Source organism: Capricornis sumatraensis, chromosome 8 (genome assembly GCF_032405125.1).
Source record: "Capricornis sumatraensis isolate serow.1 chromosome 8, serow.2, whole genome shotgun sequence".
Taxonomy (NCBI): domain Eukaryota; kingdom Metazoa; phylum Chordata; class Mammalia; order Artiodactyla; family Bovidae; genus Capricornis; species Capricornis sumatraensis.
In genome coordinates this window covers 2752067-2806743 of record NC_091076.1, presented here as the reverse complement: position 1 = coordinate 2806743, position 54677 = coordinate 2752067, and the positions used below count along the sequence as shown (strand labels likewise).

The window sequence follows — 54677 nt, the reverse complement described above, 5'->3', positions numbered from 1 at the left end:
GGTCTCCTCTTGTCATTAGGCAACCATTTTGGACTCCAAGCATACTTACCTCTTGCCAATTGCGATTACAATTCTTGACAAACAGGTTTCATCATTTGGTGGGGTTTTGCCTTCTTAAGCATCCCCCACTTTGCAGTTTTAATTGCTTCTCGAATCAGAGTTTCCTAGGCTATAATCCTCAGTTTGGCTCAAATAAAACTCTTCTATTCCTATTATAGATTGGTTTATTATTTCTGTTGACAGCAGGAACAGCCAACCCTCTCTCATATACCCCTGCCTCCTTCAATCATGGTACACAGGCTACTTTTGCAAGGGCATGACCTTGACCTGGGTGTGGAGCCCAGGCAGCGTCTGGTGGTGAGGGGCGGCTCCACTTGCAACATCTGGCATCAGCCTTTCTGCCGGAGGGCTCTGCATGGGCGTTCCCGTGTACCTCATGGAAACGTTTGTTCCCTCTGCAGTTTTTTATTTTGAAGATGTCAAACATGCAAACCAGTTGCATAAATAGTAAAGTGAACACACACCTAGACTCAGCAGCTGTCAACAGTTTGCCACATTTAATTTCCCTCTGCTTTCCTGTAGCTGTGTGTATTTTTCCTGAAACACTAATTAGCTATAGGTGATACCTCCTTCCTGAATATTTCAGTATCCATCTCCTAATAACAAGGACATTCTCTTACACTCTCAAAATAAAGTGGCCATACTCTGGAAATTTCACATTCATTCAATGCTATTGTCTGATATATTACTCATATTCCGTTTTCTCCAACTGTCCCAATCATATCCTTTATGAAAAAGTGAAAGTGACTCAGTCGCATCCAACTCTTTGCAACCCCATGAACTGTACAGTGCATGGAATTCTTTAGGCCAGAATACTGGAGTGGGTAGCCTTTCCCTTCTCCAGGAGATCTTCCCAACCCAGAGATGGAAACCAGGTCTCCCACATTGCAGGCAGATTCTTTACCAGCTGAGCCACAAGGGAAGCTGAAGAATACTGGAGTGGGTAGCCTATCCCTTCTCCAGCGAATCTTCCTGACCCAGGGAACAAACTGGGGTCTCCTGTATTGCAGGTGGATTCTTCACCAACTTAGCTATCAGGGAAGCCCATATATCCTTTATAGCTCATTAAAAAATCCAGGATCCAATTGGGGAAGCACTCTATGCATTTAGTTTTCTTGGTTCCTCAGCCTCCCTTAATCTAGACCTCTGCCCCAGCACTGCTTTCTGTTTTGTTTTATTGTATCTTCTTGGCCCTTGACCATTTTGAAGAGTCAAGGCTGGCTTTTCTTCACAGCAAGTCTCTTGATTTGGTTTGGCTGTTTTCCCTGTCCTTGTTTTTTTTTTTTTCCCAGCCACATTGAGTAGCATGTGGGATCTTAGCTCCCCAACTAGGAATGGAACCTGTGCTCCCTGCAGGGTCTGAACCACTGGACCGCCAGGGAAGTCCCTGTGCTTGCATTTACGTGATGCCCTGTGGGGCAGGATAATATACTACGTAGATGTCATACATCATAGCAGGGGGCGACATGATGTTGATGTGACTTTGTCCCTCTGTCGATGGTGAGTTTGATCCTGTGGCTCGCGTGGTTTCTGCCCAAAGTCTCCACTTTCCTTTCATGATTAATGAGTAAGCTGTGGAGTGATACTTTGAGACTGTGTAAATACACTGCTCCCAAATAACCTTCGGTCCAATTACCTAGCATTTAATGATGACTCTTGCCCGAATCAAACTTCTTGATGCAAAAGGGTGATCTAACTTCATCATCCTTTCAGAATTGATTAGTTGGCATTTTTTCTGTAAAGAAGTTCCCTTTCTTATTTAATTCTTTCTCAGTATGGGCTAATAAACTTTTTGCTCGTTGAGGAACTGTCATTTACCTTTTTTAAAAAAAGTCATTATCTTTGCATATACAAATTGTCCCATAATTGGCCAGTAGGAATCCCTCCAAACCGACTCTCTTTGTCAAATAACACGCTCACATCGTTATGAGAGAATGTGCTTAGTTTCCACTCCAACCAGACATGGTAAGATCTGCTCCACTCCTGGCTAAGGCCTAGCATCTGCCATGGTTCAGTTCAGTCGCTCAGTCATGTCCGACTTCTTGTGACCCCATGGACTGTAGCACGTCAGGCTTCCCTGTCCATCACCAGTTCTCAGAGCTTGCTCAAACTCATGTCCATTGAACATGGTGATGCCATCCAACCATCTCATCCTCTGTCATCCCCTTCTCTACCTGCCCTCAATCTTTCCCAGCATCAGGGTCTTTTCTAATGAGTCAGTTCTTCACATCAGGTGGCCAAAGTATTGGAGTTTCAATTTCAGCATCAGTCCTCCCAATGAATATTCAGGACTGATTTCCTTTAGGATTGATTGGTTGGATCTCCCTGCAGTCCAAGGGACTCTCAAGAGTCTTCTCCAACACCACAGTTCAAAAGCATCAGTTCTTCGGCCCTCAGTTTTCTTTATACTCCAACCCTCACATATACACATGACTACTCGAAAAAACATAGCTTTGACTAGATGGAACTTTGCTGGCAAAGTAATGTCTCTGCTTTTTAATATGCTGTCTAGGTTGGTCATAGCTTTTCTTCCAAGGAGCAAGTGTCTTTTAATTTCATGGCTGCAGTCACCATCTGCAGCCATGGTTGGCAGGAGAGATTTGAGTTAACTGAAAAGGTTTGAGGTGCTTCTGGCAAAGAAAACTATCCCCCAAAGGGTCAAAGTTAGAATTGAATGAACATGTAAACATTTTCGTTCTTTTCTGAAATTTCCAAATTGTCTATCATGAACAAGTCTTACTTTATAAATAGGAAACAAGTTTGTTTCAAATGTAAACATGTGTATGTTTAGGAGAGGCAGCATTGCAAACCGGGAGAAAAGGGTGCCTCTTCTATCAAAGATGGCCAGCCAGCTGCTTATTCATACAGGGGGGTGGGGAATGAATTCCTACCCTGAGGGGACTAAAGGGTGAAATGTGAAAACAAAACCTGAAAAGCTACTGGTAGTGAACAGGTTCAAACGCCACAGAGAGGAAATTGGGCAACATTTAGTAAAGTTGCACATATGCATAACCCAGGTCAGGCGTCTGCGGAGACGCAGGTAGCTGCAGCCCCAGGGGAAACTGGCACCCGTAGATACAAAGACACTACAGGTGCCCTCCAAGGAGATGAACGTGGGAACGGAAGCAGCAGTGCGTGTCTGTTCAAGCGCGCGTGCGCTGGCACGGGGCTGCTTACTTAAATGCCCAGTCGGTGATGAACCGATAAATACAGTGCAGTGCCGAAGTGCAGCAATACCGAACGGAACGTCACGTGATGTGGGGCGGGGGACTCGTACAGGCCGGTTAAGACGCAGTTTGCGGGGTTGTGTGGAATTAAATGGATGGGGGCACGCGGGCCGGCCGGCCCCTCCACCTGCGTTCCAGAACTCGGAGACGGTCCCACCTGCCTGGGTCTGGGTCAGGGGGCGGCGCCAGCAAAGGTACCGCTGCTGGATCCTCTCGGGCCCCAGGCCGCTCGGCGGGCCTCCCCGCGCGCAGGCGCGGCGAGGAGCTTCGCGCCGGGCGGGGCGGGGCCTGGTGTCGCCCGCTCAGAGGTCCTGTGCCGGCCTCGCTTCGCCAGCGGGGCGGGGCGACTCAGGACGGGGCGGGGCGGTCGGGGGGCGGGGCCTGTCGCCATCGCCTCTGAAGTCCAGCCCTGAGGGACCGGGCCATCAGGGTGGGGCGGGGCCATCAGGGGGCGGGGCGAGACGCTGCAGCTTTGCGGTCCTGTCCCTGGACTGACGCAGCGGGACAACCCGGAAGGACCCGAGCCGCGGCCTCTGTCCCTAGGACACAAAGCCCCACTAACCTGCCGGCTTTTTTGCCCAGGCGTCTGCAGCCAGGATGGGGCGGAAGGTGACCGTGGCCACCTGTGCGCTCAACCAGTGGGCCCTGGACTTTGAGGGCAATTTGCAAAGGATTTTAAAAAGTGAGTCTAGGGTGGGCGTGGGGTAGACAGGCGAAGGTCAGCTCTGGTCGCCCAGATTTGCTGTGATGCATACGCAGCCTTGCTCTGCAGAAACTCGCGGCCATGGGTATTGGGATCCTGAGTGAGGTCGGGCATGGGGGTGGGTTCAGTGCCTGGGGCATGTGGTATGTACACATGGTAAGAGAAGTCTGGTCCTGGAGGTGGAGATGAGCAGGCTGGTGAGCTGGTCCTCAGGTTTCTTTGGGGTCCCGTGTGGCATTTATAGACCTGAACCCGATCCAGAGAGGGAAGTGGAACAGGGGTGAGGCCACCAGCTTAGAGACCAGGTGTGGTCGTTGTGTGTGTCTGACGGGGTCCGTGAACAGTTTTCACCTGCACCAGCTCACCTTTGAGAGTGGAAGTTTACACCGTTGACCTCTACACCTGCAGTGGGGCTGCCCTGGGCGGTCTGCAGGCTGGCCATCCTCAGGTGCTTCCTGCAGCAGGGCCACCAACCACAGTAAAAACAGGGTGATTCAGGTGAGGGTGTCATATCAGCCGTGTGCCTCAGACCTTCTTCCTTTTATTTTTTCATTGTCAACCTGCTCTCACCTCGTCAGAGCTCAGAGCAAATCTAGTTGATGAGAGGTCATCTCGGGTGGCCAGAATTGTGTATCCACTCAGCTGGCCTCTCCTCCCCAGACTGCATCTGGAAGCTGCTGCTCAAACCCAGAGGCAGATGGTACCTGTCACCAGTGCCTTCAGGAGCTGCCTTCTCCTTGCACAGAGTCCTCTCTGTCTGATTGTTAATGAGCTACCAGTGTGTGGCTCCCGCAGCCCCACCCCTGCCCTCCTTGGTGCTAAGGGTCAGCCCTGCAGGCCCCGCCTCTGTCTCATTTCCTGCCGGTGTCAGCAGGGGCTGGGAGATGCCCTTTGGCTTTTTATGACACCAGCAGCAGCAGAAGATTGAATCTGCCTCCCTTGGACCAGTTGTAGGTGCTGAAATTGCCTCTCTTTCTCTCTGTCTCTGTGCATGTAGGTATTGAAATTGCCAAACACAGAGGAGCAAGATACAGGCTTGGACCAGAACTGGAAATCTGGTGAGAGCAGAGCACACAGACACCCTAGGGTGGGCAGGTGGAGGCCTCTGCATCAGCTCCCTGCAGCTGAAAGGGCAAGGAAGGAGAGGCCAGGACTGAGAGCTGGACACGCAGGCCCAGCTAGGAGAAGAAGCCCCGTGAGTGGGCCTGCTTGATGCCCTTCAGCAAGAGCAGGCCAGCCGGCCTGGGTGATCCTGGATCCCTACGTTGAGTAACACAGGAGCTCATAGAGAGGCTGACTTTTCCCAGTCCAGGGCCGATGTCCAAAGCTGGCTGGATTTCTGGCCTTGCATTGGTGTTTAGTCTCACACGTGGCCTAGGAGCTGAGGGAGTGACAGCCTCTGAGCAGGAGTTTATCCTTGGAGAGGAAAGGATATCCCAGGTCTGGATCCCACACAGGGCATCTCCTTGACTTCATTTTCATCTAAGAACCAGACTCTCCTCCTCATCAGAACCAGAGGCTCAGAGGAATGCTCCTCCAGGCATTAAGAATGGCAAAGGCCAGTTTGGAGGTTAGTGTTCGTGTCAACAAAGATTGCTTGGCATTTTAACATCACTTCTGCTATGTAGTGAGTGCGAAGGACTTTTTGAAGATTTAAAAGTAGTTTACAGGGACTTCCCTGGTGGTCCAGTGGTTAAGAATCTGCCCTTCAAGGCAGGGGATGTGGGTTCGATACTTGGTTGGGGAACTAAGATCCCACATACCTCAGGGCAACTAAGCCTGTGCCACAGCTACTGAGCCCACTTGCTCTAGAGCCTGCAAGGTGCAACAAAAGATTGCACATGCCGCAACTAAGACCCTGCACAGTCAAATATATAAATAGATAAATATTTTTTATAAAAAAAAGTAGTTTACAAATACTCTACACATCATTACTGGGACCCCCGCACTGAAAAATTACTCTCAACCCAGTCTGCCCATGTTGGGACCTCATTGAGCATTGTATTAGTTTTTTTCAGGGGCTGTTATACTATGGTTTCACAAACTGGATGGTTTAAAACAGCAGAAATTCATTCTCTCACAGTTCAGAAGGCCTGAAGTCCAAAATCAAGGTGTGGGTAGGGTCCTGCCTCCTCCGAGGCTCCAGGGGAGGGTCCTTGCTGCCTCTTCCAACTCCTGACTCTCCGCTCCTCGTCTCATGACTGCGCCCCTCTAGCCGCAGCCCCTCCCTCTTCTCCGCTGCTTTCCTTCATGTAAGGACACTTCTCACTGGATTTAGGGCCCACCCGGATAGGCCAGGATCATCTCATCTCCAGATCTTTCACTTACTCACATCTCTAAAGACACTTTTTCCAGATGAGGTCACATCTACATGTTCTAAGGGCTTCCCAGGTGGCTCAGTGGTAAAGAATCTGCCTGTCAGTGCAGGAGACGCAAGTTCAGTCCCTGGATCGGGAAGATCACCTGGAGAAGGAAATTGCAACCTGTTCCAGTATTCTTGCCTGGAGAATCCCGTGGATAGAGGAGCCTGGTGGGCGACAGTCCATGGGGCTACAAAGATTTTGACACGACTGAGCATGCACATGCGTGCCCCGAGTTCTGGAGGTTAAGACATAGACACGTCTCTTTTGGGGACACCATTCAGCCTGCTGTAAGCTCAAGTGAACCGCAAGGAAGTCATGTAGCTGTGTAAGTGGCACTTGAGTGGTTGTTCACGGCCCCTTTGCCTGAAGAATGTTCTTCTCTGGGTCCAGCTTTGTCTCTCTTGCATCCTTTTCTTGTAGATTAGTGTAATTTGGGCCACGTTGAAGGTTAAAAAGAATCCAAGGGCAGACAGTTTTTGACATGACAGAGAATTTCTCATAGTAACTGAGAACTAGGAGCAACAGACAGGGCCCAGTCCATTAATTTCCAATACAATGCATCTCTTTTCTTCTTTTTTGTAGCAGTGAGTCTTAACTCTGGTTGCACAATAGACACTCCTGGGAGGCTTTGTAAAGATACGGGTGCGCAGTCACCCTGGCCTGGCCCCAGGCCCCTGCCCCATCCCTACCCCGCGCCCACCTGCTGTGACCCGGGCACTCATTGTTCTCGCCCTCCCTCTGCAGTGGCTACGGCTGTTGGGATCATTATTATGAGTCGGACACCCTCCTGCATTCGCTCCAGGTCCTGGCAGCCCTTTTGGAGTCTCCAGTCACTCAGGATATCATCTGCGACGTGGGGATGTAAGTGCGGTGTGGGCGTGGGAGAAGGGTCCGTTCCAGGGCCTGCTGTGTCTGAAGCCGTCCCTACTTCGGGGATGTGGCATCTGCTCCCTGCCTGGCCCTGCAGACCACTAACTCCCCAGGTGGAGGCAGCTTTGGGGAGATTTTTTATGTTACTGTGCACGTAGGACTTGCTTTGCACGAGTCGGAGCTCAGGGTCCCCCAGCCTCGTGTATCGCATTTTCCTTACTTAGTAGTAAGTTTGGGGATGGTTCCCTGTCACTCTGGGCTTCCCAGGTGGCGCTCGTGGGAAAGAACCCGCCTGCCAGTGCAGGACACGTAAGAGACATGGGTTCGACCCCTGGGTCGGGAAGATCCCCTGGAGGAGGGCATGGCAACCCATTCCAGTGTTCTTGCCTGGAAAACCCGCATGGACAGAGGAGCCTGTGAGCTACAGTCCACGGGGTCGCACAGAGTCAGACACGGCTGAGCGACTGACTGAGCATGCATGCGCACGTGTCATTCCAGATGGTCACACAGGCCATCTGGCTCCAGAGGGTGTCGATGCATGAGTGTAGGTTTGTAGGGGTAGGCATACACAGTGGCGGTCCATATGGTGCCGCTTCCGTATGTAGGCCCAAGGCCTACAGGCAGTCCTCGGAGACCTTGCATGCTCAGTTCCGCACCACTGCAGTAAAGCCAAATATAGAAATAAAGCAAGTCACACCAATTTGAGGGAGGAGGTTTCCAGTACATATAAAAGTCACGTTTACATTTTACCGTTCTATCTAAAAATATGCATACATGCTTTCTTTAAAAAAAACTTTATTGCTAAAAAATCCTATCCTCTCAGCCTCCAACGAGCTATCATCTTTTTGCCGATGGAGGGTTTGAAATACCATGAGAATTATCAAAATGTGACCGAGAGACTGGAAGTGAGCAACAGCTGTTGGGAAAATGGCACCAATAGACCTGCTCAACGCAGGGTTGCCACAGACCTTCAATTTGTAAAAAATTCAATATCTGCGAAGCACAATGAAGCAAAACTGCAATAAAATGAGGTCTGCCTGCAGGTCCCTATGGTGTGGATCCCCGAGTGCAGGTCACGTGGGCTGGACTCTGGCCTAGGATTATTCTTTTCTAGAGTGTGTCTGTGACCAACGTTGTGTAACCAAGCCCACTGGCAGGCTTTGTTGCTTCTGCTTGCGTCTCTGTTCTGTGTTACGTGGTGTGAATGTAGCCGAGTTTGCTTTCTTTTTCCTCAGCCTTGCCTGTGTTCTACACTTCAACCTGCTGTGACATCTGTGTAGCAGGCTCTCTCTTAACCAGTGAATAGAGGGCGTTTTAGCCCAGTGTGTTCACATTTGTTATAATTCTTGATATGTGGGCCATGTTTGTGTCCTGTTGTGCTGTGGTGACAGCTCGCCACACATGCAAAACACAGAACCGCACAACTTTGCTGTCTTGTGGTTCTGGAGGTCGCGAGTCTAACTGGGTCAGTGGGGCTGGTTGCTTCTGGAGGCTCTTGGAGGAGAGTCGGTCTTCCTGTTAAAGCCCAGCATCCAGGCTCGCCCGCAGTCCTCAGCTCGCGGCCGCCCCCTCCATCCTCACAGCCAGAGGTCACATCACCGCAGCCCCTCCCCCTGTTGTCACAAGTCCTCCGAGCGCCCTTCTCCCTCGTATAAGGGCCCCTGTGGTTCCCATGAGGGCCCTGGGGAGTCTGGGGTAATCTCTGGTCTCAGGATCTGAAGCTTAATGGCGTCAGCAGGGTCCCTTTTGCCACGTGAGGTGACATGTGCTCGGGTCCCGGGAATCAGGATGGGGGCGTCAGTGGGGGTCTTCCCTCGGCCCACCGCTTGGACGGATTCCTGCCTTTACTGAGTGTTCTGGTCGCCGTGGCCTCTTTCTTTCTTGTCTTTTGTTTCTTCTCTTTGCCTGTTCTCCTCTTCTGGCCTTGACTTTGTAATCTGACTTTAATTTGTCTACTTTTTTGCCCTTAAAATATTAACAATCATATTTTAAAATGTTTTTCTGGGATTTTCCTAGTGGTCCAGTGGCTAAGACTCCGCACTCCCAATACAGATGGTGGAGGGGGCCAGGTTTCCTTCCTGGTGAGGGAACTAGGTCCCCCACACTGAAACTAAGAATTCGCAAGACAACCCACTCCAGTATTCCTGCCTGGAGAATTTCATGGACAGAGAAGCCTGGTGGGCTGCAGTCCATGGGGTTGCAGGGTCAGACACGACTGAAGTGACTCACGCCACTGAAGAAAGGTCCTGTGCTCTACAATGAAGACCAAAGGCCCCAAGTGCCGCCACTAAGACCTGGTGCCACTTAATGAGGAAACATGTTTTAAAAGAAATTTTTGTTTTGAAATCCAGCATTTACCTGGATCTGTATGTGCCACTGAGCAAAACAACGGTTATACCATGACGTCCCTGATACTCACCGTCTAGAACTGTCTTATTCAAAAGAGATGGACACTGAGTCTCCTCCCAGCTTTCTGTGGCTAGAGGTGTGTTACCCTTAGCACTGCTCACAGAGGGCCAGCTCACAATAAAGAAAACTTAAAAAACGAAATAGAGAAAATCTTAGAGTCAGCAATAACTTTTCTTTAAAAAGCTACCATATTTCTTTGTTGTCATGATTTATGAAATCGAACTTTTCTATTTGTTTTTCAGCATCTGTGACACACTCTTGCTTGTTCTTTTGCCAGCAATTGAAGTGTTTGTGTCTGATTTATTAAGAGTTCTTTATATATGAAAGATATCGAGCTGTCCCCATATAGGATAAAAATACATTTCCTTGTCTGTTGTTTGCTATTTAATTTTACGTTTTGAGCTTTAAATCTTTCTTGTTGTGGTTTTTGTTTGTTTTTGTCTGAGAGGCTTACTGCCGCTGGAAGTCAGATATTCACCGAGGGTTTCTTTTTCGTTTAAAAGATGTTCACCTCCTGCCCTGAACAGGTTTTTGTATGAATGTGAACGCAGTGAGGTTTTGGTTTCGCCTGGGAGGAGTGGAAACCGTAACGGTGGGAGTGCTGGCTGGTGGTTTCCGTGTGCCGAGCCCCGGCCTCGGCAGCCCGCCTGCATCCTGCTCCTTAAAATGCTCCAAGAGGAGGAACTGGGGCCGCTCGGCTCAGCCAGTGCGAAGCGGGACTGGAACCCGGCCGGCCACCTGCCTTGACAGCCCCACTGCTTACGGATGCTCTCATCTCCTCTTGCACCCCCACCATCTTTACTCTTGCCCCTGGGCTTGGGCCTTATTATTTTTTATTTCATGATCAATCCTTAAGGCCCTCCTCCCCGGTTGCCTGATGCCTTCCGCCCTGAGCTCCTGCACTCTCACCCTGAGCTGGGCTCTGCCATCCCCGCCCGGTGCTGCCCCAGCTGGAGGCCAGCAGAGTGCCCTGGCCTCTGGAGCACTGGCCCCTCCGCTGCAGAGGAGGAAGGTTCCAGGTGATCTGGGAGGGTGTTTGTCCTGAGGGGTCCAGAGAGGCGAGCAGATCTGTCCAGCGCTCTCCATCCCCTGCCCCTGCCCTGGCCTCCCGGGCCGGTCCCCTTGCCTGCCTTCTTGGTGGGGGGGCTCAGTCAGGAGAGATGCCGTGGAGGAAAATTGGGGACGTGCAGGGGCAAGTCCCTGAGGCCAGCAGGGGGTGGACAGGTGACATGGCCTCAGCGATGCGAGCAGAAGGAGGGAGGCGGCCACTCAATGGTCTGTGAACCTTCTGGAAGGAGAGGACAAGCCCTGAGTGGGAGGGACTTTGCGCTGGATTTAGAAGAGTCTCCCATTTAGAGTCTGTGCCGTGGCGGAAACACTCGGGTTTGTTGTTCACTTTCATTTGAGAAGCCACAGAGGAGCCTTCTGACTCTCATAGAGGACCTGGAGAAGCTTCACGTTAAAGCCGACGTGGGGCTCTGCTCTTTGTAGACGCGCGTGCCCTCTCTCTGCAGGCCCGTGATGCACCGAAACGTCCGCTATAACTGCAGGGTGATATTCCTCAACAGGTGGGTGACCGCCGGGGGCAGCGCGACCCCCTTTTCCCCCAGGCTCGGAGCTTGGTCCCTGGGGACCGTGGCTTCTTCTGGAACTACCTTCATGGGGTGGGGTACCTGGCGGGCAGACGCCTCAGGCGGCCCTGCTTCTTCCGGGCTCTGTCACCACTGACACCTTCAGACATCAGGAACAATGGGTGGAGTTTGGGGACACACAGCTCTGTGGCCAGGAGGTCAGTCCTGGGAGGGCGACCTTGTAATAATGTCCCCTTGCAGACCCTCGGCATCAGTTGCTGGCCAGTGCCCACCCTCCGGGTCTTAGCTGCTCTGTCCCCATCGACGGTCAGGGTGGACAGGCTCGCGGCTGCTCCGTGTCATGTGGGGCATGTTCACCTCAGGAGCGGCCTTGTTCCCCTGTCTGTAGGAAGATCCTGCTCATCAGACCCAAGATGGCCTTGGCGAATGAGGGCAACTACCGTGAGCTGCGCTGGTTCACGCCGTGGTCCAGGAGCCGGTGAGTCACTGCCCGCGCCGTGGTCCAGGAGCCCGGATGGCGACCGCTCCTAGGATTCGTGGGGGAGATAGACAGAGATTCGGGCCAGCGTCCCTGCCCCACATGGGACCTGTCATTTAGTGACGGCTGCCTGACGCTGCTGATTAACTTGTAGCTAGTTTATCAGACACCACATAAAACGCTCAGTCATCAACCACCCATCATCCGTCTTTCTACGCGTGACCCTACAGATCAGGGTTTCCCTACTCCAGCCCTGTTGCCTTGGGGCCGGCTCGGTCTTGTCGTGGGGGCGTCCTGTGCGTGGAAGGCCTGCAGTCGCATCCCTGGCCTCCGCTGGCGGATACGTCTGCATCCCTGTGTCAGTCTACGACGTCCCCAGACGTTGCCAAGCGTCCCCTGGGACAGGATCGTCCCTGTTTGCCTGCCCTGTGTTCTTCTTACAGTTATCGCTGTTTTTTTTTTTTCACTGTTGCCGCTTTGCCAATGGAATCTTTAACGTGATTTTTAAACAATTTATTGACATGTAGTTGATTTACAACGTTGTGTTAATTTCTTCTGAGCAGCAAAATGGTTCAGGCATACGTCTGGACCCATTCTGTTTCACAAATGGGGTGTGTTTATTCTTGGGTCTTTGTTGCTGTGTGGTCTCTTCTCTGTTTGTGGCCAGCGGGGGCTGCTGTCTAGTTGTGATACCAGGGCGGGGGGGGTGCTCCTCACTGTGCTGGCTTCTCCTGCGGCAGAGCGCGGGCTCTGGGGCACACGGGGCTCAGTAGCTGCAGCGCATGGCTCCAGGGCACAGGCTAAGTGGTTGTGGAGCGCGGGCTTAGCTGCTCTGCGGCATGTGTGATCTTCCCGGATCGGGGATCAAACCCGTGTCTCCTGCACTGGCAGACAGATTCTTTACCACCGAGGCACCAGGGAGGCCCCGTATACATTCTTCTCATGTGTGAATTGAGGGGGGAGGTGAGGAAGAAGGGAGAAACTTTGGGCGGCTGTCCCTTGAAAAGGGATTGTGATACAGCAACATCACCGTGAACAAAGCTACCCATGGTGAACTGAGTGCTCATCGTGGGATGCCAAGGCAGCTCGGGGGTCAGACGGCGTCTGAGTGTCTGCTCCCTTCATTGGTCAGGGCGAGACGGCATCATCCCCGCAATGTTTCTGCTTTTAAATTTTAGTTCAGGGTTGTCCCTGGTGGCCCAGTGGTTAAGACTTCATCTTCCAGTGCAGGGGACAGGGGTTCGATCCTTAGTTGGCCACCTAAGATCCCACATACCTCAGGGCTGAAAAACCAAACCATGAAACAGAAGCCATGTTGTAACAAATTCAGTAAAGACTTTAAAAATGGTCCACATTAAAAAAAAATCTTTATCAAAAAATTTACTGAAATAAAAGTCACTGAAATCTCCCAGGAGGTTCTTATGAATTCTGGGAAAGCGAAAGAAATCTAGTTAATTCAGTGTCTTCGTGGTACTACATCTGGTAACAGCCCACTTGAGGTCAGATTTGGAAACCATCTAGTATTTGAATTCTGCCTGTTAGGGTAGACCTGGGGGGTGGCTCGGGCTTCCCTGTGGGCTCAGACGGTAAAGAATCCACCTGCCAATGCAGGAGACCTGGGTTTGATCCCTGGGTTGGGAAGATCCCCTGGAGAAGGGAATGGCTACCCACTCCAGTATTCATGCCTGGAGAATTCGATGGACACAGGAGCCTGGTGGGCTACAGTCCGTGGAGGGGCAAAGAGTCGGACAGGAATGAGTGACTGACAGTTTCACTTTCTGGGATGGCTTGTGCAGAAGCTGTGTGCTGGACTCTGTCCGTTGTACACGATTCGGAATGTTGATCGATTGTTTCAGTGATGCTATAGGTTTGTCTCTGCGTGCTGGCTTCATGCAGTGCGATCTTTCTGGTTGAAGAATTTTGATCAGAAATTCCAGCTGCATTTCTCTGTGGGGAGGCGTGTCTCCTTCTCGGACAGTTCCCTTGACGTGCCTCTCAGAGGGCGTAATGAAAGCGTGGGGCAAGCAGGGCCAGTGAGGGAGCCCCCAGGTGCCTGGGTGTTCCGTGTCCCGGAAGCCTCATGCAGTCGCCTTGCTCTTCCCTTGTTCCCGTAAATTGGTCTCAGCAGCGTGTGTCAAAACTTGACAGTTCCTTGGCCAGCTCACGGGCTCCGCACTGTCAGTCTGAGCTTTACTCTGCCTCTGGGTACCATTCTGCATTTTCCCCGAGATGGTCCTACTCAGGTCTGTGGTGGTTTCCTTTCCAGGCAAACAGAGGAGTATTTTCTCCCCCGGATGTTACAGGACCTGACGAAGCAGGTGAGTCTTGGGGAAGAAGACTCGAGGGTGGGGCCAAGATTCCAGCCCTGCCCCCATGGTCAGGGTTTTGAGGCAGGTGGTCCGTGGACAGCTGGCTCAGGGTCCAGGGTGAGCGCTGTGTCCGTGAGCTGAGGCCTCAGAACAGAAAAGGGCGGGCTTCCCCCGGTTCCTGCCCTTGGCGATGAAAGGAGCTGAGCTCACACACACAGCCGTCAGGGAATCTGACCAAGACCCCAGGCCTCCAGGGCTGAGTTCTCCTGAGCAATTGAAATAGGAGCACAGCTGAAACTTGGTCCCCAAGAGATGTGGACAAGGCGAGTTCCACGCCCGTGTGACCCTCTCAGCACACGTTCAACCCAGCGACGCCCCAGACCCATCCCCACCGCCCCCCCACCCCGGCAGCCGCACCCCTCCAGGGGCCATGAGTGAGGCTCCTGGAGAAACAGGAGCCTGAGTCCTGGCCCAGGCCTGCCGCGCGGGAGCTGGGCGACCTGTCGGCTGGAGGGAACTTTGTCGGGCTCAGTTGGGTCGTTCCTTGCGTGGGCACGGGACCCCCAGAGCACAGACGATGTCGGAAGAGCATCCGGAAACCGACGCAGCAGATGCTGGCGGCCTTCTGGGCCCCAGAAGCTTCATGAGCCGAGTCACAGTCGGTTACGGCCACAGTCAAGGTCATGGCAGCTCAGAGCTGGGCTCTCGGCTGGTGAAGGGTGTGGCCAGGGCTCTTTGGTCCGCAGAGGAGACGCCCGCTGGCCCTGGGCTGGGAATGGTCCCGGCGGGGGTGGCGGGGCGGCGGGGCTGCGGGGCGGTATTCGTTAGGGCTTGAAGCAAAATGGCGGCCTTCCTGCGAGTCCTGCTGTGGCCTCTGGAGTCCCGGCTCAGCACGTGGCCCAGACGGGATAGCCAGGGGCCCTCACGAGCTCTGGTCCCCGCCCCCAGGAAACTGTGCCCTTTGGGGATGCTGTCCTCTCCACGCGGGACACCTGCATCGGGAGTGAGGTCTGTGAGGAGCTCTGGACGCCCCACAGGTCAGCCCTGCCCCCTGACCCCCATCCTTGCAGGGCCTAGGGGGCTGGGGGTTTGCAGCCATCTTGGCGTCTCAGCTTGGGGCAGGGAAGACACCCCAGGAGCTGCGGGGCTGGGTGGGCAGGCTGGGGACATGAGTCTCTTCTCTTGGCCCCCTGACATCTCAGCCCGGGGCAGGGAAGACACCCCAGGAGCTGCGGGGCTGGGTGGGCGGGCTGGGACACGAGTCTCTTCTCTCCGACCCCTCCACCCGCAGCCCGCACGTGGACATGGGCCTGGACGGCGTGGAGATCTTCACCAACGCCTCGGGCAGCCACCACGTGCTGCGCAAAGCCCACGCCCGGGTGGACCTGGTGACTATGGCGACCAGCAAGGTGGGTGGCGGCGGGGACGCTGGCGCGTGTCTGTCTCACGCAGGTGGGACCCCGGCGCCCAGTGCAGGGCGAGGCCTGAGCGCAAGGCTGCTCGGCGCTCCTCCTGGGTCCGGCTGTGGCTGACCAGGCCCTGTGGCTCCCTCTCCCGGGCCCCACGTCCATGACCTCATTTAATGGTGGGAAGCACCCTATGAGGCGGGTGCTGTTGCCACCTCTGCTCTCTGGAGCAGGGCACCCAGCATGTGACCGTCAAGTGGCCCCTGGCCTCACACCCCAGCCGTGCAGCTCTGGGGCTCTCAACCATCACAGTGGTCTCAGGACAAGTGACCGGGAATCAGGATCCCATTGGCACCACAGCCGGGCACGGGGAATGCCCACGAGTCTGCCACTCTTGCAGACAGCGTGGCCCCAGGGGCCGTGTCTGCTCTTTCCGGGGGCAGAATCTCAGCTTCGTAATCCAGCGAGTTGTCTTCCCCAAAGTTCCGTCTCTCCTCCCTTCTGGGGGAGGTGGCAGCGCCTGCCTCGGAGGGTTGTTGGGGGTGAGAGTAGACGCTCTGTGTGATGCCTGGTGCCTTGCAAGGCCGAGGGCGTCATAGCTGCGGGGACTTCCCTGGAGGCGTGTGTTTTATTGGCTGGAGTTGCGGCACTGATTTTAGTACAGCAGAGTTGCAGGGCTGGAGGCCTGAAGCTTCACGTTTGGGCCGGCAGAGGGTGAAGGTAGGTCGGGGATCAGAGCTGACCACTGCTGTCCCCTGTGTTTTCCAGAACGGCGGGATCTACTTGCTGGCCAATCAGAAGGGCTGTGATGGGGACCGGCTGTACTATGACGGCTGTGCTCTCATAGCCATGAACGGCAGCATCTTTGCCCAGGGGTCCCAGTTCTCTCTGGATGATGTGGTATGAGCCGGCCTGAGCAATGGCGGGAGGGCCTCTCATTCAGAGGCTGTGTTCTCTGCTCTCCCCGTAACCCGGGACCTGATGTGCCCGCCCTGGGAGGGATCCTGTGGGTTTTGATTGCTTCCTCTTCACCTCCTTGGTGGGGTGAGGGTTTCCTACCCTGAGGTTATGGGGACACCCCAACACAGCGAAGGGATGGGTTCATGGCGGGCTGTAAGCCCTGCACGCCCTGGAGGTCCCTGCGAGGCTGCAGGGGAGCTGAAGGAGAGGCCCAGAGCTGTGGGAGAGGGGACTTGGTAGTGACCAAAGCGTGGGTGGCCCCTGGCTCCAGGGAGGATGGGATGGGCTTGTGGGAAGAATCCCACGGCTGGCGGGGAGCTGGAGCCGGTCCCAGGAATAAGCAGACACCTCACGGGGTCCAGAGATAAGGGGGTCATTTGGGAGGAGCAGAGCAGGGAAGAGCCTTGCAGGTGGGCCCTCAGAGGGTTTTCCCCAGAGGTCAAGGCAACACAAGCTAGAATCAAGATTGCCGGGAGAAATATCAATAACCTCAGATATGCAGATGACACCACCCTGATGGCAGAAAGTGAAGAGGAACTAAAGAGCCTCTTAAAAGTGAAAGAGGAGGGTGAAAAAGTTGGCTTAAAGCTCAACATTCAGAAAACGAAGATCATGGCATCCAGTCCCATCACTTCATGGCAAATAGAAGGGGGGAAAATGGAAACAGTGAGAGAATTTATTTTTGGGGGCTTCAAAATCACTGCAGATGGTGACTGCAGCCATGAAATTAAAAGACATTTACTCCTTGGAAGAAAAGCTATGACCAACCTAGACAGCATATTAAAAAGCAGCGCTTTGCCAGCAAAGGTCCATCTAGTCGAAGCTGTGGCTTTTCCAGTGGTCATGTGTGGATGTGAGAGTTGGAGTATAAAGAAAGCTGAGCACCGAAGAATTGATGCTTTCTAGCTGAGTGTTGGAGAAGATTCTTGAGAGCCCCTTGGACTGCAAGGAGATCCAACCAGTCCATCCTAAAGGAAATCAGTCCTGAATATTCACTGAAAGGACTGATACTGAAGCTGAAGCTCCAATCCTTTGGCCACCTGATGTGAAGAGCCGACTAAAGACCCTGATGCTGGGAAGGATTGAAGGCAGGTAGAAAAGGGGATGACAGGGGACAAGATGGTTGGATGGCATCACCAACTCAATGAACATGAGTCTGAGCAAGCTGTGGGAGATGGTGAAGGACAGGAAGGCCTGGTGTGCTGCAGTCCACGGGGTCACAAAAAGTCAGACACGACTGAGCGACTAAGCTGCAGCAACAAGGCAACACATGCTGCTTGTGGGCCCTGCCTCCCCACACCACCCCGGTTCCGGAAGCAGGGCTGGAGACCTGCCCCGCCCTCCTTGGTAGGGAGGCCCCATTCCGGGGGCTCCTCTGGTCTCACTGAACTGATAACCAGCTCAGGGGATGGGGGACACGTCCCCCCATGGGATCATGACTTCACTGGGGCCACAAATATGAAAACCACAGCCGTCTGCTTCTAAAGACACATATTAACATGGGTGTAGAGCCTTCCCATGTGATTGGATGTTAGTTTCCTTCACAGAGAGAATAAGACAAGATGAAAAGCTCCTTGTAAAGAACTGTGTCCCCTTCATGGATCACAGCCTTGTCATGGTGGAGGGGCTCCCATAACTCAATGAAGCTATGAACCATGCTGTGCAGGGCCACTCAAGACAGATGGGTCATAGTGAGAGCTGGACCATAAGGAAGGCTAGGTGCCACAGAATTGATGCTTTCAAATTGTGGCACTGGAGAAGATTTTTGAGAGTCCCTTGGACAGCAAGGAGATTAAACCAGTCAATCCTAAAGGAAATCAACCCTGAGTATTCATTGGAAAGCCTGAAGCTGAAGCTGAAGCTATTTTGGCCACCTGATGTGAAGAGCCAACTCATTGGAAAAGACCCTGATGCTGGGAAAGATTGAGGGCAGGAGGAGAAGGGGATGACAGAAGATGATGTGGTTAGATAGCATCACCGACTCAGTGGACCTGAGTTTGAGCAAATTCCAGGAGATGGTGAAGGACATGGAAGCCTGGCGTGCTGCAGTCCATGGGGTCGCAAAGAGTTGGACACAACTTAGCGACTGAACAACAGCAAAGAGAATTGTGTGGCTCTCGAGAGTTTTTTAAGCGTCCAAGAAAGAAAATGACTGTTATTGCCCCCAAATGGGAATCAATTCCAAACCTGCAAACGGAGCACAAAGTAACTTTCGGTTCTGCCAGAAAGAGTCGCCTTGACTGGGCTGAGGCGGCCAGTACCGGCTTCACACGGTATCTCTCATCTTGTCTTTTCGGGGTTTTTAGAAACAACTGTTGGAAATGCTTGTTCACAGAAGCAGGTAGTAGCAGGAGAAGAAAAGTTTTCTGGGGCTTTCTCTGCCAGAGCAAGACAAGCGGGTGTCTGAATAAGGATTTCTCCAGAGCCCTCTGATGCAATTTCTTCACCTGTTGTTTTACGTACTCGTGCGGTCTCACTGGGGTTGTCGGCAAGGAGAGTTAAGAAGTCAAACTTCGGTTTGAGAATGGACTGAGGAAAGGAGCCTTGGAATGAATTCATGGTATTTCTTGCTCAGAGCGAAGCCCAGGGGTTGGCAGTCTGGCCCTAGCAGCTGGAAGAAGCCGCCTCCCTGCAAATGGTCCCCGGACCATGGGGACCCTGATCCTGCCTTCCCGGTGGGAATGAGCATGGTCCCCAGACGTTGCCTTCCAGGTGGCGGGGTCCCCAGAGGCCTCCTGCTGTTCGGTGGTAACCTTGATTAAGACGGAAGGCCTCTGGAGGAGAAGGTGAAGTCCATGTAGACGGCCAGTGCTTGTCTGCTCCGGACACGCCTCGGTGCGGCACCTTGTGGCGGGACTGACTGGCAGCGAGTTTCGGGGACCACCTGTACCTGGATGAGCAGGTGTGCAGGTGGCTGCAGCTTCCAGGCCCCCTGGGAGCCCCCATTTCAGCAAGAACCTGGGCAATTGTTTGCCACACTATGACCTGGGGACCGTTGCCCCACACCCCCCAGGGGACCCTTGAACCAGAGTTCTCTGATTTGACTGTTCCTGGTGGAGGTGGCATCACTGCCTTGGGGTGGGGGCAGTGCCCTTCAGTTCTGCCACCTCTTTGGTCTGTGGAGCTTCTCGAGGGCACGTGCTTCTCATGGCCTCGACCCCGCCTTTGTGTGAAGCTAACCTAGTTCCAGGAAAAGTGGACTGGGGCCTTCCTCTCAGGAAGGACTCACTCCTCTGGGGTCTTCCCAGTTTCTGTGGCTTCATCAGGAGCAGCCTGGTGGCTTCGGTGAGCAGCACTTGGGAAATGACAGAAGAACTAGCGGACGTGGGAGTTCTCTGTTCTCTGTCTCTCCACAGACGTTTCTATCTTGCGTTAGGCTCGGTGTTGGCATAGACGGCTGCCCACAGCCAGCAGCGGGAGCAGGGGCCCGGCCGCCCTGCGTCCCCCTCAGAAGTAGTTCCTGCTGTCCTCCGCCGGCGCGTGTGGGATGATATCCTAGTAGTATGATCTGTAGGACTTTTTTTTCATAAAGAAAGGAGTACTATCTCTGAGTTAAAACTTTTCTATTTTCTGCTATTGGTTGCACGTGGCAGAGCCTCCATCTCACCTGGACTCAAAGGCAATGAGGCGTCATGTCCTAGAATACACGCAGCACATCTGGGCGGGGACCCTTGTGTGATGATTGCCGGGGCTCTGGCTCCATCCCTCTGTCTCTCCAGCTGGGCCTTCCTCTGTGTAGGCACCATTGTCAGTCGCCTCATGGTCACAGGATGGCTGCAGCAGCTCCAGCCATCCCATCTTCATACAACCACATTCAAAGGCAGAAAGAGGGCCCTTACTCGCCCTGTGTCTTTTTAAGAAACTTTCTCAAAAGCCCCCAGCAGACATTTATTGTGCTTTATCAGAAGGTGTGTCAATTCAGTAGAAGTTCTGGTGGCAATGACAAGAGGGAAGGGCTATGGGTGGGCCCCAGCATTGGTGCTCCCCTCTCCCCAGGCCCCTAGTCCCTGCCTCAGAAGGTGGGACTCATTGTGTATAATGTGGCATACTTGTGAAAACAGATACGTGAGGGGAAAAAAAATAGGAAACCATGATTTTTATTGGAAACTCCCTTCTCTAGGAAGTCCTCACTGCCACGTTGGATTTGGAGGACATCAGAAGCTACAGGGCAGAGATTTCATCTCGAAACCTGGCGGTAAGCGATTATAAACACACCCATAGGATGCTCATCAAAGACAGAGACATTTTTTTAACAATAGCTTCGTTGAAATGTCATTCCCATACCCTATAATTCACTGACCTCAGCGCAAGATGCATTGGTCTTTAGTATATTTGTGGAGCTGAGCAGCATCACCACCATCAGGGTCAGAATGTTCTTATCTCCTGAAAGAAACCTGGACCCACAAGTTGTCACTCCCCGTTCACCTCCCCCAGGGCCCCTGGCAACCCCGGTCTGCGTTGACTATGGATTTGCCAATTCTGGACGTTTCATATAAGTGGAATCATAATATGTGGCCTTTTGCAACTGCCTCCTTTCCCTGAGCATAGTGTTTTGTGGCGCATCCGTGCTGAGGCGGGTGTTCTCCATCCTCTGTATGGCTGCCCGGGTAGCCCACACGCTGTGCGTCCATTCACCCGTCAGAGGACATTTGGACCGTTTCTGCTCTGGCCATGAGGAACGGTGCTGCTGTGGGCATGTGCCAGGCGTCTGTGAGGGCATGTTTGCGGGTCTTCCGTGATCTACCTGGGACTGGCCTGTGGGGTCCTGTGGTGATTCTCTGTTTAACTGTGGGAGGTCCTGCCGACCGTCCTCAGTCACTGCTCCGTCTCACGTCCCCCCAGCACTGCATGAGGGCTCCAGTTCCCCACATCCCACCAGCGTTTGCTACATCCATCCGTGTCCTGGCCACCCTGGTGGCTGTGAAGGGTCCCCACCGGGATTCTGAGCTGTGTAGCATACCCCTACAGTCATCCTGGGGACCTGTATGGGTTCAGGCCCTCAGGGAGTACCCTTCCCAGGCCAGCAGGGTGAGCCCCTACCCCCGCGTGAAGGTGGATTTCGCCCTCTCCTGCCACGAGGACCTGCTGGAGCCTGTGTCTGAGCCCATCGAGTGGAAATACCACAGTCCCGCCGAGGAGATCAGGTGGGGCTGTTGGTGTGCAGGGGAGAGGGGTAGAGGAGAGTCTGGGGGCTCAGATGGTAAAGAATCCACCTGCAATGTGGGAGACTGGGGTCCGCTCCCTGGTCGGGAAGATCCCCTGGAGAAGGGCATGGCAACCCACTCCTTCTTGCCTGGACAGTCTCATGGACAGAGGAGCCTGGCGGGCTACAGTCCGCGGGGTTGCAAAGAGGCGGACACGACTGACCGACCGACACACTGTCCTTCCCAGGACACTCCCTCCATCCCCTGCTGTACTGCCGAGTGGCCGCTTGGGGGCCTTGCGCCCTGGCCTCCAGGGCCTGCAGTCGACGCTGTAACTAGACCGCGGGCCCCACGCCCAGCCCTGCCCACCTTGCCCTGGGCCCTCGGGCATGGAGACAGCGTGCCTGCTTTTCTGTGTCTCCATTTCCCCCACGGGAGCAATGAGAGCACCTACCTCCGGGGGCTGCTCTGAGGCTTCAGAAGCACTCATCCCCTCGAAAGGCTGACAGCAGCCGGGGACAGCGTGCTGGCGCCGCTCACCGGCCCTGTGTCCACCTGGGCACCTGCCCCCAGGTGAGCTGCGAACCAGGGCAGCGGCTTGCCAACCTCATGCTTCCCACCGTTCCCCAGCCTGGGACCCGCGTGCTGGCTCTGGGACTTCCTAAGACGCAGCCGACAGGTAAGACGTCGGGGGGGATCTGGCCAGCCCCCTTTAATCCTTCTGCGCTGGGTTTGTGTTTGACTCTGTGGCATGCCGGTGACTTTTTTTTTTTTGGAGATTTATTTATTTAGTTTGCTTTCTGACTGTGGTGGGCCTTTGTTGCTGCGCACAGGCTCTCTTTAGCTGCCATGAGTGGGGGCAGCTCTCCGGTTGCGTGCACGCGCTTCTCACTGTGGCAGCTTCTCTTGACATGGAGCTGGGGCTCGAGGCATGCAGGCTGCAGTCATTGCGGCTCTTGGGCTCTCGAGTGTGAGCTCAGTAGTTGCGGCACACGGGCTTAGTTGCTCTGCGGCAGGTGGAATCCGCCCAGACCAGGGATCGAACCAGGGTCCCTTGTGTTGCGTGACAGATTCTTAACTACTGGATCCCCCGAGAAGCCCTGACGGGTGTTTCTTAATGCAAACATGTCCTGACTCTGCCTCAGTCAGGAGCCTCGGCTACCCTGGCCGAGGTCGCACTGAGGTTTGGCTCCGTCTGTGGGGTCCTGTCTGATGACCCCGAGCTACAAGACTTCCTGCCTAGTGGTGTGACTGCGCGCATCCGTAACTCCCGGCGGAGACACAGCCTTGGGCCCTCCACGGTGGCGCTCCCTTCGCTTTGTGGAATGTGCAGGGCTCCCTTCTCCTCCCCCGGGGGAGGGCGCTTTGTGGGCGCTCGTTTTTGCTGGAGGAGCTGGGCTCGCTGCTGTGCGCGAGGCTTCGCTCACGCCGCCATCCGGTTGGCCTGTTGCAGGCGGGGTTCTTCCTTCCCCTGAGCGGCGGGGTGGACAGCGCGGCCACTGCCTGCCTGGCCTACTCCATGTGTCTCCAGGTCTGCGAGGCTGTGAAGCGTGGAAGTAGGTGACAGCTGGGGCCCAAGCAGGTCCCGGGGGGGCTCAGCTTGCGGGTGGAGCAGAGGGGCAAACCCAGCTAACCCAGCATTGTGGTGGGGGCATGCTCAGACGTTCCAGCATCACCCCAAGTCCCAGGGCCCGGGCACAGCAAGGCCACTAAAGTCCCTTCCAGGGCCTCGGGCCCTCGAGGCCGGGTCCGGCAAACCCACAGGGTACCTGCTGCTGCTGTGTGTTGGCAGCCTGACTGGGATGAAACAACAGGACCCTGGGGTCAGGCCAGCCCAGGTTCACACCCTGCCGCCGTGAGGGGCGATGTTGGCCATTCCCGAAGCGTCCGCAGCTGAGAAACAGGCACTGTGGTGCCATCCGGCAAGACTGCTGGGCGGTAGAGAGGGACTGGGCGGTAGAGAGGGACCGGGTGGTGCAGGCGCCCGACACACATCCATGCCCTCTGTCCCACGGGTTTCAGATCTGGAGGTGCTGGCTGACGTCCGAACCATTGTGAACCAGCCCAGCTACACCCCTCAGGACCCCCAGGAGCTCTGCGGCCGCGTTCTGACCACCTGCTACATGGCCAGCGAGAACTCCTCCCAGGAGACCTGCGACAGGGCCCGAGAGCTGGCCCAGCAGATTGGAAGGTAGCTGGTCCCTGGAATAGGGCCCAGCCAGCTGGCAGGGACCGCAGAAAGCTCCCCCCGAGACCCCATTTGTGGGTCACTGAGCACTCCAGTACTCTTGCCTGGAAAATCCCATGGACGGAGGAGCCTGGTGGGCTGCAGTTCACGGGGTCGCTCAGACACGACTGAGCGACTTCACTTTGACTTTTCACTTTCATGCATTGGAGAAGGAAATGGCAACCCACTCCAGTATTCTTGTCTGGAGAATCCCAGGGATGGTAGAGCCTGGTGGGCTGCCGTCTCTGGGGTCGCACAGAGTCGGACACGACTGAAGCGACTTAGCAGCAGCAGCAGCAGAGCACCCCAGAGGCGAGGTGTTTCTCTGCTCAGCTGCTGATGATGCGGTTTCCCATCAGCTTTACTCCAGATCTTCTCCGTGCCTGAGATCGCCCCCTTCCCCTAAGTCCTTCCCAGGAGTGGGCTGACGCACTCGGTGGGAGCACGGAGCCCCTCGCTGCTCCGGGGGTGCGGCCACCCGCCCTCCTCTGCCTCCCTCAGGGGCCACTGTACCAGACACAGGCACGGTGGAAGGCGGGGAGTGGCGTCTTTCTGTTCAGGGAGACTTGGTTCCGTTCAGAACGTTCCATCTGTTCTGCCTCCAAAGGAAAAATAAGGAGCTGCCCATTCTGTAAGCAGAGCTCAGCTGGAAGCTGCCCCCACCCCGCAATCCTGCTCCTAGATGCCAAAGGGATTGAAAGCAAAGAAATGAGCAAGTATTCACACATTCGTGTCCACACAGCATAGTCACAGCTCACACGTCATCAGCAGTTGAGAAGAGAAACACGATGTGGTCTGTTCGCGCACAGGGGTGCTTCTCAGCCTTAAAAAGGGAGGAAGTGCTGACACAGGCTACTGCCTGCGTGAACCCGGAAGCATTAGGTTCAGTGAAAGAAGCCAGACACGAAGGGACAGATACTGTGTGATCCCATTTCCATGAAATGTCCAGAACAGGCCAATCTCAGGGCTTCCCTGCTGGCTCACTGGTGACGAACCCGCCTGCCAGTGCGGGAGACGGAAGGGATGCAGGTTCGATCCTTGGGTTGGGAAGATCCCCTGGAGAAGGAAACGGCAACCCACTCCAGTATTTTTTCCTGGAAAATTCCGTGGACAGAGGAGCCTGGCCAGGCTACGGTCCTTGGGGTCACAAAGAATCAGACACGACGGAGCACGTGTGCACACACACACAGAGAAAGGGTGTCCGTGGTTACCAGGGGCTGGAAGAGCAGGGGGTTGGGGAGGGACCCTTGTGGGCACAGGTCTCCTCCTAGGCTGATGGAAGGCTCTGGAGCTGGAGGTGGCGGCGGCACATCGTGAATGTCCTCAGTGCCGCTGGATGGGGCCCTCGAATATGGCGAGCTCCGTGCCCCATGTGTGTGTTTCACTGTCTGCACGCCCGCCCGTTCTCCTTCCAGCCACCACATCGGCCTCCACATCGACCCGGTGGTCAAGGCCCTCGTGGGCCTCTTCAGCCTGGTGACGGGTGCGAGCCCTCGGTTTGCGGTTCACGGAGGGAGTGACCGGGAGAACCTGGCTCTGCAGAACGTCCAGGTGCGCCCCGCACCTTGTCCGCACGCAGGGACCGCAGGCGCCTTGCCCGCACGCAGGGACCACAGGGAACCCAGGGGCGGCCGGCGCGGGGGTCCACAAGCAGCCCGCCTCTTAGAGACGCAGAGCGTGCAGCCGCGTGGACGAGGATGGGGCTCTGCATGTGTGTGCGTGAGAGGTGCGGGGGGGGGGGGGTACGAGGGTGAGAGTGTGCACAGGTGTGTGCACAAGAATAAGTAAGTGTGCGAGAGCAAGGGGGCGGGGCATCTGAGACTGTGCGTGAGTGTGTGGGGATGCAAGCACGTGACTGTGTGTGTGAGTGTGCATCAGCATGAGAGTCTGTGAGCACGAGGTATGAGTGTGTCCAAGTTTGTGTGTCTTCTGCGTCTTCGGGGATTGGCTACAGGGGAGCTGGACCCTGGGTGGTCCATGCAAGGAGAGGGGGCGTGGGCTGCGTCTGCTGGGGTCTACCCTGTCTCCGTCTCCTTCCTGGGGTTGCTGGTGGCCTTCCCTGGGGGTGCAGGGACTGGCCACAGTGGCCGAGGTCTCTCCCACTGGCCTTGCAGCTCAGTCTCCCCACTGCCCAGCTCTCATCTCAGGCCCTGGTCCCTCCCTGGTGAGTGCAGGAGCCCCTCGGGGGAGGGCCCAGGGGCTCCGGGACTCTCTGGCCGCATCACTTAAGCGTTCCTGCTCTCCGAGGTGCGGGGAGGTGGTGTTAGCACGCGCCCCCCAGCCCCGGCCGGCACGGTGACGCACCCTCCTGTGGGCCAGGCGCGGGTCAGGATGGTCGTCGCCTACCTCTTCGCTCAGCTGAGCCTCTGGTCTCGCGGCGCCCCTGGCGGGCTTCTTGTGCTCGGGTCCGCCAACGTGGACGAGAGGTGTGTGTGGCCCCCAGCCTGGAGGAGACCCCGCTCCACCAGGCCACTCCTGAGGGTCTGTGCCCCGCTCCCTCTGCGTCTGCTCTGGATGCACCTTTGGGAGCAGCTGAGGGGTGGAAGAGGCACAGAGGTCAGATGAAAATGGCCATCTCTTCTGGCCTGGAAATCCTGACCCTTGCCCATAGACTGGGCCCTGTTTGTACCATCAGCCATCTGTTTAACAGGACAGGGAGTAACCTTACACCCACCTTGGAGTTGGTTGAAGGAGCCCCACTCGAGTGCTGCCTTGGGACTCATCCCCCAAACTGTGTCCCCTCTGGCTTGCTAGATACCCCTCCTCGGCCATCCGCAGCACCTGCCCCTTCCCCAGACTGCCCCAGCACATCAGACTTCTCCGAGACCCTTGAGTCTGCCGAGCTTTGGCTCCAGGGTCCCGGAAGAAAGTGTGTCCCGGCTCCCAGGGGCCAGATGGCCAGGCCCCCGGGTTCTCGGGGTCTGCAGCTCCCAGGTCTGCTGCCTCGAAACCGCCTGTCCTTTCTCTGGCTGCAGCCTACTCGGCTACCTGACCAAGTACGACTGCTCCAGCGCGGACATCAACCCCATCGGCGGGATCAGCAAGACGGACCTGAGAGCCTTCGTCCAGCTCTGCGTGGAGCGCTTCCAGCTTCCCGCCCTGCAGAGGTGCGTGTGCACCCCCGAGGCCACGGCTGTGCCCCTGGGCCGCCGGGTACGCGTCTTCTCAGCACAGCCCTGGCCACTCTGGCCCCCCTCAGCTACCTTCCGTAGCACCCATCGCCTGATGGAAGCTGTCCGGCCTCCAAGGGCACCCGGGCCCCGAGACCAGGTACCTGCTTCCTTCCCATCGCTGCCACCCTGGCTGTGGCCAGATCTGGTGGCCGCTGCCGCCCTCTGCCCCTCAAGAGGCTGGAAAGTCGGCACTTGCCCTGTCTCCACACTTGCGTGGTGTCTGTCGCGCTAACACCCTATTTGCTGTTGTGACCGATCTCTGTGTGTCCTGACCGCAGCATCCTGGCAGCACCAGCCACAGCTGAGCTGGAGCCCTTGGCCCACGGACGGGTGTCCCAGACCGACGAGGTAACCCTGATGGCTCTGTCACCGCACTTCCTCTGCCACCTCCCCACTCTGGGGCTCCCGAGCAACCGTGCTTCGTCACTGGGGCCCCGGCTGGGAGTCCAGGGCTTAGTGTCACCCGTTGCTGACCTCTGATGTTCGATTCGGGTCTCTCGAGGTTGGAGCCGGGAGGAGGTGGGGGTGGGGTGCTTGGGTCCGTCTCCAGCAGAGGTTTCAGGCTGTCCCCCCAGCGCTGACCTGCTGTCGCTCGTGAGGCATATCTCTTTCGTCCCCAGGAAGACATGGAGATGACGTACACGGAGCTGTCCGTCTATGGGAGGCTCCGGAAGATCGCCAAGACGGGTCCCTACAGCATGTTCTGCAAACTCCTCGACATGTGGAAGGACACCTGCTCGCCCCGGCAGGTGAGGCGCCCGGCGTCCGCGGGGAGCCGGCGGGCGAGGTCACCTTGTGGGTGGGTTTCGCTCCAAAGCAGGTGACCACCATATGACTTTAGGGGGAGAGCAGTCCGTAAGGAACCAAGGCCCCATTCTTAGCCCTCCCCCGGCCCTGGCTGAGCTTATCTGAGTGGGGCTGGACCCCGTCACAGCACGCAAGCTCCTCCCCTCTTTGGGGTGCAGAGGGTGAACAATATGGCTTCTTTTCTCCTAGTTGTCAGGCTCATTAGGGCTGAAGCCCATAGACAGGGCAGTCCTTGCAGAACCATCTGGAAGCTTCACGAAATAGGAATGCATCTTCCTGGGACCCTGCCCAGGTCTCCTGATGCAGTTTCCAGGATGCTGGAGTCAGGAACCCCCATCCTTACAGCTCTAGTTCGTTGCTTTAGCCCAGGCACCAGCATCGGTCCACTCCTGCCTTTGAGGAAGTCCCAAGGCAGCGCTCTGCGTGTGCTGGGGGGAGCTGTTAACTGGCCTGTGCGATGCTGCTGAGAACGCCAGCGTGGGGGCTTCCTGGCTTTGCTAACACCAGGCCCTGTGTGCCCCTTGCCTCCCAGGTGGCTGACAAAGTGAAGCGGTTTTTCTCCAAGTATTCCATGAACAGACACAAGATGACCACACTGACCCCCGCGTACCACGCCGAGAGCTACAGCCCAGACGACAACAGGTTCGACCTGCGGCCATTTCTGTACAACACCCGCTGGCCCTGGCAGTTCCGCTGCATCGAAAACCAGGTGAACTGGGGGAAATGGTGTCTCTCTGTCTTAAACACCTGTCGAGGGAGCTCGTTTCCTCCACCTGCTCATCTCCACAAAGGACTGAAAAGCTTTTTAATGTTCAGTCGCTCAGTCGTGTCCGACTCTTCGTGACCCCAAGGACTGCAGCACACCAGGCTTCCCTGTACATGGCTAATGTACATGGTGGCATTTTTTTTATTGTCCTGCTTTCTGCCAAGTGTCCAGGATGCTTCAGGTCCATCAGAGCTTGGCATGTGCTGTTTTGGGCTGTACTGAGAATGCTAAACTTAGCAGCTCCATCACACAGTCAGTGTGTGACCAACCACTGTGATTTCTAGATTACTGGGGCATCCAACTGGCTTCGCATTGTCTGAACCGTCTGTTTTTCCTTACTGATTAATAGTAGATTGAAGGAAGGAGACACAAAATCCGTTTAATAGGCAAGTCTAGGTCCTTGCCTTTTCTGTGATGGAGGCAAGTGCGAGGCAGCCCCTCCCCAGTGAAGGTGATGGGAGGAGAAAGACGGCCAATGAGTGAACACAGGATCCGTGAAAGTGATAAATGGTGATAATGTGGCCAAGTCCACGCTCGTCCTGCTTGATGCCTGACAGTGAATCGAGAGAGGAGTTGCTGAAACAAGGAATAGCGACTTTACTAGGAAAGCCAGTAGACCAAGAAGGTGGGGGACTCATGTCCCAAAGAACCATCTTGCCTGAGTTAGAATCCAGGCTCCTTTTATACTAAGAGTCGGGGAGCAAAGTCAAACACTTGCTGGGTCCTGTTGGCTTGTGGGGGGACGGGCTCATTCCTCCTCCCTTGCGGTCACTCACAGGTGGGTCTGTGTTTCCTGTGAATTAAACAAAGGTATTTCAGCTTGGCGCTCCTTACCTGGGAGACAGGGTTCCCAGAGATGACCTTTACGTATAATAGGCACCATCTCTTTAGGGCAGTGGTCCCCAGCCTTTTCAGCACCAGGGACCAGTTTCACGAAAGACAGTTTTCCCAGGGGTGAGGGGCGGGGGAGATGGTTCAGGCAGTTACGTGAGTGATGGGGGCCAGACGAAGCTTCGCTCGCTCACCCACCCACCGCTCAGCTCCTGCTGTGCAGCCTGTTCCCAGCAGGCCGTGGACTGGTGCCCGTCTATGGCCCGGGGGTTGGGGACCCCTGCTTTAGTGATAAATTGTAATAAATCCCAAAGGTTCTTTCCTCTTACAATAAGAGCTGTGTTGAGCTGGAGGACCGCAGGGTGGGGCAGAAGGGAGCGTCCACGAGGAGGTGATGTGCAAACTGAGATGGGAGCCAAGCAACCCTGCGTGGCCGTGACCCTCCTCCAGGGGCGTCATCCCGCCTGGGGTGAGGTCTGCACCCCCACATCCAGCAGAGTCCAGAGATGCTGCTGAGCACCCCACAGTGCCATGGGCGCCCCCACCCCCCACAAAGAACTAGTGAGGGGCGGGGCTTGGCTCCAGCCGAGGTGCACTCAGGCGTGGGCTTCAGAGACCGCAGCTGGAAGACCCGCACGTGCAGGCAAACACAGCTCGGGGAAGATGGGCTTGCTGTGACCTTCTAGCCCCGCAGTGACCCCTGTCCCCACCCCCACCCCCGGCCAGCACCCGTCCTTCCTGGCTCGGGATCCCCCCCAGGTCTCCTTCCCCTGCAGATGCAGTCTGCAGACCTGCTTTTTCAGTCCTGTGACTGTGACGCTTTTTGGGGTAGACCGGTGCGTTTCAACAGCGTGGCTCTTGGGCCCTCGTGGTGACACCGCGTCTGCTCTTCCAGGTCCTCCAGCTGGAGGGGAGACAGCGGCAGGAGCTAGACGGCGTGGACTGAGGCTGGGCCCTGTGCGGAGGGCTCCCCGCCTGCCAGCAACCAAGAGCGGGAGTGGAGCCCTGTCTGACGTATTTCAAGGAGAGGGAGCCGTACAGTCTAGTTCCATTTTTAAAAAGGCTGAAAGAAAGGGGATGCGATTTTGCTTGAAGTTTTAATTGAAATACATATTGTCAGTTTACAGTGTTGCGTTCATTACTGCTGGACAGCTAAGTGATTCCGTTTTATATATATCTGCATACTTTCATCTCTTTTAAAATATTATTTTCATAAAAAAATATATATATATTATTTTCTATTTAGAGGAGATCGTAGGATATCAAACGCAGTTCTCGGTGCTGTGCCGTAGGGCCTCGTTGGTCATCCGTTCTGAGAACACATGTGGAAGTCGACGTCTGCCGACCCCAGCCTCCCACTGCAACCTCCCCCGGGCTGCACCCCGCGGGCTCCCGCAAGTCTGTTCTCTGTGTCTGTTCCTGTTTTCGCAGAGAGGCTCCTTTGTGTCGTTTAGATTCCGAGTATAAGTGGTGCCGTATGGCGTTTGTCTTTCTCTGTCTGACTTCACTCGGTGTGACGATCTCTAGGTCCATCCAGCTGCTGCGTGTGGCGTCCTTTCGTTCTTTCCTGTGGCTGATTAGTGTCCCGCTGTGTGTGTACACCGCTTCTTCTTTATCCACTCATCTGTCGGTGGACATCTAGGTCGCTCCCGTGTCCTGGCTGTTGTGAGTGGTGCTGCAGAGAACACTGGGGTACACGTGTCTTTTTGGATTAGAGTTCCCTCAGATAAGGAGGCAGCAGAGGGTGAGATGGTTGGATGGCGTCACTGACTCAAAGGACATGAGTTTGAGGAAACTCTGGGCGATATGAGGGACAAGGAAGCCTGGCGTGCTACAGTTCACGGGATTGCAAAGCGCTGGACACGACTTAGTGACCGAACAACAACCCATGAGTAGGATTGCTGGGTCAGATGGCAGCTCTATTTTTCGGTAGTTTTGTGTTTTTTTTAAGGAACCTCCATACTGTCTTCCAGAGTGGCTGTACCAATTTCCATTCCCACCAACAGTGGAGGAGGGTTCCCTTTGCACCCCATAGAGGATGTGGTTTTAAACCCTCTTGAAGCCAGCACCGCCCCAGCCCCTCTGGCCCTTGTGTGGGCTGCTGAGTCTCACCTGAGCTGCAGGAGAATTTTCCGGGCGGGGATGGAGGAGGCGCTGGGGGTGGAGGGTGGTTCTAGAGTGACTGTCCCCACTGGTCACCCGCCCTTGCAGTCTTTGTGGTTTTGGAAATCAGCCCTTTCCCCTTCTCTCCTTCTGTCTTGCTCAGGGTTCTTCTCACTGTAAACCAGCCCGTTTCCCTCAGTTCTGTTTCCTGCGTGCATGCTCGGTTGCTCAGTCGTGTCTGACTCTTTGCGACACTGTGAACTGTAGCCCGCCAGGCTCCTCTGTCCTTGGGGATTCTCCAGGCAAGAATGCTGGAGCGGGCTGCCCTGCCCTCCCCCCCCCCGGCGATCTTCCCGGCCCTGCGTCTTTACGTCCCCTTCACTGGCAGGGGTTCTTCACCACTAGTCCTGGTTTTTGTGACTGTCATTCTGAGGACCTCGACCTGCAGGGATGTAGGTCCTCCTGTAGCTTGTCCTGCGCCACCAGGGAAGGCCTCACGTGCACCCGGGGCCAGGCTGTGCGGTCGTCGTCCCTGACCCCGCCATGTGCTGCCCTAGGGAGAGACCTCTGGGGAGGCTGCTGTCCACTGTCCTTGCAAGCCTCCTCTGTCCATCTCGGTCTCACCGTCCTGGGGTGAGGCTGGTGTAGGTGGGATCAGAGAGCTGGGTTCTGGTTGCTGGCCCTGTGGAAGGTCCAGCTTGGGTGTGAGCAATACAGCTCAGCCCCCCTTCTGCTAGAACCCCAGGACTTCCTGAGAATCCCCGGGAATATTTGCAAACTGCATCAGCATGAAGCTTCTACATGTGAGTTACCAAAAGGCCTACCCGAGAAAAGAACCTGGCGAACAAAGAAAGAAATTTCTTGGTTGACATGCTGAGTCCAGAGGGAGTGACAGCTTCAGGTCTGGCTGGCCCTGGGGTTTGTGCCACGTCATCGGAACTTGTTTCTCTCCTCCCCCGACCTTGTCTCTCAACGTGGGCTTCCTCCGTTCTCTGCATCACGACACTGTGACTCTGGTTGTACAGACTCCCAGGTTCAAGTCCAGCAGGAGATTAGCAAGCACGTCAAGGGTTTCTTCAGTAGAAGCCCCGGATGAGCTCAGTTGGGTCATATGCCCATTTCTGAACTATTTAGCTGCCACCCCAAGGTCCTCCAAAGAAGACCAGGAGGTGTTCCAGAATTAGCAAAAGTAGATGGTGAGTTCTCCGAATAGGAACCCTCAGGCCCTGGCCTGGGCCCCGGCTCTGGACGATGGCTCCCTGGACTTACATCCACATTTCCCGCTGATGCGCCTGCAGACCCTGGGCCGCACAGCAGGCGCACAGGCCTTTCCTCACCTCCCCACGGTGGCGGCAACACCCGAGGCATGCTAAGAAGTCTCCACCGCAGGTGTGGGCTGAGGGGAGGAGACAGGGCACCCTGTCCTCTTTCCCCGAAGGCCACCTCCATCTGCGTGTCTCCCACCCCAGGATCCAGAGCCCCTCCTGCAGGCGCAGGGGCAGAATGACCACTCCTCCCACACCCCACCAAGGGCCACAAGTTTGGGATGTAAAGTCACCCGACACAAAGACAGCATATTATGCAACCATGAGAAGCCATGTCCTGCCCACCGTCTCCAGCCCCTGTTCTAGGAGAGTCTTGGCCTTGTTGAGCCAAATCCCAGGGCTACAGGCTGAATGTTCACACCCCCCAAAACTCACGTGTGGAAACCCTGTCCCTGCATGTGATGATGTTGGAGGAGAGGCCTCTGGGAGGTGATGAGGGCCTGTGTGTAGAGCCCCATGAAGGAGACCGGGGTCCTTATAGAGGCCCCAGAGAGCCCCCGGCTCCAGTGAGAAGTCACCAGACCGACCCAGAGGAGGGCCTTCCCCACACCATGCTGGACCTGGTCTTGACTCCCAGCCTCCAGAGCTCTGAACCGTGCAGTTTTGTTCACGGGTCGCCAAGTCTGATACACGTTACAGCAGTGCACGTGTACTAAGACTCTGTGAAGGTGTTTCTCCTGAAACACAGCAATAGTTTATTCATAAAAGGAGAACGCAGTCCTTCGCCTTCAGCAGACTCTAGAAAGAAAGCAAAACTGGTCAAAGGTAGGTGGTGTGGCCCAGTTATGCTGATGAGTGTCTTCCTAATTCAAGGATGGTCTGGGGGGCGTGGCCAGCCAGCAATGGGTGGGCCCGATGCGGGCAGTCCTCCCTGGCCACCTGGGTCTCATCCCAGCCGAGGCCCTTCACTGGTGGAGATACAGATAAACTCAAGGTGACGTGACCACGGGGTTCAGCGGTGGAGGGGCGACAGCTCACACCAGGCTGTCAGCTTCTGGGATGGCTGTCACCTGGGGTGATGGGCAGGCCCCCCAGTGCAGGTGTCAACACCCCCTGCTGTGCCTGGGAGGACAGGCACCTTGCTGACTCCCCGGGGAGAAGAGTCCTCCTGTCTGCCACCCTGGCCCCTGCACGCCCCCAGGGAGAAGAAGCCTCCTGTCTCCCACCCGCAGCCCTGCACGCGCCCTTGAGGCCACGGCTCCTCCGTGTGTGCTGGGAGCAGGGTGGGGGCCTCTGCCCCGGGGCAGGGAGGTGGAGGACGGTCAGCCCTGGGGCAGTGGTCAGGGGCGGTGTCCTGTAACTTGTCCTTCAGGGGCCGCTTGCACTCAAAGGCCCCAGGACGCTGGCCACTGGTCATCAGTGTATAGAGTGTGTCCCCCATTTGTAAGGTAGGGTCCCCCAGGCCTAGGGCAGTGTTCCCCAGTTATAAGGCGATGTCCCCCAGTTATAGTGTTCCCCAGCTCTAGGGCAGTGTCCCCAATTATAAGGTAATGTCCCCCAATTATAGGAAGTGTCCCCCCAGCTCTAGGGCAGTGTCCCCAATTATAAGGTAATGTCCCCCAATTATAGGAAGTGTCCCCCCAGCTCTAGGGCAGTGTCCCCTGGTTATAAGAGTTGCCAGAGCTTGGCTAGTGAGAAGCGATGGGTTCCTGTCTGCAGCACCAGTCTGTCACACAAGGTCCTTTTTTCTGAGCCCCACAGACGAGCCCAAAGCCCCATCTCCTCTCAAGCCTCACGTCAAACCCAGAGCTAGCTTGGAGTCTCCAGGGTGGATCCCGAAAAGTGAGACCCATCAGCACCTTCTTCTCAGCCTAAGGTGGTCCTATAAGCTTGGGCTGAAGCACTTCCCTCAAATGACCAAAGCAGTCTGAGGACCACGTGAACAGCCGAGTGTCACTGTAGCATGAGTTACTGACGGAACCAAACAGGCACCAACTGAGCGTTGTCCCCCCAAAAAGCACTGGTCTCAAAGCTTTATTTTGCTGGAATTCTAAGGACAGAAGGAGAGGACTTAGAGAGAACACACCTTCCAGAAAGCAGATCCACTTAAAGTCAAGGAAGGAAAAAACAAAAGCACTGTATTCAGACCCCAGAACACGCCTGGAAAGTGGGCAGAGGACAAGGCCACATCATCTCCCACGCCCAGGCTTTGCCCGAGAGGGATTCTGCATCCCAACCTGGAAACAAGCAGAACTGTCACAGTCAGTCCGATGTCAAAGTCAACCTTCTGAGGTTGGCCAGCGTGACTTCATAAACTTTCTGAAGGATAATTTGACAGGTTTTGAAAGGCTCGATGAGATTCCCCGTGGCTCAGTGGTAAAGAATCCATCTGCCAGTGCAGGAGACACAAGAGACCTGAGTTCGATCCGTGGGTCAGGAAGATCCCCTGGAGAAAGGAATGGCAACCCACTCCAGTATTCTTGCCTGGAAAATCCCATGCACAGAAGAGCCTGGTGGGCTACAGTCCAGGGGGTTGCAAAGAGTTGCACACGACTGAGCGAATGAACACAACCAAAAAGCTCAGACGTGTGCATTTGGTTTCACACACACACACACACACACACACACACACACACACCTACTTCTGGGGATTTGTTCTGGGTTTTTACACAGAAAGGAGGCTGGGAAGGGAGCTCTTTGGGAATGCTGACTTGGGGATCTCTCTCCTGCTGGTAGTGAGGCATGGGTACCGCCACGAGACTGTAGGGACACTGATCCACTGGGAACCTGCTCCCCCCGCATCCATCAGAGGCCCACGCTGTCCGTCTTGCCAGTTGGAGTCACTTTCTGGTCCTCAGCATCCTCCGTCTCCTCACCCAGGGCTCTCTGAAGGACCACCTTGAGGGTCTCCGTCGACCGCTCCCTCTGAAGGCTCCCAGTGAAGACGTAAATGGCAGGATTGGCCATGCTGTTGATGCAGGACAACAGAACACAGATGTCATTGAAGACGTGAATTTTCTCGGTTGTACAGAACCGGATGATGCTGAGGGGCAGGCCGAGGAGGAAGCCCAGGAACGAGAGCAGGAGGACCCGGTGGAACTTCCTGGGCTGATGCTTCTGGGAGCTGGCCTGGACTCGCTGGAGCAACAGCAGACTGGATATGCCCAGGATGGAGAATTGGAGGAAGACCGACACGGCGGTGGCAGTCTTAAATTCGTCACAGAACCTTTCCTCCCTGGTGGATAGCTGGCCGCAGGCATAACCTCTCAGCATATTTAACAGAAAGGTCAGAATCCAAAGGAGCGCACTCACAATGGCCAACAGGTGCTTGGGGCAATGACACCGATACCAGATAGGGAAGAGGGCGGACAGACAGCCCTGGAAGCTGATGGCGGTCATGATGCCCAGACCAGTGAGGTAGAAGAACCACCTCAGGACCATGAAGAGGGCGTGAAGACCAAAGCAACGGTGGAGGAACGGCTTCAGGATTTGGCGGACAGAGAACAGGATCTGGAAGCCGAGGTTCATGAAGTCCACGACGGCCAGATTGAGGCTGTAGATGAGGAAGGAGGTCTTCCTGTGAGACAGACAGACAAACCAGATCACGATTCCATTTCCCACCAGTCTGCAAAGGGCCACAACCACGGTGAGTGACCGGAGGGCCACGTGCTCAACATCGTGTGACCCTTCAGCCGGCTCTGCAGCGTCAGGGCTGGAATGATGAGTCTCGCAGTAATTGTCCATGGTGAGGCGGTCCGGGCTCGGCAGGACTGTTGGGTCCCCCCGTCCTGTGACTCCTGGCACTCCTGGGGAGTCAGAGACGGAGGTATGGACCCTCAGGCAGGTGAGGGGGGCTCTCGCTCCTCCCCGCTCCCTCTCTCCTCTTCCCTCTCCCCCCACTCCTTCCCTCCATGCCCCCCACCTTCCCTCCCTTGTCTCTTTTTCTCTCCCCATCTCTTCGCCCCCTCCCAAGCCCGGACACAAAGGCACTGAGTGCAGGTCCAGCCTGCGGTCCTCGGCTCTCTCTAGAGGATGAGAGGGGAGCTCAGCTTTGTCCGCATGAGCAGGGCCTCTTGGGCATCAGTGCACTCACCCATTCATCTCTACACTCAACAAACTGATCTGCTGGGTGTCCCCTGCAGCTTAGGCTCTGAGCAGAAAGCAGGGTGGGGGAGTTGGGGGGATCTGGTCTCTGACCCCAAGAAAGCCAAGGAGTCAGCCATTTACAGGGCAGTGTGACTGTCCTGGAGCAGTACAACAGGAGCTCTAGTGCTCAGGGGGGAGTTGGCCCCTGAAGACATGGTAGACGTTACCTAGAAAGATGATACCCAATGCAAAGAAACCACTTGAGGAAGAACCAAGAAAGATGATACCCAACGCAAAGAAACCACTTGAGGAAGAACCAAGAAAGATGATACCCAATGCAAAGAAACCACTTGAGGAAGAGCCAGGGGCTTGAGGGAGCATGTCTACTCCAAGGGTAGACCTCTTTGTATAATTAGTCCATGAAGAGCAGTTCGGGGTACGGGGGGAGAATGACGGACGATGTAAAGGTGGGTGGGGGCATCTGGTCTACCTCCTTACTTGGGTCCAGGTGCCAAGTCTGCTGTGTTCAGTAGCCGCGCAGATGCACTGAGGTCTTCAGGGAGACCTGTGCCTGAGTCCCCAGGGGATCTCGTCAACTCCAGCTGTTTCAATACCATCCTGATTCTAATGACTCAGAGAAGAGGGTCAGCCACCCAGAGGTGTCCTAATCCCCAGGGCCCATGACGACTGAGATCTGGAGAGAGGAGATAAAAGTTACACGTGGAATTAAGGCTGCCAACCAGCTGACTGTAAAATAGGCAGATTACCCTGAGTCGTCCAGGTGGGCCCTTCAGGTAACCACAAGGGTCCTTATACGGAGGCAGGGTAGGAGAGTCACGGAAGGAGCTGTGACGTGGGAAACAGAAGTAGGGGTGATGTGGTGGCTGACTCGGAAGCGCAGGGAAAGGGCCCCAGGCAAGGACGCAGGCGCCTCCAGAAGACAGAAAGAGACGGGGGAACGGCTTCTCCCCCGGGGCCTCTGGAAGGGAGGCAGCCCTGCTCACACCTCGATGTTAGCCCAGTGAGACCTGTATTTTGGATCTTGGGCCTCCGTAGCTGTGAGGTCATACGCCTGTGGTTATCCACTGCGGCAGCTGTTAGGAACCTCCTGCGTGAGGTCTCCCATTGCGTGGTCGGGCTCAGGTGCCGAGAGGCCCTCTCTGCCCTTCAGGCTACATGCCTCTTGCCTTTCCCCTCCTTTATTTCCATCGTCTCCTTATTTTGTACTTGGCCTAACTCAGCTCCTCTTATTCTCTCATCCCCGAGACGCTGATATTTTCCAGGTCGTATTCCCCAGCATTCTGTCCTGTTTTCTTTAAACCACGCCCTTGAATCTGATCTCATCACTCACGCTCACACGGTCTCTTGTTCGTCACTCAGTTCCCAAACACACATCGTCAGCCTCCATCTCTCTTCAGCCCTAGACTTGCTCATCCAATTGCCGATGGATAATGCCATGTTTAACACTGTCCCCCAAGTGTGAGCTCTTCAATCATGTTCTTATTGCTACAAATTGCATCATCACGCAGGACCCTGTCCGCTAGATCTGAAACGTGGACTCACTGGAGGGTGCCAGGGGGACTTTGGGATCAGAGGGTTTGGGTTGGGTTCCTACCCCTCCCGCTAATTAACTAGGGCATTTGCTTCCCCGGTGGCTCAGACAGTAAAGTCTGCCCTCAAGGCAGGAGACCCGGGTTCAATCTCTGGGTTGGAAAGATCCCCTGGAGAAGGAAATGGCAACCCACTCCAGTATTCTTGCCTGGAAAATCCCATGGACGGAGGAGCCTGGTGGGCTACAGTCTGTGGGGTCGCAAAGAGTCGGACACAACTGAGCGATTAACACTTGTATGATGTACTCAAAAGCTGTACTATATATAGTAGATGCAAGCTGCTGGATATACAATAGGTAAACAACAAGGACCTACCGTGTAGCACGGGCAACTGTATTCAATATCTCGTAATAACCTGTAATGGAAAAGAAACTGAGAAAGAATATATATACATACATATAGCCAAGTCATTTTGCTGTTCATCAGAAATTAACACAACACTGTAAATCAGCGATACTTTAATTTTAAAAAATTTTTAAAGTTTTAAAGCAGACTTTGAAGAAGGAAGTCAGTAAGCTAGTTAGAAGATAATTAGAAGATAATTCATTTTTACTTATGTTGATTTGGGATTGTTTGAGGAACACCCACATAAAGACATCCAGATAGCCAAGATTTTGGAAGGGAGCTGTGGTCTGGAATTGTGGATTTAACAAACATCGTAAGTGAGAGCTGAAGCTGCTGAAGAGGAGGACGCCATAGGGTGGAAAGGGGCAGGGCTCGGGGACAGTGCGGAGGAAGACACAGGAGGGGGTGAGGGCTGAGCAGCTCAGAGCCGGGCTCAGAAGCAGACGGGGGCCAGCCGCACAGCAGCGGGTCCTGGAAGTTTGAGCTAGTGAAATACATCAGTAGCTGGCAGGGTTTACTGTATTTTAGATGGTGTTAGACTGTAGATCCGTAATGCACTAGTAACAATATTCTAAGACACAAAGGACTGATCACTAGGAGATCAGTGTCATCAAGAACAACTCCTACTTTGCTCACCAAAATCTCCCAGGCCCTGATTTTGGAAGGAACCTGCCCCCCTGGGCTGGGCAGTGGCTTCGATGGTTGAAGGCTGGTCAGGACGAGGCCACCTTTGCTGTGGCAGGCTCGTCTTTGGTCCCAGACTGCCTCTTTCAGGAGTCCTGTGACTGCTGGCTTCAATAGCTGTCCCATTTCAGACTTCTGTGGTTTAAGGTACTTGTCACTCTGTGCTGTGTAGTCCTGACGTAAAAATGGCATCAGTTCAGTTCAGTGGCTCAGTTGTGTCTGACACTTTGCGACCCCATGGACTGCAGCACACCCGGCCTCCCTGTCCATCACCAACTCCCGGAGTTTACCCAAACTCATGTCCAGTGAGACGGTGATGGCATTCAACCATCTCATCCTCTGTCGTCCCCTTCTCCTCCTGCCCTCAATCTTTCCCAGCATCAGGGTCTTTTCAAATGAGTTAGCTCTTCGCATCAAGTGGCCAAAGTATTGGAATTTCAGTTTCAACATCAGTCCTCCCAATGAACACCCAGGGCTGATCTCCTTCAGAATGGACTGGTTGGATCTCCTTGCACTCCAAGGGACTCTCAAGAGTCTTCTCCAACACCACAGTTCAAAAGCATCTGTTCTTCGGCACTCAGCTTTCTTTATAGTCCAACTCTCACATCCATACATGACCACTGGAAAAACCATAGCCTTGACTACACGGATCTTTGTTGGCAAAGTAATGTCTCTGCTTTTGAATATGCTGTCTAGGTTGGTCATAACTTTCCTTCCAAGGAGTAAGCGTCTTTTCATTTCATGGCTGCAGTCACCATCTGCAGTGATTTTGGAGCCCCCAAAATAAAGTCAGCCACTGTTTCCACTGTTTCCCCATCTATTTCCCATGAAGTGATGGGACCGGATGCCATGATCTTCATTTTCTGAATGTTGAGCTTTAAGCCAACTTTTTCACTCTTCTCTTTCACTTTCATCAAGAGGCTCTTTAGTTCCTCTTCACTTTCTCCCATAAGGGTGGTGTCATCTGCATATCTGAGGTTATTGATAATTCTCCCAGCAGTCTTGATTCCAGCTTGTGCTTCTTCCAGCCCAGCGTTTCTCATGATGTACTCTGCATAGAAGTTAAATAAGCAGGGTGACAATATACAGCCTGATGTACTCCTTTCTCAATTTGGAACCAGTCTGTTGCTCCATGTCCAGTTCTAACTGTTGCTTCCTGACCTGCATACAGATTTCTCAGGAGGCAGGTCGGGTGGTCTGGTATTCCCATCTCTTGCAGAATTTTCCACAGTTTATTGTGATCCACACAGTCAAAGGCTTTGGCATAGTCAATAAAGCAGAAATAAATGTTTTTCTGGAACTCTCTTGCTTTTTCGAGAGTGGATGTCGTCAATTTGATCTCTGGTTCCTCTGCCTTTTCTAAACCCAGCTTGAACATCTGGAAGTTCACGGTTCATATATTGCTGAAGCCTGGCTTGGAGAATCTTAGGCATCACTTGACTAGCGTGTGAGACGAGTGCGATTGTGTGGTAGTTTGAGTATTCTTTAGATCTTCAGTCTAACGCTCTCCCAACCGAGCTATTTCGGCTGGATAGTTTGAGCATTCTTTGGCATTGCCTTTCTTTGGGATCGGAATGAAAACTGACCTTTTGCAGTCCCGTGGCCACTGCTGAGTTTTACAAATTTGCTGGCATATTGGGTGCAGCACTTTCACAGCATCATCTTTTTAAGATGATGGGGAAACCCCATTGGAGAAATGTCCAGAAGGGCAGGACCTAGGCATCAGTGGCCTGGTCCCCATTGAGACATCAGCGTTCCCCATCAAAGCATCAGGCAGAAGCCTGGGGGGCAGGGCGAAGAGGTGGGATGAACGACAAAGCAATGGCAGGTCAGGGAAGACACAGGGAAGTGGTAGGCAAGAGGAACCTGAGAAGCCACAGATGCTCTGGGCTCCAAAGCAGACACAAGCTTACCACCCAGAGGAGCATAGCAGAGGAGGAGGTGGAGAACTCGCTCTTACCTTGGGCGCTGGGTCAGCCCAGGATCCTGTCTGTGAGAGCAGGAAGGACCTTCTCAAGAAGTCTGGTCTTGGAGAAGTCCACTCTCTCCCTGGACCACTGAGCCACCCTCAGGAGCTCCTTAGGAGAGTGGGGCTCTGAGTGCTATCAAGTTGGCTCAAGGCTGCTTGTTTTTTCCTGTGTGGGGTCACTGGCCAATCAGAGTCCAAGCATCATCTCAGGAGCGTATCTCACGATCACGTTTCCTCCCCTGTTGCCTCATCCTCACATTTGGCTTCTGCCTCGATATTCTCAGAATCGCTCTCTCCAGTGACTTTTTCTCTGAACCCAACCTTTGCCGCACGTTTGCAGTGCACTGGAACAAGCCTGACTCTTGGTGTCCATCATCTCGGTGACGTTTGAGACTTTGACCTACCCGCTGTACTTTGGTGGCTTCTTATGTGAGAGTCGTGCCTGGGAGAATGTCCCTCCAGGGCCACACTGCGTGGGATCTTCCTCCTCAACTCACATCCTGACCCTCCCAGGTGTTCTGTCCTTTCATCTCTTTCCAAGTCTCAGCCTCTCATATCCCCACAACCACACAGATGTCCTGGACACCGAGCACCCTTGCTTCTAGATCAGCACTTCCGGGGGCACCATGGGGTTGGGTGGGAACAGCTGAATCTACTCCATCTGAAGATGTGAGCCACGTTCTTTACAGAAATCACATCTCATTGTGGACGGGATGACCTCCTGCCCGTGGAGAGAGACAGCAGGAGGATGAGGATGGAGAGAGGCTAGCTCTGGCCAAGCCCCCTGGGAAGATGAGAAATAAATGATCAAAGGCTCAAGTCATGCCCTCTGGCCTGGAATCACCATGGTCCAGCCCAGGCTCCGAAGCTTCCCAGGGATGAGCAGAACCAGAAATCGTTTGTCACACCTTCCAAAGTATTAGGAAAGACCCTGATGATGGGAAAGATTGAAGACAGAAGGAGAAGGGAGTGGCAGAAGATGGTTAGATAGCATCACCAACTCGGTAGCCATGAATCTGAGCAAACTCTGGGAGATAGTGGAGAACAGAGGAACCTGGTGTGCTGCAGTCCACTGCTCGCGAGGAGTCAGACAGGACTTAGTGCCTGGAAAACGCCTTCCACATTCGCCCCAGAAGGATTTTTCCCCACGATGTTTCGTTTTACTTTCGATTGCAAGAGATACTTTTCCAGTGATGAGGACCTGGTGTGGTCTTTCCAAGATTGTGCCTCCCAGAATTGACAATTAGACACACTCGACAAGAACAAGAAGGGAAGGAAAGTGTCCTGCTGGTAATAGGAGAGGACACTGATCGTGTCTGCCCAAAAGACAGGTGCATGCCCAAGGCTTGGCATCTTTGTGCCAGCCAGCTCAAGCCTCTCCCACAGCTGGATGCAGTAAGTGAAAAGGGCACCCACGTCCCTCCCTTCCCACATCTCTAGGAACTCCTCAGTGGTGCTTCACACGTATTTTGATCTTAAGACCCCAACGAGCTTTGGTGTATGTCATTTATATCTATTGATATGTACCATGTTAAAGCTAAAAAATTAAACTGTATAAAGTCATTTAAAAATAAAACAATAAGCCCATGTCATGTTACCATGGTAACTTCCCGACTCAGGGATTCAACCTGGGCTTCCTGCATTACAGGCCAATTCTTTACTGTCTGAGCCACCCGGTCTATGTTTAATGAAAAGTAAATACAGATTTTTTTAAAATAAAGAATCTCAGTGAGAAGAGTGGCGTTGTTTTACGTGTTACGCACATCTTTTCAGTGTCTGGCTCCTGAGAAGACAGTTGGAGTATCTGTTTCTGCATTTGCTCTGTTGCAAAATGTTACTTTGGTCGAAGTGTATGAAGGAAACCTGACCTCACGCAGATGTGTGGAAGGAAAAGCGAAGAGGAGTCGGACGGTCTTTCCAGGACCATTCTGTGAAATCTGACACGTGCATGGATGCTCAGGCGCTTCAGACACGTCTGACCCTTCACGACCCTGGGGACCATAGCCCTCCAGGCTCCTCTGCCCATGGGATTCTCCTGGCAAGAATACTGGAGTGGGTTGCCATGCCTCCTCCAGGGGATCTTCCTGACCCAAGGATTGAACCTACATCTCCTGAGTCTCCTGCATCGCAGGCAGGTTCTTTACTGCTGAGCCAGTAAGAAAGCCCATGCTTCCCTGGAGTTAGGCCAAAACTCAACAAGCGGAAGTTTCTTCAAGGGTAGTTGTAATGTGGAATCTGAAATCATATCAATAAACTTTCATACTCTGTTCTGTTAAAATCATATCTAAGTTGCACTTGGTTAGATCTTTTACCATATATTATTTTCATAGGATCATTTATAAGTCACCTGGAAAACATTGGTTCACGGAATTATGCAGGTTTTTCAGATACTGACACGTTTCATTAGACACTCTGACTTCTATCTGTCCATCTATTGGTCTCTCATGGGGCTTCCCTTGCGGCTCAGTGGGGAAGAATCCACCTGCCAGTGCAGGAGACACGGGTTCAGTCCCTGGGTCGGGAAGATCCCCTGGAGAAGGAAATGGCAACCCATGGGAAGATCCCCTGGAGAAGGAAATGGCAACCCACTCCAGGATTCTTGCCTGGAGAATCCTATGGACCCAGGAACTTGGAGGGTTACAGTTCATGAGGTCACAAAGAGTGGCACAAGACTTAGCGACTAAACAACAACATACCAGTCTATCACATTGTTAACATCACCGTGAATCTCATCAGAAACCTCTAATCATTGGGAAGCCATTATACTCAATGTAACAGATACATGTTTTTTTTCAGGATTCTAATTTTTTTCTTGAAAATCCAAATGGTATCAGTGGCAATAAAAACCTCCAGTTGTTTTTGTTGAAAAGACTAGCTCACTTTGTTCATTTTGAGAAAATTTATATGCACAGTTATATTCTAGTTGAGCTATTTCAAATCCTGAAAGATGATGCTGTGAAAGTGCTGCACTCAATATGCCAGCAAATTTGTAAAACTCAGCACTGGCCATGGGACTCCAAAAGGTCCAATCCCAAAGAAAGGCAATGCCAAAGAATGCTCAAACTACTGCAACAATTGCACTCATCTCACATGCTAGTAAAGTGATGCCTAAGATTCTCCAAGCCAGGCTTTAGCAATACATGAACTGTGAACTTCCATATGTTCAAGCTGGTTTTAGAAAAGGCAGAGGAACCAGAGATCAAATTGACAACATCCACTCTCGAGAAAGAAAGAGAGTTCCAGAAAAACATCTATTTCTGCTTTATTGGCTATGCCAAAGCATTTGAGTGTCTGGATCACAATAAACTGTGGAAAATTCTGAAAGAGATGGGAATACCAGACCACCTGACCTGCCTCCTGAGAAATCTGTATGCAGGTCGGGAAGCAACACTTAGAACTGGACATGGAATAACAGACTGGTTCCAAATAGGAAAAGGAGTACGTCAAGGCTGTATATTGTCACCCTGCTTATTTAACTTCTGTGCAGAGTACATCATGAGAAACACTGGGCTGGATGAAGCACAAGCTGGAATCAAGATTGCCGGGAGAAATATCAATAACCTCAGATATGCAGATGACACCACCCTTATGGGAAAAAGTGAAGAGGAACTAAAGAGCCTCTTGATGAAAGTGAAAGAGAAGAGTGAAAAAGTTGGCTTAAAACTCAACATTCAGAAAACTAAGATCATGGCTTCCAGTCCCATCACTTCATGGGAAATAGATGGGGAAACAGTGGAAACAGTGGCTGACTTTATTTTGGGGGTTCCAAAATCACTGCAAATGGTGACTGCAGCCATGAAATGAAAAGACGCTTACTCCTTGGAAGGAAAGTTATGACCAACCTAGACAGCATATTCAAAAGCAGAGACATTACTTTGCCGACTAAGGTCCGTGTAGTCAAGGCTATGGTTTTTCCAATGGTCATGTATGGATGTGAGAGTTGGACTTTGAAGAAAGCTGAGCGCTGAAGAATTGATGCTTTTGAACTGTGGTGTTGGAGAAGACTCTTGAGAGTCCCTTGGACTGCAAGGAGATCCAACCAGTCCATCCTAGAGGAGATCAGTCCTGGGTGTTCACTGGAAGGACTGATGCTGAAACTGAAACTCCAATACTTTGGCCACCTGATGCAGAGAGCTGACTCATTTGAAGAGACCCCCGATGCTGGGAATGATTAGCAGCAGGAGGAGAAGGGGATGACAGAGGATGAGATGGCTGGATGGCATCACCGACTCGATGGCCGTGAGTCTGAGTGCACTCTGGGAGTTGGTGATGGACAGGGAGGCCTGATGTGCTGCAATTCACGGGGTCACAAAGAGTCGAACACGACTGAGCGACTGAACTGAACTGATATGCATTGTTGGTCAATCAATCATGCTTTCAAATAAAAATGGTAATCAAGAGAAGAAAGAAGCTAGTTAAGATCCCAGCTCAAGTAATTGCAATGCTATATAGCCTGAAAAAGTTATTGTACTTTGATGCAAAGCCAAAGGGACAGATATTTATAATATATTATATTTATTAAATATGTAATATTAATTATATAATATGCAAGTGTTCAGTTCAGTTCAGTTCAGTCGCTCAGTTGTGTCTGACTCTTTGCGACCCCATGAATTGCAGCACGCCAGGCCTCCCTTTCCATCATAAACTCCCGGAGTTCACTCAGACTCATATCCATCGAGTCGGTGATACCATCCAGCCATCTCATCCTCTGTCGTCCCCTTCTCCTCCTGCCCCCAATCCCTCCCAGCATCAGAGTCTTTTCCAATGAGTCGACTCTTCTCATGAGGTGTATTGGAAGTATTGGAGTTTCAGCTTTAGCATCATTCCTTCCAAAGAAATCTCAGGGCTGATCTCCCTCAGAATGGACTGGTTGGATCTCCTTACAGTCCAAGGGACTCTCAAGAGTCTTCTCCAACACCACAGTTCAAATGCATCAATTCTTCAGCACTCAGCTTTCTTCAAAGTCCAACTCTCACATCCATACATAGCTACTAGAAAAACCATAGCCTTGACTAGATGGACCTTAGTTGGCAAAGTAATGTCTCTGCTTTTGAATATGCCATCTAGGTTGGTCATAACTTTTCTTCCAAGGAGCAACCGTCTTTTAATTTCATGGCTGCAGTCACCATCTGCAGTGATTTTGGAGGCCCAAAATATAAAGTCAGCCACTGTTTCCACTGTTTCCCCATCTATTTCCCATGAAGTGTAGTGACCAGATGCCATGATCTTTGTTTTCTGAATGTTGAGCTTTCAGCCAGCTTTTTCACTCTCCTCTTTTACTTTCCTCAAGAGGCTTTTTAGTTCCTCTTCACTTTCTGCCATAAGGGTGGTGTCATCTGCATATCTGAGGTTATTGATATTTCTCCCAGCAATCTTGATTCCAGCTTGTGTTTCTTCCAGTCCAGCGTTTCTCTGCATAAAAGTTAAATAAGCAGGGTGACAATATACAGCCTTGATGTACTCCTTTTCCTATTTGGAACCAGTCTGTTGTTTCATGTCCAGTTCTAACTGTTGCTTCCTGACCTGCATACAGATTTCTCAAGAGGCAGGTCAGGTGGTCTGGTATTCCCATCTCTTTCAGAATTTTCCACAGTTTATTGTGATCCACACAGTCAAAGGCTTTCGCATAGTCAAAAAAGCAGAAATAGATGTTTTTCTGGAACTCTCTTGCTTTTTCCATGATCCTGCGGATGTTGGCAATTTGATCTCTGGATCCTCTGCCTTTTCTAAAACCAGCTTGAACATCAGGGAGTTCACGGTTCACATATTGTTGAAGCCTGACTTGGAGAATTTTGAGCATTACTTTACTAGCATGTGAGATGAGTGCAATTGTGTGGTAGTTTGAGCATTCTTTTGCATTGCCTTTCTTTGAGATTGGAATGAAAACGGACCTTTTCCAGTCCTGTGGCCACTGCTGAGTTTTCCAAATTTGCTGCCATATTGAGTGCAGCACTTTCACAGCATCATCTTTCAGGATTTGAAATAGCTCAACTGGAATTCCATCACCTCCACTTTGTTTGTAGTGATGCTTTCTAAGGCCCACTGGACTTCACATTCCAGGATGTCTGGCTCTAGATGAGTGATCATACCATCGTGATTATCCAGGTCATGAAGATCTTTTTTGGACAGTTCTTTTGTGTATTCTTGCCACCTCTTCTTAATATCTTCTGCTTCTGTTAGGTCCAGACCATTTCTGTCCTTTATCGAGCCCATCTTTGCATGAAATGTTCCCTTGGTATCTCTAATTTTCTTGAAGAGATCTCTAGTCTTTCCCATTCTATTGTTTTCCTCTATTTCTTTGCATTGATCACTGAAGAAGGCTTTCTTATCTCTTCTTGCTATTCTTTGGAACTCCGCATTCAGATGCTTATATCTTACCTTTTTGCCTTTGCTTTTCGCTTCTCTTCTTTTCACAGCTATTTGTAAGGCCTCCCCAGACAGCCATTTTGCTTTTTTGCATTTCTCTTCCATGGGGATCATCTTGATCCCTGTCTCCTGTACAATGTCACGAACCTCGTTCCATAGTTCATCAGGCACTCTATCTATCAGATCTAGGCCCTTAAATCTATTTCTCATTTCCACTGTTTAATCATAAGGGACTTGATTTAGGTCATACCTAAATGGTCTAGCGGTTTTCTCTACTTTCTTCAATTTAAGTCTGAATTTGGCAATAAGGAGTTCATGATCTGAGCCACAGTCAGCTCCCAGTCTTGTTTTTGTTGACTGTATAGAGCTTCTCCATTTTTGGCTGCAAAGAATATAATCAATTTGATTTCGGTGTTGACCATCTATAGATGTATATAATATCCAAGTTTATTATATATTATATTATATATTTAGATTATTTATATTTCCCTGTTTAGTCACATACAATATTAAAAAGTCATGTACTCAAGGCATATATTTCACAAAATTAAGAGTTTTTACTGCTTCATCAAGAGTAAAGGAGATTCCTGGGTGAAGGTGGCTTTTTGGAAAATTGCTGTGAGGCTGTGATGATGGGAAAGAATACGACACAACAGCACTATCACACTTTTTGCCACTTCTTTGATCTGAGCTAGGGCACAAGCTGTTTTATCCATCATTGGTTTTACATCCATCAGTGAAAATCTCAACAAAGTTGTTCCAGAAGAAACCATGAAACAAGCAAACAAAAAAATTAGTCAACGTTTGAACACTTCAGCACTGTTATTTGTTGCCAAGCATTCATATAAAAGTTCTCCAATAATTAGTTGCTGCCAGATGAATTCTAGAAGTTCAGGACTATCTATCAATTGAGAACTGTATGTGGAGAGAGTATATTAACTCAGTTTTCATGTCACTGCTTTTAGCTAACAAGTTTACTGTATCATTAGAAAGTTGGTGGAAGTGTGAAGGTGTACGTCGCTCAGTTGTGTCTGACTCTTTGTGACCCCATGGACTGTAGCTCACCAGGCTCTCTGTCCGTGGAATTCTCCAGGCAAGAATTCTGGAGTAGGTTGCCATGCCCTCATCCAGGGGATTTTCCCAACCCAGGGATCGAACCCCAGTCTCCTGCATTGAGGGCAGATTCTTTACCCCCTGAGCCACCGGAAAGCCCTTAGAAAGTAGGGGCACCAGAATTCTTTTATTGACTTTCCTCCAGCTGGCATTCAGCAGCATCAACTCTACAGGCTGAGGAAGTTATGGAAGTAAGTGGCATGGTTAGCAGGGTGGGAACAGAGATACCGTCACTGTTTACAAGAAATAAGGAAACTTTAGGCAAAGTAAGCAGATTCTCACAGCTACATAAGATGGGAAACAGTGTTCACGTTTCTGCAATATATTATCTAAAATGTTCAGTTTTCAACAAAAATTACAAGACAGGCAAAAGAAATGTGAAAGTATGACTCCTACACTGGAGTAAGAGGAAAGCAGAGAACAGAGACCGTCAGACTGACCAGATGTTGAATTTAGCAGGAAAAGACTTTAAAGCAACTACTGTAAATACATTGAAAGAGCTAATCAAAACAGTGCCTAGGAAGGAGAGAGCTGTGTGATGACAGTGTCTCATCAAGGGGAGAAAAATCAATAAAGAGATAGAAATGAAATGATTATGTATAAATGGATAAAAAAGGTCCTGCTGAATAGCATAGGGAACTATAATCAATATCCTGGGATAAACCATGATGCAAAAGAATGTAAAAAACATACGTGTGTGTGTGTGTGTGTGTGTAACAGATTTTGCTGTATAGCGGAAATTAACACAACACTGTAAATCAACTATACTTCAATTAATTTTTTAAAAAGAGAGAAATAGAAATGATTTTTTAAAAGAGCAAATAGAAATCCTGGAGTTTAAAACAGAGTTGAAAGATTCACTACAAGGCCTCAACGGAGATTTGAACTGTCAGAAGGATTTAGCAAACTTTAAGATAGATTGATAGCAATTATATAAATCAAAGATAAATGAGGGGAAAGAATGAGCAAAAATGAAAAGTCTCAGGAAAATGTGGGACATGATGATGTACCGAAATATGCATAATGGGAGCCCAGGAGAGGAGGGAGAGAGAAGAGAAAAAAGAAATGATGGCCGAAGACTAAAGTCTATTAAGAACACTCACATAACCAAAAAGGTCAGTGAACTCCAAGGAGCTCTCATCCTCGTCTTAGGGATGCTGAAACAGCCAGGGGGTGATTTGTGGCCTCTCAACCAAGCAAGAAGAGAGTCAGGGTCTCCCCAAGGTGGTCTGAATCTACAGCTAGAGGTCTTGCTAACCATCCTTTGTGGCTTCAGTGACGTGTTTCCTTCCAAAACTCAGAGTGTGTTTTCATGTGATTCCTGCAGACCACGAAAGTGCAGTGATTTTAGAAGCATATGAAGATAAATGCAAAAAAGTGAGCGTCAGTCACCCAGTCGCGTCCCACTCTGCGACCCCATGGACTGTAGCCCACCAGGCTCTTCTGTCCATGGAATTCTCCAGGCAAGAATGCTGGAGTGGGTAGCTATTCCCTTCTCCAAGGAATCTCCCCAGTCTAGGGATCAAACCCAGGTCTCAGGCATTGCAGGCGGATTCTTTACCATCTGAGCCACCGGGAAGCCCAAGATAAATGCCACTAGTTCTTAACTATTGATCCTGAGAATCTCAGCGGTGTAACAGTACACATTTTTGAGCAATAGTTTTTTCTTATCTTTAACAAACTAAATTATATGACATAAAAACTGAAACACACATCATTTACTGTAAACACAATATACTGATTTAAAATGTATACAATAATTGTATAATGGCTAAATATTAATATCCCCTACTAGATACTGTGAAGAATTTGAGGCATTTACACACATAAAGGTTTAAAAGTTATAGATGGTTGAAGATGGTGGAATCATGTGCAAGGCCATGGAGAAACTGTCGAGGAAGGGCTAAGGAAAAAACCAAGGAAGAAATCAAATGTAACTGAAGACTTAGAATGACAAAGATGGCATTGGTGGTCCAATGGCAGGATTCTCACCATCCTACAATGAGGAAGATGGATGGCGAGCCTGAAAACAAAGACATAGGCTTTGAGATGTGAAGGACAGAGATCGACCGTAAGGCTAATCGTGTGACAGGCTCTTCCCCACTTCTCACCCTGCCACAGCCTTCCTGCCATCTCACCCGAGGGTCCAGAGAAGACGGCGAGGCCAGGGCCGAGTGAGAGGGTTCCCATACTTGGAGGAAAGGTGAGAACGTGGTCTCCTAAAGAGAAACCCCATTTCTTCTCCACCACCCGTCTTGGTTCGCACGTGTCCCCTCCAGGGACAGATTCACCTCTGTGCCCAAGTGGACTGTTCTAGAAGGCACCCACGTGCACAACCCTTGAAAAGACCAATATCCTAGTTGCCATTTTTATAGAAATAAAAATCAAGCTGCACTGTATGATGAAGAACATGAGAAGTGGTCCAAGGGCTGGGTCCAGGCTCTAAATCCTAGCATTTCCAGGGCATGTTGCTGCATGATGGGGGTGGGAAGGATGTTTGATGTTGACTTAACTGTCGGTACCTCAAGCTCACCACCAAGAACGTTTGGGACAGACTCTTCCACGGATGGGACCACTGAAAGAGCAGAAGCTGGGACACACCTTTAAGACCCATTTCCAGTGTTCTCAGAACTATCTCCTAAAGTGTTGTCAGGCAACCGTGGAGATACCACTTGAGCTTGAAGAAAGGCTGCTTAAGGCCAGGTCTTGAGAGGGTTGCTCCCAGCCATATCTTCCCTGCATGTAAATCCCAGCCCCATTTCCTCCCTGGAATCTGGAATCCCAACTGTGTGGATGGGGGACACACACCTGTCAGAACCGAAAGAACGTCATGCCCAGCCGGGCAGGGAGAGATGACGCCACAGGCTGCTGAGCACACAGGCCTCCCCTCTACCAGCTAGAAGAAGTTGGTGTTTCCTAAGAGAGTCAGAGATGCCCTCAGCATACTGCCGGTCAGAACCCATTAGCTCCAAGCCCACCAAGACCAAACTCAATTTTTACACATTCAATTGCTTTTTTTCAGTTGAAGTATGATTGATTTACAGTATTGTGTTAATGACTGCTACACAGCAAAGTGATTGTTATACATACATACACATTCTTTTTAACTATTCTTTTCCATTTTGATTCCCACAGGATATTGAATATAGCTCCTTGTGCCATACAGTTGGACCTTGTTGGTGATCCATTATGTATATAAAAGCAACCTCTGCCAACCCCAGCCTCCCACACCCACCCCACCCCTAGCCCCCTCCCCTAGCCCCCTCCCCCTTGTCAACCCACAGGCTGCTCTCTGCATCCGTGATTCTGTTTCTCTTTAATAGGTGGGTTCGCTCGTGTTCTACTTTAGATTTCACATGAAGTGACATCCTGTGATGTTTGTCTTTCTCTTTCTGACTTACTTCACTTAGAGCCCAAATAAGCAGAGTTTAAGTCAGTCAGGACCTGCCTGTTTATCCAAAACTGCAACTATCATCTGTGAGCCACAGATAAGACAAACATCCGGCCAGGAAAGACCTCAAGCCACAGTTCCGCTGGGCACTGTCCGACACAGAGGCTCCCGCCACGCTGCTGAGTGATGTCACCGAGACCCACAAGCCCTCTGCAGCTCCCCTCTACCCCAGCAGCTTCCCTGTTCCAGGTGGCACCCCTGCGCTGTGGCTTCTGGAAGGTCCCGTTCTACGGGGGACTCCCCCACCCCGTGCAAACCTGGCAGAGCGCACCCTGATAACGCTGCCGTGCACCTGCCAGCTCACGGCCCTGCCATTCTCCCTAATCAGCCCCCAGGCCCCGCCAACTTACACCTTGGTCAGGCCGCTAGCGCCTCTGACTCTGTCCTCATCTGAAAAATGAAGACACTCATAGGCCCTTTGTGCGTGTGTGTGTCGCTCAGCCGTGTCTGACTCTGCGACTCCAGGGGCTGTGGCCCACCAGGCTCCTCTGTCCATGGGATTCTCCAGGCAAGAGTACCGGAGTGTGTTACCATGCCCCTCTCCAGGGAATCTTCCCGACCCAGGCAGCTAACGCAGGCCACCTGCATTGCAGGCAGAGTCTTTACTGTCTGAGCCACTAGGGAAGCCCACAGGTCTACTGCCGCTTAGAAGTCAAATCAGGAACTGCTGCCTGGCTGCTGCTCTGGGCAAAGGTCCTCAAGCTGTTCCTGACTCTCAACACTGTTTTCTCAACAGCTGCTCAGAGTGGGAAGCACTGAAGCCCTCACAGCACCACCCCCTCACACACCTATTTGCTTGCTTCTCTGTTCACCTCTTCCACGTGCTTGCTTGTGCTTCAGTCTTTCCTGAACGTGAAAATGTAAAGAGTAAAATATGAGACGGAGGAGCAACCGATGAGGGACGACATTGCAGAGAATATAAGAATTCCAGAGACCCCCCTGACCGCAGCCTCACAAGTCGTCGGAGCATCCCTGTTCTCCGGGCCCTCAGCTTTTCCCTACAGCTCTGGGCCTACAACCACGTGCATCGTCTCTGACATGGACCACACCCCGGATGTCTGCTCACTCTCAGTCTAGCACCCCTACCCCAGAACCAGAGGTCTGCCTCGAACAGAATAACTAGCCTTCTGGAAGGCAAGTCGGGCCCACCGCTTTCTTCCTTGTCTGGGATACTCTCCAAGTGGCTCCGGACATTCAGGGTGAGGGCTTCACTGCTCTCCTGCCCAGAGCATGCAGCCCCTTCCCATGCACCCCCTGCCTCCCCGTGGGGTTGCTCTGGCCTCAGGCGTGTGCTGAGCTGTGAGAAGCGCAAGCCTCCCCTTTCTCCGTGTTGAATGTCTTAGAGGTCCCCCTCCCCTGACGTAGGTGAGGACAGTAACAGGGAAACCCAGGCTGCCTCTGCTGGGGTCTGTTGTGGGGACAATGGCCTCTTCACCACTCCTGAGGCCTCCAGGTGCCCAGTGCTGGCGACCAGATCATGTGACATGAAATTGCCACCTCTGTCGGGCAAAACCCTCTGGGCACCAGTGGCTTCCTGTGGTCCAGCCTCTACCTTGTTACTATCCGAGGCCACCGATAGGCGATGTTTGACAGCCATGCAGACCCCCACGTGCTTCCTCCCAGCTCCCACAGGACAGACAGACCTGTCAGGTTAACTGTTACCGACAAGCTGTCCATCAGCTGCAGGTTGCTGCACAATTGATGTATTCTGTTAAGCTGGTGAATTTCCCAAAGTTTCCAGCTACCAGACTCCTGGAAAAGAACAATTGGGCTGGGGGACCACCATTGCCTGCAGGTTTGTGACTCTGGCTCAGCCAGCTTTGCTGGACAGCACTGGGAGGGGTGACGTGCTGAGCTGGGGCGGCAAGAGCCCCACTGAGGACCAGACCTAGCCACGAGGGCAAAGCTGGTCTTCATGGTCAGACGGTTCCGCACTTCCAGGAAGGCTCCCACGTGTTCCGAGATGTAAACATTCTTCTCATTTCCTTTGGCTTCCCTGATAGCTCACGGGTAAGGGATCTGCCTACGATGCTGGAGACCCCAGTTCAATTCCTGAGTCAGGACGATCCGCTGGAGAAGGGACAGGCTCCCTGCTCCAGTATTCTGGGGCTTCCCTTGTGGCTCAGCAGATAAAGAATCTCCCTGCAATGTGGGAGACCTGGGTTCAATCCCTGAGTTGGGAAGGCCCCCCAAAGAAGGAAAAGGCTACCCTCTCCAGCATTCTGGTCTGGAGAATTCCATGGACTATACAGTCCATGGGGTCACAAAGAGGCAGACACGCCTGAGCAACCTTCACTTCCACTTGCTCATTTCCTTGAGCTTGATTGTTCTCACCTTCATGAAAAGTAACTATCTGGTGT

At 52.7% G+C, this 54677-nt stretch overlaps 2 protein-coding genes across 4 annotated transcripts; one reads left to right on the top strand and one right to left on the bottom strand.

The window, feature by feature from the left end:
- Positions 1 to 3778: 3778 nt before the first annotated feature.
- On the top strand, positions 3779 to 30429 carry NADSYN1 (NAD synthetase 1). Of its 3 annotated transcripts, none has more exons than XM_068976802.1 (21): positions 3779 to 3969; positions 4988 to 5048; positions 7098 to 7214; positions 11147 to 11200; positions 11613 to 11702; positions 13969 to 14020; positions 14960 to 15048; positions 15303 to 15420; positions 16186 to 16317; positions 20502 to 20572; positions 21405 to 21521; positions 22152 to 22200; positions 22975 to 23077; positions 23544 to 23712; positions 25164 to 25299; positions 26068 to 26174; positions 26724 to 26855; positions 27200 to 27269; positions 27542 to 27670; positions 28261 to 28437; positions 30221 to 30429. In XM_068976802.1, exons 1-21 carry the CDS (start codon positions 3885 to 3887, stop codon positions 30269 to 30271), a joined length of 2109 nt encoding a protein of 702 aa, XP_068832903.1. In that variant the 5' UTR covers positions 3779 to 3884; the 3' UTR covers positions 30272 to 30429. The 3 variants fall into 3 exon arrangements, with proteins under 3 accessions (XP_068832903.1, XP_068832901.1, XP_068832900.1); XM_068976800.1 differs by having other exon boundaries at positions 21402 to 21521; XM_068976799.1 differs by having other exon boundaries at positions 20498 to 20572; positions 21397 to 21521.
- Positions 30430 to 35498: 5069 nt separating this feature from the next.
- LOC138082887 (mas-related G-protein coupled receptor member A2-like) lies at positions 35499 to 36437 on the bottom strand. Its single transcript, XM_068976326.1, has one exon. The coding sequence runs from the start codon at positions 36435 to 36437 to the stop codon at positions 35499 to 35501; it is 939 nt and encodes a 312-aa protein (XP_068832427.1).
- Between the last annotated feature and the right edge of the window lie 18240 nt (positions 36438 to 54677).

Excerpts from the sequence above, each read along its gene's own strand:
- LOC138082887 (XM_068976326.1), bottom strand. The coding sequence starts at position 36,437 with ATGGACAATTACTGCGAGACTCATCATTCCAGCCCTGACGCTGCAGAG.
- NADSYN1 (XM_068976799.1), top strand. The coding sequence starts at position 3,885 with ATGGGGCGGAAGGTGACCGTGGCCACCTGTGCGCTCAACCAGTGGGCC. Across the intron at positions 11,703-13,968 it reads ACGCCGTGGTCCAGGAGCCG|GCAAACAGAGGAGTATTTTC; the intron begins GTGAGTCACTGC and ends TTTCCTTTCCAG. Across the intron at positions 14,021-14,959 it reads TACAGGACCTGACGAAGCAG|GAAACTGTGCCCTTTGGGGA; the intron begins GTGAGTCTTGGG and ends CCCCGCCCCCAG.